Source organism: Gymnodraco acuticeps, unplaced genomic scaffold (assembly GCF_902827175.1).
Source record: "Gymnodraco acuticeps unplaced genomic scaffold, fGymAcu1.1, whole genome shotgun sequence".
Taxonomy (NCBI): Eukaryota; Metazoa; Chordata; class Actinopteri; order Perciformes; family Bathydraconidae; genus Gymnodraco; species Gymnodraco acuticeps.
The window spans coordinates 4712516-4782804 of NW_022991375.1; the positions used below are offsets into that span (position 1 = coordinate 4712516).

General features: G+C 41.5%; 7 protein-coding genes across 14 annotated transcripts in view; 4 read left to right on the forward strand and 3 right to left on the reverse strand.

Annotated features, from left to right (window-relative positions):
• Positions 1-2900: 2900 nt before the first annotated feature.
• Positions 2901-6221, reverse strand: LOC117563048 (lens fiber membrane intrinsic protein-like). The gene is made up of 4 exons (XM_034241185.1): positions 6047-6221; positions 4582-4731; positions 4363-4497; positions 2901-2992 (listed from the first exon to the last, which is right to left on the reverse strand). The coding sequence occupies exons 1-4, from the start codon at positions 6219-6221 to the stop codon at positions 2931-2933; spliced, it is 522 nt and encodes a 173-aa protein (XP_034097076.1). The 3' UTR covers positions 2901-2930.
• Positions 6222-16870: 10649 nt separating this feature from the next.
• Positions 16871-24933, forward strand: LOC117563011 (ubiquilin-4-like). Its single transcript, XM_034241117.1, has 11 exons — positions 16871-17065; positions 18632-18783; positions 18940-19088; positions 19175-19437; positions 19602-19760; positions 19908-20130; positions 20244-20383; positions 20935-21018; positions 22703-22818; positions 22904-23318; positions 23458-24933. Exons 1-11 carry the CDS (start codon positions 16871-16873, stop codon positions 23608-23610), a joined length of 2049 nt encoding a protein of 682 aa, XP_034097008.1. The 3' UTR covers positions 23611-24933.
• Positions 24934-25746: 813 nt separating this feature from the next.
• On the forward strand, positions 25747-28119 carry LOC117562831 (ras-related protein Rab-25-like). Its single transcript, XM_034240736.1, has 5 exons — positions 25747-26059; positions 26583-26778; positions 26986-27179; positions 27325-27405; positions 27491-28119. The coding sequence occupies exons 1-5, from the start codon at positions 26023-26025 to the stop codon at positions 27616-27618; spliced, it is 636 nt and encodes a 211-aa protein (XP_034096627.1). The 5' UTR covers positions 25747-26022; the 3' UTR covers positions 27619-28119.
• A 6934-nt stretch (positions 28120-35053) lies between these two features.
• On the forward strand, positions 35054-50895 carry LOC117562832 (zinc finger protein 385D-like). The gene is given in 9 exon segments (XM_034240737.1): positions 35054-35204; positions 37394-37512; positions 45646-45750; positions 46089-46238; positions 46240-46258; positions 47772-48011; positions 48094-48275; positions 49672-49773; positions 50146-50895. Coding segments are annotated over 9 exon segments (1170 nt in total). The 5' UTR covers positions 35054-35194; the 3' UTR covers positions 50389-50895.
• A 3035-nt stretch (positions 50896-53930) lies between these two features.
• On the forward strand, positions 53931-60136 carry sgo1 (shugoshin 1). 7 transcript variants are annotated; one of them, XM_034241050.1, is made up of 10 exons: positions 53931-53984; positions 55192-55338; positions 55460-55659; positions 55762-55805; positions 55899-55963; positions 56297-57127; positions 58164-58250; positions 58620-58790; positions 59010-59187; positions 59295-60136. In XM_034241050.1, exons 2-10 carry the CDS (start codon positions 55194-55196, stop codon positions 59440-59442), a joined length of 1869 nt encoding a protein of 622 aa, XP_034096941.1. In that variant the 5' UTR covers positions 53931-53984; positions 55192-55193; the 3' UTR covers positions 59443-60136. The 7 variants fall into 7 exon arrangements, with proteins under 7 accessions (XP_034096941.1, XP_034096942.1, XP_034096939.1 ...); XM_034241048.1 differs by lacking the exon at positions 53931-53984 and adding an exon at positions 54816-55064; XM_034241049.1 differs by lacking the exon at positions 53931-53984 and adding an exon at positions 54816-55012.
• On the reverse strand, positions 60064-68539 carry kat2b (K(lysine) acetyltransferase 2B). The gene is made up of 18 exons (XM_034241045.1): positions 68237-68539; positions 67229-67355; positions 66979-67124; positions 66794-66880; positions 66525-66706; positions 66246-66437; positions 65923-66026; positions 65685-65810; positions 65015-65148; positions 64516-64724; positions 64298-64424; positions 64097-64207; positions 63521-63664; positions 63319-63433; positions 63173-63203; positions 63017-63080; positions 62077-62161; positions 60064-61584 (listed from the first exon to the last, which is right to left on the reverse strand). Exons 1-18 carry the CDS (start codon positions 68429-68431, stop codon positions 61391-61393), a joined length of 2373 nt encoding a protein of 790 aa, XP_034096936.1. The 5' UTR covers positions 68432-68539; the 3' UTR covers positions 60064-61390.
• Positions 68540-68923: 384 nt separating this feature from the next.
• The window catches only part of LOC117562985 (ras-related protein Rab-5A-like), a 5941-nt gene continuing 4575 nt past the window's right edge, over positions 68924-70289 (reverse strand). For both annotated transcript variants that reach the window (XM_034241076.1, XM_034241075.1), the window contains exon 6: positions 68924-70289. This exon is cut by the window's right edge and continues 1005 nt beyond it. The gene's annotated coding sequence lies outside the window, so the exon portion shown is untranslated.

Here is a 70289-nt window from a genome sequence, read left to right on the forward strand (position 1 = left end):
CTTTTGAAGATGATTTCGCAATGTGATTTGAGTTGATGAAGGCTTTGACCTGAAAAAAACTAATACTGTTATATATATTTCTAATAAAAAATGCACTCATATAAACTACATGAGCGTTAAATAAAGACATTATTTTAAGTAACTTTAGATTAATGAAATATCAGCACCATTCTTGTTTCGTCAATTTCTACAAATCTGGTGCTATAAAACCTCATATTCTAGCCTCGCAAAAAGTTGCCAAGTTATCCCACTGGCCATTAAGACCTGGCCTGAGTGGAAGCTTGACAGCGGGGTTATGAAAGAATCCGCAGAGAAGCTCACAATATTACAGAGCTTATCTCTCCGCAGCAGCCACAGAGACCAAGTATGGAAACTTGGATCAAGGGATCTGTCCTGTGACTGTTTACATTTCTCTCATTGTTTCTACGTCACCAAGTAGTCGAAGCATTCATTACCCCGGCAGCTACTGCTCCTCTCCTCCCAGCTGATGGTGAAGTATGGACGAGTACCAAGAAAAAGGAGGAAGCCATTATTAAAGACGGGGGCAGGGGAACAATCAGAGGCTGGAGACCCCACCCCTGGCCCCCCCCCCCCAGTACAGGAAGGGGATCCTCTCCTCAGGTTGTGCTGTATGTACTCACATGCAGGCACAAACAACACTTTTCCATGAGCTGACTGTACTTTAGTGTACCCTGAAAAACAAACATATTGTGGAAGATCGTGCTGGCTGCCACAAGCAAAGATAGTTACCATCGTGGAAAAACTACACTGAACAAAAATATAAATGCAACACTTTTGTTTTTGCTCCCATTTTTCATGAGATGAACTCAAAGATCTAAAACATTTTCTATATACACAAAATAACCATTTATCTCAAATATTGTTCACAAATCTGAAAAAATCTGTGATAGTGAGCACTTCTCCTTTGCCGAGATAATCCATTCCACCTCACAGGTGTGGCATATCAAGATTCTGATTAGACAGCATGATTATTGCACAGGTGGGCCTTAGGCTGGCCACAATAAAAGGCCACTCTGAAAATGTTCAGTTTTATCACACAGCACAATGCCACAGATGTCGCAAGTTTTGAGGGAGCGGGCAATTGGCATGCTGACAGCAGGAATGTCCACCAGAGCTGTTGCCCGTGAATTGAATGTTCATTTCTCTACCATAAGCCGTCTCCAAAGGCGTTTCAGAGAATTTGGCAGTACATCCAACCGGCCGCACAACCGCAGACCACGTGTAACCACACCAGCCCAGGACCTCCACATCCAGCATGTTCACCTCCAAGATCGTCTGAGACCAGCCACTCGGACAACTGCTGCAACAATCGGTTTGCATAACCAAAGAATTTCTGCACAAACTGTCAGAAACCGTCTCAGGGAAGCTCATCTGCATGCTCGTCGTCCTCATCGGGGTCTCGACCTGACTCCGGTTCGTCGTCGTAACCGACTTAAGTGGCAAATGCTCACATTTGATGGCGTCTGGCACGTTGGAGAGGTGTCCTCTTCACGGAGGAATCCCGGTTTTCACTGTTCAGGGCAGATGGCAGACAGCGTGTGTGGCGTCGTGTGGGTGAGGGGTTTTCTGATGTCAATGTTGTGAATCGAGTGGCCCATGGTGGTGGTGGGGTTATGGTATGGGCAGGCGTATGTTATGGACGACGAACACAGGTGCATTTTATTGATGGCATTGTGAATGCACAGAGATACCGTGACGAGATCCTGAGGCCCATTGTTGTGCCATTCATCCACGACCATCACCTCATGTTGCAGCATGATAATGCACGGCCCCATGTTGCAAGGATCTGTACACAATTCCTGGAGGCTGAAAACATCCCAGTTCTTGCATGGCCAGCATACTCACCGGACATGTCACCCATTGAGCATGTTTGGGATGCTCTGGATCGGCGTATACGACAGCGTGTTCCAGTTCCTGCCAATATCCAGCAACTTCGCACAGCCATTGAAGAGGAGTGGACCAACATTCCACAGGCCACAATCAACAACCTGATCAACTCTATGCGAAGGAGATGTGTTGCACTGCGTGAGGCAAATGGTGGTCACACCAGATACTGACTGGTTTTCGGACCCCCCCAGACCCCCCCAATAAAGCAATACTGCACGTTTCAGAGAGGCCTTTTATTGTGGCCAGCCTAATGCACACCTGTGCAATAATCATGTTGTCTAATCAGCATCTTGATATGCCACACCTGTGAGGTGGGATGGGTTATCTCGGCAAAGGAGAAGTTCTCACTATCACAGATCTTTTCAGATTTGTGAACAATATTTGAGAGAAATGGTTATTTTGTGTATATAGAAAATGTTTTAGATCTTTGAGTTCATCTCATGAAAAATGGGAGCAAAAACAAAAGTGTTGCATTTATATTTTTGTTCAGTGTAATAACAGGTGTAGTTTGGCGGAATCCTTGTTTGAAATAAGGAAACAGGAAGCAAATCAAATACCTCCATGGAGAATCCTGAGACAGACAAATGGACTGTATAGCTTTGATGTATTGTAATGCAAGGCCCAATTCCCTGAATCAAAGTGCTCTGCTACTTTAAGTGGAGTGGTTCAGTGCTGCCATCTTCTGGCGGCCTTTCAGTTCATCAACAAAAATCTCACCAATATTTGAGGACCAGCTTTATTGAATTTGCTAAATTACAGAAAGATTTAAGAAAAAGGAAAGTTAAATAATACCATTGTTCATTTACAATCATTTGACACATGATTATGTTATGTTCCTCATGACTACTTCTAAAAAAACAATCCATATTACAAGAATATAACTTTAGAAAACATATCAAGCAGACCGTGAAAGGCCTCCAGCATCAGACGTCATCTCTTCAGTAGATCAGTCAACACTGCGCCGTGTCTTTCCTCGACTCAAAGTGGTATTGTCCTCTTTTAAACAAACTGTCTGTCGCCCTCTATCGAGGGCCGTTCCCTCTCCTGCACTCACACATCCTGTAGGCACATATGTAGAAAATACCTGCAACGGACAAGAGCAATGTGTTAAGTGATTTAGAGTATTTATGATCAAAACCTCACATTCAGTAGGTCTAATAAATGAATATGGTTCTGAATACATTTGAGTCAATGTAGGTCAGTTTTTGTGTGATTACACTGATGATTTTTCTGCTTGAAATCTCATTAGAACTATGTACAAATATATTTTAAGATTTGACTCATACTATGTCAATCAGACTAAATATGGTGTCAAAATTAGTGCTGTCAAAATTATCGCGTTAACGGCGGTAATTAATTTTTTGAATTAATTGCGTTAAAATATTTAACGCATTTAACGCATGTGCAGAATGGCCCGCCCCATACGTGCCACCAGTGGCAGCGCCAGGGTATGGCTGGGGTAGGCTACACACCCATACCAAGAAATGGCTTTAGCCCCACCATGAAAAATGATGTTAAAGTAAGCAAAATAAAGTCTGCCAACTCCCGCGGAGTAAATTGCACAGACAGCAGTTAGTAAGATTGATTTCAGTAGCCACGGTTTTGAAAACTTTTGTCACGTAATGATCGTCTTCTCAATAGAACATCTTTGATAATGTCTTCTGGCGCCAATCAGAATCAAGATAACGGCGTGGTGTTGTTGCAGGAAGTCCCGACGGAGAATACTTTTGCTGTAGTACAGGGGTGCACATAACTGGTACGCTGGTTATGTGCGTAATCTGAAATGCGTACCGTCACTTGTGTCACAAAGCGCATTTGCGTACCGACGTACTTGTGGAAGCTTTTCCAGAAGGCGGTTAGATCACCGGACGACAGAGTCGGTCTCCGTGTGCACAGACAGGGCTGCTGTTAACGTCGGTCTGTACAACGGAATTGTGCCAAACTACGCCAACCGGCTGCGGAGGGAGACTCCCCCCCCTTCACTGGAGAACTGTGCTAAAACAGCTGATCACAACGTTCACACTCTGTGGTCACGAAGTACTCCACTAGCCGCCGTCCCCCCCCCCCCCCCCCTCTGTCGACTTTCCTGAAGTACTCCCCCGTTGATAGAAATCAACACTGTAATGAATTAAGACCCCACGGTTTGATGATTGATAGGTGTGTGGGTTGTCTTTCATTTTGACACTCAGAAAAATGTTATAATAAACATAGATACTGCATGTTAAATGGATATATCCGCCTTCTTTCATTTATCTTTCCATTCCCACAACAATATACATAAATAAATGGCATATTTTGGACATAGTTCGAATGGTGATTAATCATGATTAATTCATTTTTAAACTGTGATTAATCTGATTAAAAATTGTAATCGTTTGACAGCCCTAGTCAAAATACATTACAAAAAGGTCATTTTCTTCCTTTAACTCTGGACAAAGCCTTGTCCTTTCTCACCTGCAAAGAAGTTCATGAGCATGGCCACCCAGCCCAGGATGTAGGACCAGGAGAAGCGCCAGTCCCCAAAGCGTCTCCCGAGGAAGTTGATTGTCACTCCAGTGTAAATGGCCATACCGAGCAGAACAAAGAAAGCTGTGGGGAGAGAGATGTAAATGTCAGTAAGGATTGATGTTTCATTTATGGTTTGTGTGTTGATTTAGAAGAAACCAGACTCACTGGAGACGAAAAACATGATTCCTGCAGCAAAGGAGCGGTTGAACCTTTCAAAAGAGGAGAAGTGAGCAAAAGACATGATGCCAGCTATGATGCCGGCAAAGCAAGACATCCCTGAAAGGATCATGAAGGCCCGGGTCGCATTCCAGTAAGCTGGAAAGAAACAGGTAGAAATCAGCAGAGCATCATTATAAATAGCTTTACAAACATGTAAATACCTTTAAAGGACACATGCTTTTATTTAGGTTCATACATTCGATTTGGTCATCTACTAGAAAGTGTTTACATGCTTTAATGTGGAAAAGAAAGAAAGATTATTATCGACATATTGTCTGTGTAGAAAGAACTTTATTTACCCTCTGTCTGTAACGTTACATTCAAGCAGAGTTCGAAGAAGTACTCAGACCCTTTACTTAGGTAAAAGTAAAATACGATGGTCTTAAAATATCCCATTACAAGTAAAAGTCATGAATTGATCATGCTACTTAAGTATAAGTACAGAAGCATTATCAGCATAATCTACTTCAAGTATCTAAAGTTAAGGAACTCAATATGCAGAATGGCTCTTTTCACAGTATTTTTTTATCATAGAATAGTATTTTATCCCGTTTTGATCAATAACAACTACATAGTCATATTATGTTTTACATTTATGTTTGTCAAAAATCAGCTAATTTTACTTTTTAAAATACTGGGTATATTATCGGTACAGTACCGCTTTACGTCATATAAGGATATCATACTTTTATATGTTCAAATTAGCTGAGTGGAGTAGAATTATACGTAGTATAAAATGGAAATACTTTAGTAAAGCAAAACAAGGTCAAAATAATCATTACAATACTTAAGTAAATGTAATTTGTTACATTTCATCAATGACATTTAGCACCTGTCTCTTTCAAACCCCCTTCAGAAAAATCTCAGTCTCTTCCTTAATTACTGACATGCCTTTTCACTTCCTCTGAATAGAACTACAATTATTGAGTTGTTTTTTTCTTTTCTTTTCACTTTAATGTTCACTTAATTACCTCCATGTATTGTTCTGTGAAAGGAACTTTAAATTCTTCCCATTATGATTTTGGTTTTTAGCTCAGGCATGCTCTAACCACTTCATCATTGGGCAACTTAATAAAGCTATTCAACCGTTTGGCTTGAATTATTCTGAGAAATAATCTTGTTCTTTTCATACTCAACAAACTCAAACCCAAATATCAGACGCACATAATGAGGCTGAATATGGAAATCAGAAGTGTGTTTCTTACACAACAAAATAAATATGTATAAGCATATAACAAGCCTAATCTGGTGCATACAGGAACCTAAATTAAAATGATTCGCAAGGGGTTTAGGCTCAGTGATCACTGTCCAGACACACAGCGGTATATCAAAACCTGCGTGGAAACAGAGCAACCCAACACAAATTCCTGATAGTCATCTTATCAGGGTTTGACACCCTGAGCATCCTTACCTATGCTGTCAGTCTGCATGTAGCACTTGTTGGAGATGCAGTACCTCCACAGGCCCTGATGGGCATAGTTTCCAGAGAGACGGTACTGCATCCAGTAGTCCGTTGCAGTGGAGACCACCAACAGGATATTACCAACTATGGCACAGAAAAGGCCCCCTCCCATAAAGCTGTACATCTTGAGCTGAGATAACGGGCCCGCTGCAGAGCAACTGTAACATAGGAAGGGAAATTATGGAAGTTAAGGATATTGTATAAAAATCATGTACTGCACACAAATGTTCACCCACATAATTTCAATGTTTCAAATCTAATTTAAGAGATTTTGCACTGAAGACAAGGATAATTTTTTTGTCAATATGCAATAAAGGGGTTGCTCAACACAAGACCTGCAACCCCAAAGGCTGATTATACAATGCTCAAAAAGCACACTATGAATTAAAATATGTTCCTGACATCATGGTAAAAAATGCATTGGCACTCAGCATCTTCATACAAATTCTCCAAAAACGAAACAAATGATCCAATAAAAAAAAGGGATGTGAAATCAAATTGAACTTGATCATGCCTTTGAAGCTCTGTCTGAATAGCACACTTGATGCCTGCCAATCATACATCCATACCCATTAGGACAACCACAGAAATATGAAGCATACATCCAAATTGAAAATATTACTTCATAAATGAAAAATACACAAGGACACTTATAGTTGCCCGTGCGTTATGTACAATAACATATTGTACCAAACTTTTACTCAACCATATTTACCTCTGCTTTAGTGGAACCATCACTACTAGTTGAACTGATTAGAGGAATAGCTTTGATGTTGCAGTTTGTTGTTCCCCTTCCCAATCCTCAGTGCTTGTTCGGCTGTAATGAGGTTTTATCTGATTCTGCCAGCCTCTGTCCAATCAAAATGTATTGCTGGGATGCACACACAAAAAGCACCCTGATATTTGATCCCTTACCTTGTTTCTGGAAATACACCCTCTCTACTGCCCACCAGGTAAAGATAGAAGCGGGTGGAAGGGAAAAGAGAGAGAGAGATGCTGCTCACTTTCGGGAAAAGAGGGGGAGTCACAGACAATACTACAACCAAAAAGTTGTCCCCTGGTTTTCCTGTCGATTAAAGCAAAATCCTTTGCAGCAATCACCCTCGCTGTGTGGGATGCACTTGAATGAGACACCACAGGGACCACAGTGAATGTGACCTTGTACATTTGAGTGTGTGTATGTGTGGGGTTTGTGGGGCCTTGGAAAAGGGGTGGTGACCCATGTTTCTTTTTTTTTGTTTGTTTATAAATGGTGTGCTCTAGAACGGGGGATATGCATAGGTATGCACTACTGTCTGCGTCAATGCAACATGCTGAAACACACACTTCTCTTTCAGTGCTGTCACTGTGGCGGTGGGACACATATAGAGGCAGCGCTCGATACAGACAGTGTTTCTCTACCTGTAGTGTCGGATCTATCATTTATTTTGATTAAATAATGAGATCTGTAGGTTATGGAGTAGACGGAATAAATGACTATACATCTTAATATTTAGCAACAAATGTGACTCGCAGAAACACAAGTAATAGCCTACATGTGTTTTTTAAGTGTCTATTCCTCTCTACACACACACTTTATTATTCTCCAAAAATTCAAGACAATACCGTATTTCAATATTTTTCAATCCAAGTATTGTTGTGTCTCGTCAAATGTGTTTCCTGTTTTATTTTGTATTTACCTCTTGCCTTTCATTTCAGGCCCTGTTTTCTTCCTCCCCCTGTGTGTTTTTCCCGCCATCATCAGTGTCTGCCCCGCCCCTGATTGTTTCCACCTGTTCCCACTCACCTCATGTTTAAATAGTCCTGTCTCTCCCCTGTCCTGTGTCAGTTCGTCTTGTTTGTTTCCCCAAATGGTCGTGCCAAGCCTCAGCTCAGAAAGGATCGCTTTTTCACCCATGTCAGGTTTTGTTATTTTGTTTATTTTGTTGGCTTAAAGGTGGGGTAGGTAAGTTTGAGAAACCAGCTCGAGATACACTTTTTGTTATATTCCATGGAATGCTCTTAACCAGGGGTGGTTCTAGGGGTGGGGGGCAGGGGGGGCCAGTGCCCCCCTAACACTGACCTCTGACCCCCTGTGTCCCCCCCTAAAAATGAAAAATGTATGATTTATTACACGATTTATTGAATGACGGAATAGGTGGAACTAACGTTATTCGTCATTCTAGTCGGACCCATTAGAGCGGTGCACTCACTTTCACTGTCCGGCTGAAGCGTGTGAAAAACAAACACTTTTCATCTCGGATCATCAGAGGCTGTTGCATCCAAGAAAGACTGATTGAAACCTACGTTTCGAGAGACTACCACGATAATTGAAGGTGAGTTCAACTATATCCGTGTAATTGTAGATGTAAAGTAGAGATGTAACTGTTCATTGCCTTTATTTTTATATAAATATGATATGGTGTTAGTGCAAAAATGGTACTATAACTTAAGCTGAAGCTAACAGTAATAACTAGAAGATATATCTGAAATAAATAAGTGTACTGAAACAAATACCAATAACTATATTGCATTGTTTTCTTATACGCAATTACTTCATACTGTCTAGTTCTCTTTTTCGTCTTGCATTTATTGTGCCCCCCCTCAGAAAATAACTGGCCCCCCAGTGGCCCCCCCCAGTCAAATTGGTCTAGAACCGCCACTGCTCTTAACATCCCGATAGCAATGAATATCTTTTAAGTGCTTTGACAAAAAATCCATTAAAAAATGTCATCTGTGGAAGCCGTAGTACTGTAAAAAGCACGACCAATCATTTTAGCCGGCCCGGCTAAAATAACTGGATGGCCTACCTGTAGTGATGGCAAAATAAAGCTTTGAATGAAGCATCGAACCACTTGGACAATTGTGTCGGAAATAGGTTCATTTCTCGAGGCTTCAGTTACAGCGACCTCTCCTGGCGAAGTGCAAGGCTGCAGTGGGTTTAACGTATCTTTGCCTTGAAATAATGAACTGAATATTCGATGCACACACACACACACACACACACACACACACTAAGACTGAATATCATGTTCTATTTGCAATTAAAGATTGATAATTGTGTGTATTGGGTTATTGAGAAGAGACTAGAGAGTGCTGGAAATATTTTTGGGCGGAGAGGGCCTTTTATCAGTTATTAAAGTTGAAAAGCAATGATCAAAAGTTTGACTATTCTGGGCTTTGAACCAGATGCGCGGAGGACATCGCCGCATCCTGGCCGCCGGCTCTATCCGCTGGGATATCTATTCCTTAAACTATTGAAGTGTTTTTATAGTAATTATTGTCTTTTTGTTCACAACTTCTCCACATTTCGAAGTGTTTCACGAGCCAGAACGACCTATCTTTCTTCCTGGCTTGCTCTATAATGATCCAATTAAAATGCAATATCAACTACGACAACAACCCAAACATTGCGCATTGTCTAGAGCGGTTATAAAGTGTTGAAGCGCTCAAATTCGAAACTGTTTCAACCTGTCAGAATAGAGACGAGGCAGTGCATTGAATCACCTGATTGGACGGCGAACCAGTGAGTTGATTCATTCAGGAAATGAAGCAGTTGCTGGTTCGGATGTCACCTGATTTGAAGCAGTTGCTGCATCGGACGTCATGTGTCACGTGATTTGACGCAAGATTCGAAGCACTGCTTCTATGGAATAGGAAGTCCAGGGTTGAAGCTCCGTTCGAAGCTTCAGTGTCAAACTGCCATCACTACCTACCTGCCTGTCAGCCTTCCATCTGTGCACACACTTATCTCGTGCCCTCATTGGTCATGTGCACGTTCGTGTGTGTTGGAGGAGGCAGATTTTTTCCGGCTGTGTATTTTCAAATTCTAGCGCACTCGAGCTGGTTTCTCCAAAATGACCTACCCCACCTTTAAGTTTTTATTAAGTCGTCTTTTTGTTACGTTTTTGTCCTCCTTGTGAGCACCTTTTGTTATTTCCACCACCTACTCTGTTCTGTTTAAGAGGGATTACCTGAACTGAGAACATAAATATACTTTTTTTTAATATATTCAAGACTTTGTCTCTGGGTCGTGCATTTGGGTTCATCAGTTTGTGTCGAGGTCCTGACAAGTATAATTCTATAACAACTGAGGACAGGGATTATGACAGATTTTCTGTTTGTCTGCATTTGTTTGGGTGTAAGAGAAACATTTTGTGTTGCAGCAGCATAAAAAGACATGGCATTGTACAATACAAATTTAAAAGACAAGAAAATATACATGATATAAAGCAAGGTATTATATTTACATAAGTATGTGACAGATGGAATATTAAATATTAGACTGAATATATGAAGAAACTATGGAGCAGAGTTCTCTGCCAGCCAGAGGTGATTTGTTGTACAGTGTTATTGCAGTGGGCAGGAATGTTTTCCTGTATCGGTCCTTGCGGAGCTGCAGCAGTATGTTGGAGAAGGAGCTCCGCTGTCCGTCCAGCTGCAGGTGGGGAGGATGGGTGGAGTCATCCATGATGGACAACAGCCTGTTCAGTGTCCTCCTCTCCACCACAACTACCCAGCTTTCCTGATCAGTTTATTGATTCTGCTGGTGTCACCGGCTCTGATGCTGCCGCCCCCAGCAGACCGCAGCAAAGAAGAGTGCACTGGCCACAACAGACTGTTAGAAGATCTCCAGCATCTTGCTGCACACGTTGAAGGATCTCAGCTTCTTCAGGAAATAGTCTGCTCCTCCCCTTCTTGTACGCAGAGTCAGTGTTGATCCTCCAGTTCAGACCGTTGTCTAAGAGCACTCCCAGGTATTTTTAGTCCTCCACAACAGCCACATCCTCTCCCAGAATGCACAGGGGCTGGAGACGTCCTCTTCCTCCTGAAATCAATGACCGTCTCTCTGGTCTTGGCCACATTCAGAAGCAGATGATTTCTTCCAGTCCACTCCACAAAATCACCCACCAGCGCTCTGTATACTCCTCCTCCCGTCCATCCCTTATAAAGAGTCATCCGAAAATGTCTGCAGATAGCAAATCAAATCAAGTTTTATTTATATAGCACATTTATAAACGATTTTTGGTGGAGCCAAAGTGCTGTACATATAATAAAAATAGCCTACAGTAGAGACACTTTACAGCAAATACAACAGCACAGATTGTTCAGAATATCAGTATGAGGAAAAACGACACCCTCTATCCTTAGACCCTCACATCGTACAAGGAAAAACTTCCAGAGAAAACCCACAATTTAAGGGGGGGAAATGGGAGAAACCTCAGGGAGTGCAACAGAGGAGGGATCGCTCTCCCAGGACGGACAGACGTGCAATAGATGCCGTGTGTAAATCGAAGAGATAATACATTTTACAGCATATAGACCGAATGTTAGGAAATGCATGTGTCTGTAATAAGAAGATGAATCCACGAGGATGTCAGCTACAATCCTATGGAAGCCATCAGGGAAGCAGCATGACGAGACCCAAGGCAGGACCGCAGAGACAGGTTCAGCCATGACCCGAAGTCCACGACTTAATCCAGAACTCAGGATAGAGGATCCAAGACACAGGACTACAGCAAGAGGATCAGCCTCGACTCCGGATCCCGGCGTAGATATAGATACAAAACAAGAAAAAATATGTGGCTGGGTTAATCGGAACAAGAGAATACACAGACACAGACAGAGAGGGAAAAGGTAATTGGATAAAAGTTATTCTTGATAACCCTCTAGAAAGATCTCATGAACTTCCCCACTCAATCTATCAAGACCCGAGCAGTTCTATTAGATATAGGATAAGAAACAGAGATAGGGAGCACAACAACCTATCTCTTCGTCAGATGCACTCCCCCGCTTATCTAAGCGACTCTTACCCCGTTACCCTCTACAAGGCCATAGACCAGCAGAGGGAAAATGGGGGGTGGGTAAGGGTAAGGGTTTTTAAGAATAAACCACAAGGGTCTAAAGGGAAATATTAAATATAAGGTACTATATTTTAAGTAATCCTATCTACTATTCCTATATTCGAATAATGTATAAACTATTTTTAAAATACTTTATGAAATCCTATGTTATGTTATAAATATTAAAATAAAGAACCAAGACTCCGAGTTGTATTGAAAGTCTGAGGTGTATAAGGTGAACAGGAAAGGAGACTGTACAGTCCCCTGTGGGGCTCCTGTAATACCAACCACCACATCAGACAGCACACTGCCCAGCCGCAGAGCCGGCCCGACCCACTAAGCGACATAAGGGCCCCGCAGCCACTAAGGGGCCCCCTAGCAAAAATAAATAAAAAGAAAACCCGGTACACCGTCGCCATGATAAGTATGTTTAATTAATTGTGTTAATATGCCTAGATTGCCTACTCTCAAAGTCATGTATTATATTATTGAGTCAATAATATAATACATTAACCGTGCTTTACCTGAACCTCATCATGACACTAGAGAGGACGGCAGAATTGTAATTTCCCGTGTTCAGTGAATGCAACAGAGGCAAGACACCAGACCAACCAGAGAGTTGAATGGAAATAAACATCTGTCTTATTGGCTGACAGGTACCTATCCTGTGAGCTGTGACAATGTTTAAAATAAACTGTCAGTCGGACTCAGAGTTTTTGAAGATGGACATAAGACATTGTTTTCTTAAAAAAGACGACAATTCTCAAGTGGTGGCTCACACAACAACCCCAGAGTCACCACTTGAGCCATGTAAACAAGGTATGTAAATGTCAGTAAACTTCCAAGTTATGCCAACATGTAAGCAAAGCATAAATTACAGCTACGTTGACGTTACTTTGAATCGCGGGGGTAAGCTAAACCGTTAGCATGTAGCTATAGCTAGCTAGATATATTAAATAAACACTTTGTCATACAATCTAAATGTAATGTTTTTTAGCGTTACCTGGTGATTTCAAAGAAAGCTCTCTGGGAAATGTTGACTTACTGTTCGACATGAAGCTAGAAGCTACCTTAGAGTACACAGTTGATCCGGAGTCCTGTCAGTTAAAGTGTTTCATGTTTTTAGCACTGAAATATATGGATGTTATGTGACAGTATTTCTGAGAAAAAGTCAGCTGAAATGGTGGCATAGTTGCCACTGCTTTACGTGTCAACAGCATGTTTGAACGTATTTGCAACAGTAAATGTGGCTGTTTGGCCACTGACGTTGCCATAACAACACCTGAATTTAAATGTGCAACCTCTTTTTGTGACAGATTTTTGCAAGAAATTATAATTCTCCGGAATGATATTTCTATTGACAGCTAGTTCCTATGTGAACATTATGAGATGGACAGCCAGAGAGAATACATTAAAAACAATTATGAAATACTATATGGCAAAACAAGAATACAGTTTAAGTGATTTGTAAAATATCCATAAAGAAAAATCTGCTTACAGCTCTGTTTCATATGGGTGTTGAGAGATGTATCCATAGATCTCTTAATGTTGCTCTCAAAGTGCACCAGATTGATGCTTTTAACTTCAATATTTAAAAAAAAAAATCTTCCTGGGGGATGATGCCCCCGGACCCCCCTAGAGGAGGTGAGGACCCCCCTATAGAGGAGGTTAGGTCCACGGTGTTTACATGCTTATTTATACAATATGTGTGCTTATGCTAACATCATAAGACAAAAGTTGGTTCCGTGTTGTGTGTAGTGAGAACGCGAGGAGGGCCCCCAAGCCAAAGCTCGATTAGGGCCCCCAAAAGTCTAGGGCCGGCCCTGCCCAGCCGGACCTACTGTGGTCTGTCCGTGAGGTAGTTGGCAATTCAGGAGATTGTGAACAAGTTTACCCTCATAGCCTGCAGCTTGTCACTCAGTAGCCGTGGCTGGATTGTATTGAATGCGCTAGATAAATCAAAAAAGGTGATTCTCACAGTGCAACCCGATCCATCCAGGTATGAGTGAGCACGCTGCAGCAGGTCAATAATAGCATCGTTCACCCCCAGTTGAGGCTGGTAGGCAAATTGTGTCTAGAAATGATCTCACCTGCGGTCTGAGATGGGCCAAGACCAGTCTCTCCAGCACCTTCATCACATGAGATTTGAGAGAGCTACTGGCCGATAGTCATTGAGCCCAGAAGGAGTCGTCTTTTTAGGGAGAGTAAGCACACAGGACGTCTTCAGCACCGGTCACTGAAAACCGGAGATATGGCTAAAAAAGAAGTAAGTGGTCAGTGAAAACATATAATAGCATGCCATTTCAGACTGTCCATAATGAACTGCTGCTGGCCCAAGCCAAGAGCAACAGCTAAATCCTTCCAACGAACAGCCTGAATAACTTTATTACTTCCTAGTTCTAGCTATATGACGTGTCTAATACAGAACCAGCTTCAGGCTCCACCAAGACTCTGGCCAGTTTCAGGTTGGATCTCCAGTGGTGATCCTTCAGGGACTTTAAGATGTACTCATTACTAAAGAGAAACAAACTACAGGGTCCTCTATTTAAATAACATAAAAGCCACTAACATCTGTGGTTACCATAGGTACATTTAATTGGTTGATCAAAACTAGCGAGAAGGCTGACATTTAAATGTGAAACAACTCAATTTTTAGGACACACTCAACAGATGCAGACACAAAAGATAAATACTTGCCATAGAGCCATTGATGATGTTATGATGTGATTATAACCTTTATCTTTCAGACGTGACCCTGCAATTGGATATTCAACCAGTTAACTAGCTATTACAGAATGCTTATTGCAATAATAAACTTCAGATTCCTGAGTGCTGGATCATATACGATTTTAATCATTTCAATTCATTTTTATTTTAATAAAAGTAAATGATAAAGGCAAAGTACTTTGATCTACACTGTTGCCTATTACGAATCAAGGAGAGTGTTGTTTGCTGTACAGGTTGTAATAGTGGGCTATATTCAGGCTGCCACTTATTATAATAAAAACGGGTTCTTTGTATTGTTGATCTAAATGTCAATATCATTATTTCTTAAATTGTACATAATTAAGCCAATGTCAGTACGTTTTGTAGTGTCCATAAAATATAAACCTGTTAACACTGTTATTGTCAATAGTAGTTTTTACAGCAACCTATTTTACGTGTGTGTGTTTAATGTTCCCTGTTTGTATGATGTTAAGACCAGTCAAAGGGGATTTTTCAAGAATGGTGACAAATAGATAATTAACTTCTTATCTGTCATGTCAGAGCACAAGATTGTGTTTTGTTTTGTCAAAAAAAGTATGGTAATACCTCAAGACATTTTTATAAAGACTCAAGAGTGACTTAAAATACAAACATGCTGCACATCTTTTATTTCATTCACATTACAACTGGTTTGGTGGATACATGTTCAAACAACTGTCCTAACACAGGCCAACTACAACCTAGAGAGACATGATCTAACAGGCCACTTCTTTATCAAACTTTAAAGGGGACCTATCATGCAAAATGCACTTTTGTACGTCTTTTATACATGAATATGTGTCCCCGGTGTTCCAGGGAACTCACCAAGTGTCAGAAAACACAACCCTCTCTCTTTTCCTCCATACCCAAATCTCTAAAAAAGGGGCTGCAATGGATCTGATACAGACTGATCCAGATTTGAACACTTTACTGACGTCAGTAAAGTCACGCTACGGTTATTGGTCAATTCTCCACCTATCAGGGGAATGAGAGGTTGGGCCACGGCCGGCCATTGCTGCTCGAAAGCGCTGGAGATGCTGTAGTACATATGCCAGGCCTGTAAGTGGCGCTGTACTCTGCCACAAAAGCAGTGAAGAAGACTTCCCTTGCATGGTTGCCATGGTTGCCCTTCTGTTTAATCTCCGCTGTGGCTCTTTTTCTCCCTCCCCGAGGCAAGCTTTTGCGCCTCCTGCTTTAAAACAAATGAATAATGACTCTATAATCATATGTAAGGGATAATGTGCAGCGACGCGGTCATTATGGGGAAAAGAACACTGAACAGGCCGAAACGGAGGGATCTAGATCGGCATGAAGGCACATTATGCAATGTGCAATGTGCACATTATCCCGCTTATTACATGGCCACATTCTCGACAAAGTAACGACATGACTCCCAATATTAATTGAAATGCTTTTATGTATTTAGAAAATGATTTTATTGATTTAAAAAATAGTTGTATTGATTTAAATTGACATGCATCCGCTAAGAAAAATAGTCCGTTGTTACTGTTTGTACCGGTTTGAACTAACGTAGCAACGGCAGGAACTGGTTCGATAGTGTTTTTGAGGAGCTTTTTGATTACAGATTTGAAAACATCGTTGCTTGCTTTAAAAGTAGCACAATTCATTATGTCAAACCTTGGAAAGTATCTAGATATCCCTGCCCTAACGCCAAAGTAACTGGCAACTGAATATGTGTCGCCGTTTGATGTCTATGTCTGGACCGCTGCGTAAAAAGGAGGGTTTCTGCCCCATTACTTCTCTTCTTACTTCTATAAGAATAAAACACGGTGGACGGAAAACCCTTTTTCTCCCCCTCTTCTCCCGTTGCAGCCTAGCAGCTGATCTCAAAGCAAGCTCCCCTCTCCTGCAGGGGGGCGTGGTCAACTGCAGCTCACAGAATCAGCCCCCTGCAAAAACAGGGCTGGAAAGAGCAAATAGAGCGAAATGAGGCATGGCTAAAATGCAGGATCTTTTTGGTATTTTGAAAAAAATACTATATTTATATACTTTATATAGGTATGGCCCTACAATATATTGTTCAAATATAGCATGATAGGTGTCCTTTAATTAAACCTGCATCAACAACGTACAATTCAAGGGAGAAACTTATTTCCAATCTTGGGATTTAGATGAGCCGACGGACATCATGGATGAACAGGGGGGAACTTCATAAGCTTCTTTCTGGAAAAAGGTTTGACCTCTTATGACCCGGAAGCTGACGCCAGACCCGAGCTGTTCCATCGGCGGAGTAAAGATGGCTGACCAAGGCGCCGCAGATCCTGGAAATAACAACAATAATAAACCCGAAGAAGCAGAGGGAACTATTATTAAGGTCACAGTGAAAACACCTAAAGACAAAGAAGAAATCGCCATCGCAGAAGATGCTTCTGTCACTCAGGTAAGTCGTTTCGCAGGTGGGAAGCTGCCTGCTCTAACGTCATGCCCACAACTTCAGCTAGGAAGCTAGCTAGCCCTGTTAGCAATTATCGTCACTCTTACCGGCTAACTGATAGTGTGTGAAACCAAGGTGTTTGTGTGTGATGAAAGTACTACTGCTTTGGTGAACAACTGTGTGGTCTTATAAACGCCGTTGACATCCGATATGAGGGGTATAGCCACGTTAATAAAATAAATGGCTAACCAGCTAACGAGCTAACTGTTAACAGTTAGCTAGTTCGCTAACTCAGCTTGCGAGCTAAGTCTACGTTAGCTAACTGTAGCCAAACAAGTGTCAGCTGACGGGCTGTACTGAAGCCACGATGGCCTGATAAAACCATGGAAGTGATTTTGGATAAATGGTGTGATGAATTGCTTTCATTTCCCATTTTAACTCAACAGCTTAGGGTTAGCTAAGGATTGCTATCAGTCTAGTCTAGAACATTCTCACTGCTGCCACTGAGTCATTCGGCTTTCCAGGGAATAAACCTACTCTCAGAGCTACTGTTGGCTTGGCGACGTGTTACAGTGAAACCATAAGGCGACCCATGCAGCCACAGTGGTTTCTTTATCTTTGTTTTCAGTATAGACTAGTTATTGTAATTACAGTGTGGTCTTAAGTAGACTCTTTTATCTGGTTGTGTGTGTTTCATGTTCAACCATTGGACTTGGATCCCTCACTTCCAAGTGTGTGTTGTCATCCTTATCTACATGTGGCTTTAAATTGGATAATAGTAAGATTTAGAATTTTGTGTGACACATCATTTATATAATTTTTAAGTGCTTTGAAATAGTTAAAGCTGAGGAATTAAGTGAATAACAGCATTCTTTGTTCTTCAGTTTTTACTTAAATCCTCATCATCTACCACACAGTGGTTGCTAGTCTGCCAGGGTGTACACAAAACAATAATTAAGGTCATCTGCTTTTTAAAAACACACGTTATCAATTAAACTATACTCAGGGAGAAAACAACATTAAGGATTTCCAAAACAGCATCGACTATTACAAAAATAATGACACTATTTGCGCGATTCATCAGCTTTGTTTCAGTTTCTCTTGATCTTGTAGCTGTTGTTTCACCTTTAACATATCAGATCATTTGTGAATGTCAACATTTGAGTGTGTGGCCCCATCAGCACAATATAAAACTGACTGGGATGCTGTGATAAGATATGATCGTCCTTATTTACTGTTGAGAAAAACTCGTTATAGGAAAGCAGCTTTGTATTGGATAAGACTAATTTCTGTACAAATGACACTTTACACAGTAGTCAAAGAGGAACCGTGAATTGGCAGATTTGTGGCGTGTTCAAACTGCTGCTAATAGGATAAGTACAAAGGTCTTTCTTGGAAACTGGCATTTAAAGCCTGAAGGTTGCAACAGAACAGAAAAAGGTTCTAACAGCCATACTGAGGTGTAACCATATTATTCTTGATATTATCCTTTTTTAATTTCCTGTTTCTTTCCCACCTTACTTTTTTTGTCCCATTTGATCTAATCTCTCTTCATTTCATGCTGTTTTTTAGTTTAAAGAAGAGATCTCAAGGCGGTTCAAAGCCAAACAGGACCAGTTGGTTCTGATTTTTGCAGGGAAGATCTTGAAGGATGGCGACAGCCTCAGCCAGCACGGCATCAAGGATGGCCTGACAGTTCACCTGGTCATAAAGACGGCACAGAAGTAAGGCTCCATTATTGTACAAAGCATGCTGGTTTGACCATCGATTTGTTGTAATAATGTTCAACATGTAATACAATCTTGGTGTTAAATTAAGTGAACTGCATTTTATTTAACTAAGTACTAATCTTGCCATACGCCTTGAAATACTCTTTCTAGGGCAGGAGATGGCGGTAGCACCTCGGCCTCTAGCTCGACCTCCACTCAGGCAGGCAATTCCTCCGCCTCTAGTCCGGGTATCAACCCCTCCTCCTCAGCAGGCTCTACTGGCACTGACGCACCAAACACACAGACGCCCAACATACTGAGTGAGTCCAACTAAGTGTAACTATTTACATTGAAACAGCCAATATTATCTCCGTGAATTAGTTATTAACCATCCGACCTTCCTCAGCTGGCTTTGGTGACCTGGCCGGTCTGTCTGGAATGGGCATGGGCTCGGCTAACTTCATGGAGCTGCAGCAGCAGATGCAGAGGCAGCTCATGTCCAACCCAGAGATGCTGTCTCAGATCATGGAGAACCCGTTGGTACAGAACATGATGTCCAACCCAGACCTGATGAGACAGATGATCATGGCCAACCCTCAGATGCAAACGCTGATGGAACGCAACCCTGAGATCTCCCACATGCTCAACAACCCGGAGCTCATGAGACAGGTAAAGTATTTGAATATGGGCTGAATAGCACTTCGATAGTGAACACAGGCACAACTACAGTGGGTTCCTACTGCAGTTGGATCTGTATATTCAGGATTTTACTATCTTGGTTTAGAATTGACGTTTACTTGACTTTCCCCCCTCTCATCATCTCTCACCATCAGACCATGGAGCTAGCCAGGAACCCAGCCATGATGCAAGAAATGATGCGAAACCAGGACCGGGCTCTGAGCAACTTGGAGAGCATCCCAGGGGGTTACAATGCGTTGCGGAGGATGTACACGGACATCCAGGAACCCATGTTTAGCGCTGCCAGGGAACAGGTACCTGGGAGTGATTATCCCCTGATCTATTTCCTTTGTCTATCCTTTTAGGCTAATGGTTCCACACATTCCACAGTATAACCTTTGTCTGGTTTAACTTGCCATTACTAAATGTCCACTTTTGTTGTCATATCTCTTTTTCTATAGTTTGGCAACAATCCATTCTCAGCTCTAGGTGGGAACTCTGAGTCTGGTGCCCAGCCATCACGGACAGAGAACCGGGAGCCCCTGCCTAATCCATGGGGGCCACAAAATTCTTCTAACCCATCTGAGAGTGGAGGGGCCACCACAGGAAGCACTAGCACCCCTGGGGGCACCAATCCCAGTGTGTCCAACCCTCTGGGCATCAACGCTGGCAGCCTGGGCAATGGTAAGAACAGAGCAGACTAAGATTCTCAATACACCTTGTTTTCAAGTCATTTATTAAATTACCTGTGTACACATACACACAAACAAACACATTTATGTTCCTGTGCGTTTCAGGAATGTTCAACAGCCCGGGCATGCAGAGTCTAATGCAGCAGATCTCGGAAAACCCTCAGCTGATGCAGAACATGCTCTCGGCTCCCTACATGCGCAGTATGATGCAGTCGCTCTCTCAAAACCCAGAGTTGGCCTCCCAGGTATGCAACAGCAAGATGTGAACAAGCAAACACAAACTATACATACAAAACCCAGAGTGCAGAAAACAGGCACACGTCACATTACAGTGCAAGTCCCGGTTATTTAGATTGTGTTAAACCTCTTTGTTATTCACATTGCATACCACATAGGGAATCGATTGATTATGTTAAACTCTGCAGTTGGTAAGGAATTGTAAATAAAAGGATCTGGCTAAGCCTGTTGTGCATTAGGCCAGTGAGCCCAGCTATTTAGTGACTTACTCAACAGAAGGGATGTCTAGTAATCTCCATCTGCATTTGCAGCAAATATTACAAAGCAAAACCAACACAGCCCTTATTAACTTGGTTTTAACAAACAATGCAGACTGTACGGAAAAGAAACTCCCAAGGAAACTCCAGAGCTTTTATTTCTCTGATTGAACATTCTGCCAGCAAGAAAGTGTTAAACCAAACAGTATATCATTTGAAATGTTACTTTAGTGAGTGAGAAGCGTAGCCAGATGTTGAATGATTCATAAACTTGGTTCTCTTTCTTTCCCTCTCTGTACCAGGTGTTGATGAATAACCCGTTGTTTGCTGGAAACCCACAGCTGCAGGACCAGTTTAGATCTCAGTTACCCATCTTCCTGCAGCAGGTACCACACACACTTCAGTCAATAACCCAGTCCATTTTTCCTTAAAAACACAACAGTGACACTGTAACAAGCTTTGATTCCAGTATTGTGAGACTTAACACAGATGTTTATCTACACAGGCTGAACATTTCTGTCTGAAGTACGGTATACAGTATAGGTGCCATTCATTTTTGGCATTTTTAAGATTTTTTTGATGAACCACTAGTCCTTTACTTATAAACTCAATGTCAAAATGTTCCTTATTGTAACTGCACATCCAGTGATTGGTTGGTTTATTCTAGGGCTGCAGCTATCAAACATTTTTCGTGGTTCAATTAATTGGCAGATTATTATTATATTAATTCATTGTTTGGTCTTTAAAATGTCAGAAAATAGTGAAAATTGTTCATTCCAGTTTCTAAAAGTCCAAGGTGATGTATTAAAATATTTTGTCTTGTCAGTCCCAAACACAAAGATGTTCAGTTTATTAAGGAATAATACAAGCAGGGAATCTCCATATTTAATAGGCTCAACACTAGGGGTGTAACGGTTCACAAACATTTCGGTTCGGTACGTACCTCGGTTTTTAGGTCACGGTTCGGTTCGGCACGTTTTCGGTACAGCAGAAAAAATTATCATAAAATATATATATATATATTTTTTATTATTATTAAACTGTGAATAATGTATTCACTCAAATAAAGACAAAATATAATAAAATAAACATTAAGGTGCAGCATGTCGATGAACTGAAATAATCTGTATTTGAACTGTACTGTACCTAAGCAGCCAGTTTGACATTAGGACTTGCTTGTCATTGTATTTTCATGTTTTTTTTAAAGAAAGATGAACTTGTCCACATTGCTTGCCGAAAGGGCAGATCTGCTGGCACTAACAATGTCTCCTGCTGTGGAGAACACCCTCTCTAGGGACAGAGGTAGCAGACACAGCCAGGTAGCGCTTTGCTAACATGGCAACATAAGGATATTTGGTGTTTGTAATAGCTTTGGCTCGGTCTGAACTCTCTGCGAGTGGTGGAGGCTTGAATGCTAGTGGGAGTTGGGTTTGCACTTCAGTCTTTTTTCTTTTGGTACCGGTGATATTCACGTTCGAGTGATGCCTTTTCAAATTAGTGTGCAAGTTTGATGTATTGCCAGCGGCGTAACCAATTTTAGTTGAACAATGCCGACAAACAGCTTTGGTTCGGTCCACCTGTCTTTGTCCGTCATCCTTGTACGTAACAAAATGTTCCCAAACCGGAGATTTCCGAGCTCAACTTTATCTGCGTTCGCCATTCCGACAGTTCCTCAAATTACTGACTAAATTTGAACGCATCCCTGTGACCAGCTCTCATAGTATGCCTCTCGTCCAATGAAATGACTTGCTCGCTCTATGACGCGCTGAACCCAATGTGAGCAAATTACTCTGAATGCTGCGACGCAGCACCTGAGATTACTTCCAAGAAGTTGTTCACGTTCTCAATTTTTTACGTTTAACGTTATATTAGTTCGGTACACTTCGGTACACACGTGTACCGAACCGAAGGGCCCGTACTGAATAATTTAGGTACGTATACCGTTACACCCCTACTCAACACGTAACTTTCTGCCATATTTACATACAAAATAATATTATTATAATATCGTTGGCCATTAATTCTCAGTTGATCAACTCGTGAACTGATTGTTACTCTCTCTGTCTGCAGATGCAGAACCCAGAAGCCATGGGAGTGATGACCAACCCCCGGGCCATGCAGGCTCTGATGCAGATCCAGCAGGGTCTACAGACGCTGCAGACAGAAGCTCCGGGCCTCATGCCCAGGTACGGATCACTCGCACCTAAAACATGGTGCTTTATGTTGATGATTTAGTTTTTCTCAACTCCTCTGCTTTTTGATTTGGTGTAGTTTGATGACAGGTGGACTTCCTGGTGGTGGTCCTGGTGGTGTTCCCGGTGGTGTTCCCGGTGGTGTTCCCGGTGGGATGCCTGGTATGATGCCTGGTATGATGCCTGGTATGATGCCTGGTATGATGCCTGGTATGATGCCTGGTATGATGCCTGGTGGGATTCCTGGTGGGATTCCTGGTGGGATTCCTGGTGGGATTCCTGGTGGGATTCCTGGCATACCCACAGGTGGGGGCCTGCCAACAGATAACCCGGCCTCCTCACCCGGCGGTGCAGGAACAAACGCCGCCCAGCAGCAGTTGATGCAACAGATGCTCCAGATGTTTGCTGGTGGAGGAGGAGGAGGAGGAGTAGGAGGAGGACTAGTAGGCGGACTAGCAGGAGGACTAGCAGGAGGACTAGGAGGAAGTGCAACGGTACAACCACACACACATGCACTGATGTTACATCCTTCAATTTTGGATGAATGACTAATTGTAATCGCTTTGGACAAAAGCGTCAGCTAAATGTAATGTAATCATAATTTTTTTTATTCCATTTCTGTCGCCTCTGCAGCCCCAGACCCCCGAAGTGCGGTTCCAGTCCCAGCTGGATCAGCTGAGCTCCATGGGCTTCATCAACCCCGAGGCCAACCTGCAGGCCCTCATCGCTACTGGAGGAGACATCAACGCCGCTATCGAGAGACTGCTGGGCTCACAGCCCTCGTAAAGACATACAGTACATACTGATCCACAGACATGTGCATTCAAACATACCTAAGTCATAAACACACCCAGCATCTACAGAGAACCAAGAGAAATTTAAGTGTATTGTCCCAAACTTTACAGAAGAAACTTGGGCAGGATCTGTCAGACCCTCATTCTACATCTGTTCTCAGATTATTTCCCTAGTCCCTATTCTTTTTGGCGTCGTCCAGCCAGATCTCTGTCCCAGAGTGCTGCTGTAGAGCTGGACTGAACCAATCTCACCTTGAGGGGTGTTCTGGTGCAGAGAAAAGGAGCGAAAACCTCTCCTGAAAAGGGACTCCCAAGCATTTCTTCATTCATTGTCTTCTTCCCATTAAACTGGAGTCGAGTGTTGCAGACAAACATTTGCATAATACAGATTAAACCCATGTGATGTGATTGGCTGTTGGCTCTGTTTCACACACGGCCATTGTGTTGCAGTTTGTTAGCATTTATCTAGCTAATCAGTTCGTGAAAATCTTTTCTGGTATAGAGACGGAAATCATGAACAAGACCAGGAAGATATCTTGTCCATACAGACGTTCAAACCCATTCCTCCCTCTTTCCCCGCTTTCGAGATTCTTCATAAATAGCTGTTTTTGCCCGATGACTTTCACTATTTATTGCAAGCGCTTAAGAAAATTAAGGCCTCCACACTTCCCTAAACTTGTAATTTGTCATTCCAAAAATAAAGTGCCCACTCACGGGTGTCTTTTCCTTCTGAGGCACCGCTGCTGTGCCTTCTGTCCCCCCCTGCCCTATAAGAGCATTGTCGGCAAATGACACTCCCCCTTCAGTGGGTCAATTAGACGCCCTAATAAATCTCACACATGATCATCCAGGACCGTAACCATAACAAAATATCACTCTGTAGCAGCTCCGGAGGACGCTGTTAGGATGAATATGAATGAAACCAACGTTCTTTTTAATCTGATTCTTCTTTTTTAATTATATTTTCTCTTTTTTTGGGGTGCAGTTAGTACCTAGAGATAATTGTGATTTGTCACGCATAAAAATAAACATTGAAATCAATTGAGTAAAAAGTAAATGAATGGAAAGGCTTTACGAACATGTATGGTATGGTCACCATACATTTCTAAAATCAAGTTATAGGTTGTCTTATTTTTTTTCTTCCTTTTTGAAAATGTCAGCATTGTAGTTGTGGTAACCTTGGCAACTGCTTCTATAGCTTTGCTTTGTTTGTTGACCTCAGCTTGAAAAAAAAAAATCCATCTCACAATTGAACATGTTGAAACTAACTTTTAACAGTACTGTACTAAAAAAGAATAAAACATGGTCAAAATCAGTCTACGCCCTGTGTCAGGTGATTATAGCCTTGTGACGGTGTAGATAGGAGTGTGTAGCTTTTCATTCAAATGTCCTGCTCTTGAAGTTCATATCAAGTCATTACGTTTATGATCTGCTTCTGTTTGTTGTTTGATATGAAAATGTTCTACACTGAGATATCTGTTGGGCCATATTGAAAGGTAGTTTAGGCACAGGTTGTTTGGGTGACACTTTATTTTACATGCCAATAGAAAGCATCTTATATTTAACCCTCAATTAACAGAAAACTTTTCTTTAAAAAGATGAGTCAGTTTTATTTAAATAGCTTATTTGCCTACAAACGTTGTTTAATAATAATAGCGTTAAACTCAGAAATGTGAAATAATTTCTACATGAGAGCCTAAACTTTCCTAGGTTTCAAGTCATAACTAAACTAGTGAATTAATATTTACTTAGTTTTCAATTCAACTACTTTTTATTTGACTGAACGCAATTGCCTTTTGCAATCAAATTGCTTCCAGGAAACATTTAGAAATCTATTAAATAATGATGTATTGACCTGAAAAATTAAGCCTTACCCTCAATCTTTTATTACGCAATCTTGTCATGGTATGAATGAGTCAAAGTATCCATGACCTAGTATTTTAACCTGAAAGAAAACGTTAAATATTACCAACGTTTTCAGCCTTTGTTCAAATGATTGGCAAAATGGCTGTCGGTCAGGTTTATTGTGCTACAAATGAAAGGATGGGTGGGGTCTGTGCCTAATAACTAGCTGCCAGTGGTTCTACCTGTTCCACCTGCTCTCCTCCCCAGCGCTCCCTCGGGTGTCAGCTGATGAGGGATCGGCAGGCGACAGGACTCTCGCATGCCTGTCCTCAATCTGAAGCTGCCCCTATCCACAGATAAAGGAGGAAGCGGTGGAAGCAGCTAAACCTCTTCTCTTTTTCTTCATTTTCACCTTTTCTCTCTCTTGCTTTTCACATTGGAAGAAGAGGAAACTGGAGATCATTTGTTTTTCTTTCTTTGTTTTCTCAAACTCTTCAAAAATATTGCAAGTGGCTTCAGGATAGTTGCTAGGTGAAAGAGGAAAGCTACTAAATGCACCATGGGGACTGATGAGTTGTACAATTTCGTCTTTAAAGGTGAGTCGTGTTTATTTGAGCTGTGATTGTTTAAGAAGAGGTTCAAGTTAAATAGTGTGTGTTACTTCTGTACTAACAGAAGCTGGCAAGATGTCAGGTACAACCCTCCTTTGTAACTTCCTGCTCTATATTCTGTGGAGGTGATGTCTGTCTTTTTGGCTGTAAACAATTTGACCTTTGACCTACTGAACAAACATCTGACATTTCCTGCTCCACCGAGAAGCTGTTATTTGGTTTGTATAATATTTAAACGACCTAGGATTTTTTATTCCATTCATTCCAAAGTAAAGTCAGCCACTGAGGTGCCACATTTATGGGATGTCACAGGGTTTGGTGTCTCGTGAGGGTGACAGCAAGTATTAGATCCGATCAAGTTAATCTGATTTATCCCAGAAAGTTATAGTTTTGACCAATTAACAGATCTATTTTTGAACTCCATGTGCCATAAAACTAGTTAAAAAAGGTCACGCGTGAGTATTACTAATGACTGATTTTCATCTTCTCCCGTCTGTGCTTGTTTCAGTGGTTTTAATAGGAGAGTCTGGCGTAGGAAAGAGCAACCTTCTGTCTCGCTTCACTAAGAATGAGTTTAATCACGAAAGTCGCACCACCATCGGCGTGGAGTTCAGCACGCGGACCGTTCAGCTGGAGAACTACACCATCAAAGCCCAAATCTGGGACACAGCCGGGCTGGAGCGCTACAGGGCCATCACCTCAGCGTGGGTTCACACACACACAAACAAACACACACTCACGTATAATAAATACACTATAAAGGAAGATGCAATTCTCACATTTGGCGCACACATCTTTGTCAGTTTAAGTAACACTGCATACAATTATCAGTCACACTTTTTGCAATAAGCAGAGAGCTGCCAGTTTGAATAATTAAATCTAACTCATGTTCTCTCACCTGGTGGACTCAGGTATTACAGGGGAGCAGTTGGAGCTCTGTTGGTTTACGACATTAGCAAGCACCTGACCTACGAGAGCGCAGATCGATGGTTGAAAGAGCTGTTGGACCATGCGGACCCTCACATCGTGGTCATGCTGGTTGGGAACAAGAGAGACCTGGAGAACCTCAGGACGGTGCCCTCAGTGGAGGCCAAAGACTTTGCAGGTCTGTTATATGATGAGAATTTTGTGAAAGGTTTCCTGTGAAAATAAAATGTGTTTAAAGCTCACTTGTGGTAACACTGCTCCTTGGAAACAACAGTGTTTGTTTATTGTGATTTTTGATTTCCTCCCCCCTTGGAACAACCCAGAGAAGAGAGGTCTCATGTACATGGAGACGTCAGCCTTGGACTCCACTAATGTCGAACATGCTTTCAATGAAGTCCTCACAGGTGTGTTCAGTCTCTCTGTCTATAGTACATCCTCTTTGAACGACCTACTGATGCAAACCTGCTGTCTTCCTTTCCTTTTTTCCAGCCATCCATAAGAAGGTGGCCAGCAGAGAGGTGACCCGTGGCTCCATCAGTGCTGTGACCCTGTCCAGCCCCATCGGACTCTCCGGGGACGGGCAGGAGGAGCGCAGAGGCTGCTGCAAGAGCTCCTAACAGACTTCTGTTAAGATCTGACCACCATGAACCCACAAAACGCTCGACTGCCTTTGAAGCTCAAGCTCGACATCATTCACAGCCCATTTGAAGAGTGAGGTACCTACTTGACACCGCTGTCAGTGTACAAACCTCTTAAATATACAAACTCTAAAGAATGTAACTAAAAACGAAATATTAAGATAAGCAAATATTGAGAAAATCTTTATTTTATACATACGATTTATACTTGTGGTGGCACGTTTTACTACAGATAGCTGTTCGATTGTTTTCTATCAACATGTTTTTTAAAGAGGCTTTGTAAAGTTTGTTTTGCTTTATGAAGAAATGCACTGGGATTCCCTTGGAATAAATTATTTATGTTATTCTGTCTGCATGTAATTACCGCACAAAAATATTAGACACTTAACTAGATGAGGGAAAAGGAGAGAGGGCTGATGTGAGACAAAGACAAACTCAGAAGCTTTACTTTAATAAAAGTTGTGATTCCCCAATGTCAAACAACTCTGTTACCAGTGAATGTCCTTCAAATTGTTACTTAAATAAGGGTTAAGAAGTTTTATCATCCAAATATAGTATATATGTTGTCAAAAATATTGGCACAGGTTTTGTAAATTAACCCATTTACACTATTGCATATATTACAGTGTATTATTGGGATGATCAAATCAAATCAAGTTTTATTTATATAGCACATTTATAAACGATATTTGGTCGAGCCAAAGTGCTGTACATATAATAAAAATAGCCTACAGTAGAGACACTTTACAGCAAATACAACAGCACAGATTGTTCAGAATATCAGTATGAGAAAAACGACACCCTCTATCCGTAGACCCTCACATCGTACAAGGAAAAACTTCCAGAGAAAACCCACAGTTTGAGGGGGGGAAATGGGAGAAACCTCAGGGAGAGCAACAGAGGAGGGATCCCTCTCCCAGGACGGACAGACGTGCAATAGATGCCGTGTGTAAATCGAAGAGATAATACATTTTACAGCATATAGACCGAATGTTAGGAAATGCATGTGTCTGTAATAAGAAGATGAATCCACGAGGATGTCAGCTACAATCCTGTGGAAGCCATCAGGGAAGCAGCATGGCGAGACCCAAGGCAGGACCGCAGAGACAGGTTCAGCCACGACCCGAAGTCCACGACTTAATCCAGAACTCAGGATAGAGGATCCAAGACACAGGACTACAGCAAGAGGATCAGCCTCGACTCCGGATCCCGGAGTAGATATAGATACAAAACAAGAAAAAAGATTTGGCTGGGTTAATCGGAACAAGAGAATACACAGACACAGACAGAGAGGGAAAAGGTCATTGGATAAAAGTTATTCTTGATAACCCTCTAAAACAATCTCATGAACTTCCCCACTCAATCTATCAAGACCCGAGCAGTTCTATTAGATATAGGATAAGAAACAGAGAAGATTATTATCAACACATTGGGATGTAAGCTAAGTTTAATGTTGGAGCTGGTCTGACAAACTTATATTCTGTTAGGTGGTTGAATCTATAAAAATGCATAATATTTCATGTTATGTTTTGTATTTAAAATGTGGACCAGCCACTGCAGATGACATAATAGTGTTGTGGATTTTCTTTTTTTTTCTCCTTTGATGTTCAGGAGTGTGACTTCAACATGGTACTAGTGTAAGTGCAATAGTAGTTGTTAAGATATGTAGTGTGATTACATGAACAAGTAGAATATATATCACATAGAGTCAGTTTAGAGCAGTGGTTCTCAACCTGCTGATCGGGACCCCCGAAAGAGTCGAGACATTATGTAAATGAGGTAGAAATAGTTAATAACACAATCTTTTTTGTTCTTGTTGAAATGCAATTTTACATCTTTAGATGTAGGTTTAGGTTCTTTAGAAAGAACCTAAAAATAATTCAGATGAAACAGTCAAAGGAGAAACAAATCACTCTTTGATGAAAAGCCATACATCTAGCACAGTGATTCTCAATCTTTTTTCAATAATGTACCCCCTTTGAAAAAAAATTCAGCCCTGATCAGCGCGAAAACAATTTGTTAGGGAAGAAATGCCTATATAAAGAGGTACAGTACAGTGCTGCACCATCGGTGTCTGATTTATTAAAACAACAACAGTAACTGAGAAACACTTAAATGCTACATTTCAAATGTTTACAATCCATCACTAAATTCATGGCAAACCCATTTTAACATCATGCAATAACACTAAGACGACATTAGTTGCATTGAACGGATCTTTTTAATAAGTTGTACTTACAATGTAGTGAGAAACATGGGCTTGTGCTTCACCGAGGATCTTTGTCATTCTGACAGGAAGGCCACTGCAGTTATTACACTTCGCGTTTTGAAATATGTGTAACTCTGTTAATATAAAACCCACTCTGCTCAAACTTCGTTACATTTCCTAAAATTGGTATTTATTTATTTTTTAAATTAACATAAAAATAAATCTCACGTACCCCCTGCAGTACTCCAACGTACCCCTAGGGATCCGCGTACCCCCATTTGAGAACCACTGATCTAGCAGACATATCTTGTTGACGGTTGAAAGTAGATTCATATTAAGGGTAAACATATATATATACTGTATATAAAAAGGTGGCACTGCTTATCTAAATGAGTTGCAGGTGTGTGTCTCTCCTGCAGATGGCAGTGCTGACGTTGCATGTTAAATTAAAAGCATCACTTCAGTGTTATGCATTTTTCCGCTCTTTATTAACTCCAGTCCGACTCACAGCATCATCTAATCCCCGGTTTATTTCATTAATGATCAGGATATTAAGCTCATGATGCCCTGCAGGGTTGTCGCCATGGCAGCTGCCTCTGATGCCTATTTGACAAGCTAATCTCTCTCTGTGTGTGTGTGTGTGTGTGTGTGTGTGTGTGTGTGTGTGTGTGTGTGTGTGTGTGTGTGTGTGTGTGTATGTGTGTGTGTGTGTGTGTGTGTGTGTGTATATATGAGTGTATATATATGAGTGTGTATGAGCATGCGGATGATCTCCAGACTATGGATGTAATTGGACGGGCTCATATGGCATAACTGAGAGAATATAAATCTACAGCAGTGGTCGTTAATGACATTCTGGACAGATAGTGCTCTATCTCTGGCTCACAGATGTGCATAAGGAGTCTTTACAGTGGTGTGTGTGTGTGTGTGTGTGTGTGTGTGTGTGTGTGTGTGTGTGTGTGTGTGTGTGTGTGTGTGTGTGTGTGTGTGTGTGTGTGTGTGTGTGTGTGTGTGTGTGTGTGTGTGTGTGTGTGTGTGTGTGTGTGTGTGTGTGTGTGTGTGTGAGAGAGTTTGTGTGTGTCCCCAAGCAAGTCTTCTCTGCCAGAGATAATTTATCTTCGGTGAAATTACCACAAATGCTTTTATTAAGTTTCTCTCCTGAAAATATGATAGGGACGGCTCAGCACCGGGCGGTAAATGTTTAATTATTTCCTGTGAATGAGGTTATTTTTATGGGCTGAGTAAAAGCATCTGGAGTAATAATCCAAGCGGGCGGAGCAGGTGGTCATGATATCTGTCCCGAGCCTGGAGGTAAGGGTTATATTTATAAAAAAAACCATTAAATTAAAAAACTTACAAGCTCTTCTTTGCTCTTTCTTAAGACGAGGATAGTTAGATTTTCTTCCATCCCATCACAGATTCTTCCAAATTCCTCCTGGATCTGTGACCTTGTCTTAAAGCTCTTGCAGTGTTTGGAAAGAATCGGTTTTAGCACTTGCATGTGGAGGCTATTACCCACATGCTATTTGAGATGTGTAGCCTGTAAGAAAAGTGTGTCTGAAAGCAGGACTCGTATATAATATTCTAAAGCGATGAGTGGTATTGCACCTCTGACCCCAACATCAAGCTGTTTATCTCCCGTCTACGAGAACTTTTCCACCAGCACTTTGTGGAATCTTGTCCTCCTGTCATTTACAGTTGCAGCAGCACATCTGCATGAATATTATTGTGCCCTTTTAGTTCTTATGACCTTTGACCTCATGAAACATGGATCTTTTCTAGAAAAAAAGCCATACTTTCCATCCATCACTTCTTCTGCCTTGCTTTTTCTCTTCCCCTCTCCCACTGCTGATCTCCCAGAATCCTAATTTTTTCCGACATGATGTCAGGCTTTCTGGAGCTCTTTTCCTGCTGTTTATTTCTGCCTCCTGCATCTGTTTGTTGACATGTTTGATTACCAGAGGCCCCACCAATCTTCCATTCGCATATACACAATATACAAAAAAACATGCATGCCCTTGCCTTTTAGTTGCCTGTTTTTCTATTTGTGCATTCAACTCAATCTCTCAACCACAGAATACTACAGACAAACTAACAAAAAGGTGATTTCGCAAATGTATTTCTGTCTTGATAAAAACATGTATTTCCATGATGTCAATTTTTATGACCACAGAGAAGAAATCATGTTTTGTGTTCTGTAAAACTGTTTTGGATTACCAGAAGCCACACACACTTCTAACATTTACACAACATTTCATAAAACATCCACATTGAGCCTTTTATTTACCTGTTTTTCTATTTGTGAATTTAATTAAATCTCCCAACAAATTATCCCACACAAACATAAAGGTGTATTTTGTGGCGTTTTTTTGCTGTCTTGAGACAAAATGTCAACATATAATCAAGCCTTTTTTGTAGCTTTGTGAAGTTAGAAGTATTTTTTCTGCTAAATTAAGCAGATTTTATTCGATGACGTAGGAATATTTCTTCACCCATCATCCTATAACCAAATGTGGACATACGGCGGGTTTATTGGATAGCTATGATTCAGTATATCATTTAGTAATAAGATCATGTTAAAATACAGAGGTGTTGAACATATCTCTGTATAACTGACAGCCAGATTTGTTACCATTGTGTCATATTATGTGATGTGTGGGTGTATATAGTTGAGTGTGGGTGTGCACATGCCTGCATAATGTGCGCACAAACAAAAGAACAAAAATTAAAACACAAGAGTGTGTGACAGCCTGCGTGCCTGCGTCTATCAGTGCATGTCAGCAGAGAGCACACGCCTTTTAAATATCTGTCAACTGACATCATCACACTAATAGAAAACCAAGTAAATGCACGCTGATTACCATGGTGATGTTGTTATGTCGACCAATCAAAAGGAGAGGTGAACTAATGGGCGGTGAGAGAGAGTGAGAGTGAGAGGTGAGAGGTCAGAGGTCAGAGGTGGATGATTGTTGCCTGGAAGAGATTGCAGAGAAAATGTTAAGAGTGTGTTCATCACTTTGTGCTCTAAGACTGTAGTCTCAGCCCAGCTTGACATCAGATCAAAAACTGTTTCCATAGTGGTGTGCCTTCCTGTGTGTGTGTGTGTGTGTGTGTGTGTGTGTGTGTGTGTGTGTGTGTGTGTGTGTGTGTGTGTGTGTGTGTGTGTGTGTGTGTGTGTGTGTGTGTGTGCATGCGTGCATGCGTGCATATCAACACCTGCCAATTAACGTCCTTTAATCCTAAATCCTCTAATTTCATAACAAAGCTTTATGTGCTTAGGTGTCCGTATTCAAGGCTCAGCTGTCACAGCATAACTTTCCAGGGTACAGCAAAAAAAAACAGGTTGCCAGCGACAAACAGGACTCCACATAATATTATATACCTAAGTTGCCATGACAGCCACAGTGTTTGTTTGCGAGTATGTGATGCTAAACGATTGCAGGTGTAAATGGATGCAGTGAACTATTATTTGACTGCTGCTTTTAGCCTCCTGAAACCTGAGACCGCAAACAATGCATGTCATTAACATTATCTCCAGTGTGGCAGGTGAGCGTTCCACTGAGTGTATATTTAAGTGATGACATCTGGAGAGGACACAGATGGGGTTTTAGTCAGTGAATGCCAATTATTTCAATCACTTAAGCTTAATGAAGTCTTTTATCCACAGCCATGACACTTGACCTTTGAAGCATCACTGACCGAAAATTAACCCAGAAAATTCTGTCCAAAATGGAAACACAGACAGTAATTAAAATATAAAACACTGATCTTCCAAACTCTGTGTGCAACTTTTCAGCCTCTCCTTCTAGAGGTGGGAAAAATCTGAGGATACCACCCAGCCGCTAAAATGTGTTCTGCTCTTTCTCAGAAGAACACAAAACGTCTGGCAATACAGTAAGTGACAAAATGGGTGTTAAATTGACTTTATGAGTCGATATTTCCATGTGTGTATTTTTCTCCTGCTAAGCTTTTGTTCCATGTGGCTTGTGGATGGAGGTGCAGCCAGATGACAGGTTTAAGCCAGGAGCGTGAAGACACCATGGTAGTTTTTACAGAATACTTCACTTTTTGTTCCACTGAATCATTTCAATGAGTGGAGCCTTTCTGTAGAGCAAGCTTATCATTCAATTTTATGGTTTTTGTTGTGTAGTGAGGGCTCCACTTTTGAATCAGAAATGTGCAATCAAATGCTTCCTAGGCTCACTAACACAGAGTTTGTGTGTGTGTGCATTTTTAGGAGAACAGTTGTTGAGTTGACAGACTTCCAGTGCTAAATCTCACTGGAGTTGGATTGTGGGAAAACACATGTTGTTGTACACCAGGGGGGGGGGGGGAGTAGGGGGAGACATGTCTGGGCTTAGGGGGACAAGAAAGTTGAGTTAAGGTCAATGCCAAGAGATACAAATCTTAACTCTCTGTGGAAGTGTGTGTGTGTGTGTGTGTGTGTGTGTGTGTGTGTGTGTGTGTGTGTGTGTTTGTGTGTGTGTGTGTGTGTGTGTGTGTGTGTGTGTGTGTGTGTGTGTGTGTGTGTGTGTGTGTGTGTGTGTGTGTGTGTGTGCAACACAAAATACAGATATATACACGCAGAGTCCTTTGCCGTGTGAGTGCATGCATATATGCATAAGCCTGTATAAAAGCGTGACAGCCTGTGATGTTTTTAGCTGTTGTTATGTATCATGTGTAGTTTCTTCTCTAGCCAGTGAAAGCTCAGAGATGTATCTAAAAATATCACAGGCCCGAGAGGATAGCAAGGATGGGGAAATATTTACTGAAGCAAAAGAAGAGCAGGGAGCTCCTTCCAGAGACAGCCGCCCCGGAGGGAAGCCTGCAAACAGGATCACCCAGCAATGCAGGTTTGTTTTTGATATTACCTGAAAGAAACTGCATAAGCTGTTAAAGAATAGACACCTCTATTTTACTTTTATGTGGTGTTATATTGAGTGTGAATGAAACCCAAGTGTGCTTCTTGCTCTGTTGGTATTGAAGGTTGCTCTCATCCAGGGTGGTATACTGCAAACTCATTAAGGTCATTTCCGTCTGTTTACGGAGGAGGAGGAGGAGGAGGAGGAGGAGGAGGAGGAGGAGGAGGAGGAGGAGGAGGAGGAGGAGGAGGAGGAGGAGGAGGAGGAGGAGGAGTGGGCGGGTAGTAAGGAGGAGGAGGAGTGGGCGGGTAGTAAGGAGGAGGAGGGAATCCAGATGGGAAAGAGCAGAATAGGCGCCGCAGGAGAGAGATAGAGAGGGGAGACAGACTGTGGAGGAGAAGACACACAGCTTAATCTCTGCCTGGAGATGTGAAATACTTTTATCTTACACTGAGTGAACTGTCGGATTTCACCTGTTGCCGCCATGTATTTTGGTACGTAAACGATGCGTTTTCCTCTCAATAGTTGTTGGTTAATATAACGCAGCAGAGTCACTTGTTGCTATGTTGAGATGGATGTGAGCTTTGTGAAGTCAGTCACCTGCATAGCGGAGCACACAGTGATCGTGCAGTTTACTCAATACAGATTTGAAAGACAACATTATGGTCTAGGTTTGTGTCATGAAGCGTTTTAGTGCGCTCAATAATCCTCATGATAAATAACAACAGTATAGAGACCGTTCTTCAAAACTAGTGAGACAGCATTTACATATAGGCCTAATAGCAGGAAAGCTTGATATGAATTATTATGTTACATGCATGTTTGTTGAATGCCTAATATACATGTATGATGTGATTATAGGAAATAAGCTAACTAACTAACCCTAACTAACTTCGACAAAACAAACACGTGCACATTTTTTACTGGCAGTGCATGGATAATCGGGATGACAACAAAATATCATGAATGTTACGATACAATACAAATACAAACATTTTACTTTAAGGAAAACTCTCCACATGCCAAAAAAGTCGGACTTGGAGGCCTGCGTGGTTGAAAGTAGTGAGAGTTGTTGTCCCACCCCTTGTTTTAAATATGATAAAGTATTATTTAGGATTCCACCCCTGTATCCCGCGAAGCCACAACTGCGTAAAAGCGCGCGTCTGGTTACGAAAGGACCAACAGTGTGTTTGGCCCAGATGAAGCCTAGCAGGAGCACTTGCGATCTGCACAGTGCAGTTTAAAGGGTCTGCATAGAAAAGGTCCTGACAGCTGCTGATTTTAAGGACAGAGAGGATTGACACATTTTGTTTCTGAAACATAAAGCATCAATGCTGAACCAAAACAGTGGGTGGAAACCAAAGCAGTATGAAGCTTTACGTTTATATTTTAAATCATTCTTTGCGGTTTTGGCTAAGCGTATTGCAATAGTATTCCCGTGTAAAGTTGACAATTATAAACGGTATTGTGATACAGGAGGGCAGCCCCCGCCCTTACTGAAAAGACGTTCCCTTGCAGTGGCGGTTCTAGACCAGTCTTACTGGGGGGGCCGTGCTCGGACCAGCTGTTTTATGAGAGGGGCACATTACTGTTGGACAAAAGATACAAAGACAGTGTTCAAGATTTTTTAATTCAGTATAAAGTCATCATTGCCCACAAAAAAACATAAAATACCATTTGTGTTTGTTTTAGTAACGTAGGCTACATTAAGTAAATGACTTATTTTATTATAATATAAAGAAGCCAAACATTACTGTTATTTTCGAACCAATTTACAACACATTCTTTGCTGCAACACTTTCCAAAAAAAATTGTATCATATTTTTTTCTTTTGGAGAGGGGCTGCAGGGCCGTCCAAGATCAGTGTTACAGGGGCCCCTGTTGGCCTCCCCCAGAACTGCACATCTTCCCGTGCAAATGCAAAAGCAAACACTTACAGCGTGACGTGCCCGCGCACACGTTCACGTATGATTTGAGCTTGTTAACAGCAATCAGGCTAATGGCAGAGCGGATGGGTGTGTGTCCTGATTTTGATTATTATGATTGCACATGCGGGCTGGTCCTGAATCAAACTGTAATCAAGCTCAAAGTTCATGCTCAAACGAGAAAACAAAGCCATAATAAGGACTTAGCAACACAAACAAGAAGCTTATCACATGGCACTTAAGTAATGGCCTCTTTACCGCAAGTGTGTGAATGTGAGTTTGTGTGTGTGTGTGTATGTTTATGTGCGTGTGAGAGTAAAGGCACATTCGGCCCAATGAGTAGATCTGAGACTGAGATTTTTCTCCTATAGCCATCTGGACATTTCTGGCATATTTTCATTGTTTTCTATGTTAATATGCACATTCTCTGAGAAAAATAAACGAAATAAATGCAAATTGACATTGACATTCAACTGTTAATGAGGTTCTGCTTGGTTAGCTGTCCTTCCACATATAAAGACTGACAAATAGACAACAAGCTTTACACAAAGTTTAATTGCAAAGACAATAAGAGAGGAAAAAACTGAGGGAAACACTTTGTTCTGCCAATCTTAAACAAACAATACAATCAGACAAGTTTCTGAGCACATAATCTCAAAGCGAAGAATGTCTTCATCTCGTTTTCTCTGGTGCACTCGCCTTCATCTTTGTATATTTATATTGAGTCCTTCCCCCTTATGTTCCTGTCCCCTCCCCAGGTAGTGTGTGTCACAGCGCTCTGCTGCCGCTGGCCCGCCCCGCGCTGGGCAGGACGCCGCACCCCTCCCCGGACCCGAAGCCCCTCTTCCCCTTCCACCTGCTGCCTCGATTCACCGACGTGAGTATACTGTCAGTAACCGCAGTTGTCACGGCAACAACACTCTCACAAACTGTGCCTTTTAAAAGATGAAAAATCTAATAAAAACTAATTGTTCACTTCATGATGCTGATTTCTGCTGCAAGTGGTTCAGTTTATTTCACGGCACAGTCTGTATTTTTCAACACACAGATGCATGAGCCAGCTGCCTACACCTTTCCGAATATATCACCTCTGATGCAGAGAGCTGTGACATTTCCACACAACCCGGGGAGGGGGGTGGGGGTGGGGGTGGATTCCTTGATGTTCCTCGCACAGCGTCTCTTGAAGATGTCTGTCCCGGTGTTTGTGAAGGGTGAAAGAGAAGAGAAACAAAGCCAAAGTTCAAGCCCCTGAAGAGAGGGTGGTTTGACGTTAACATGGAGATACTGCTTTATGACTCCATGTACTCCTGGCTGTATAATGCATGATATAATATTCCAGCTCTGAATCAATGGTGTATAAGTAATCAGATTTACTAACAATACCAAATTAAATCTCGCACCTCTATTTGTTGCAAGAACATGCAGCCAAGGAAACATGATGTGTGTTTTTGTCCTCACACCTCGCTAATACCAAACCTATTACAAAACCTAAACTTGACTTGATGTTGCTATGACTCATAGGCCCTTCACTGAGTCTAGCCAAATACTGAAGGAAAATTGACTTTTTGTGGCTCTGATGTTAACAAGAGAGATATTAGAAAGACAAATTGAGTGTATAAAAGAAGAGAGGATTTTGTGGTATGTGAGGCTTCTAGTTTGCAGTTAATCTATTCTCTCCTTTGTCAAAAAGCCTTTCTGCCACCTAAGGAGGTTTGAGCTCCCTCCATTTGTCCTCTCTCTCCTGCCTTCGCATCCTTTCACTTTCTTGCGTTTCTCTTGCTCTATCACCCTCTTCACTTCAGCACTTCAGAATTTCAACCTCTCACCATCACTGATCATCCTCTTTCCCACTTTCTCCACAATTTAAAATGTCTGCATGTTATACCTTCTTCTAAAATCACAAAAAGCCTACCCAGGTGCCCAATTTCTTAAAAATTCTCACACAACAATCTAACCGCTGACTCATAACCCCTCTCACCAATTTATGATTCCCCTTTCTTTCACTTTGTTCCATTTCCACCTCCTCTCCCTCTCTGCATTTTCAAGACAAAATTCTAAAAAAGTGGCTAACATTTACAATGCTTGGAATTGAATTGGTTGCTTTTAACATAAGTTGGAAACGTATTGGCTGTGTCTATGACTGACATAAAGTGCAATGTTTAAATACACAGCGTGTCTCCTTTACAGAGAGAGGGCTGCTACCTTTATTCTGCTGACTTATTTTCTTGACAGATTGGTTCAATAGAAAGTAGTGAAAATGAATATCGTCAATGAATTCCCACAGCCCAAATTATTGTATTTAATGTCAATCAGCCAAAACCACAACATAACATATTTATAACAATATATAACATATTTACTTGAACATTATATAGGACAAAGACAAGCAGTGTTGTTTTTGATTTATTAATATTTTTGAAGGGCTCATTGCATGTGAGGAATGTTGACCTAAAAACATGTTAAAATGAAAATGTCCTTCAAAAATGATCCAAGACACACTGAATTGTTCTTTTATTTTACATGGCAATATGTTTTTGAAGGGATAAAGCGATGTGATTGACGCCAATCTCCATGAGGTAGATCCTCATAAATGTCATCTCAGTCCATCAATTGACTAATTATTTCTGCTCCGCTGTGTTTATTAAAGTACAACATTGACATTTTCCTCAGTTTCATTATTTAGATTTGAATATTGTTTCATGGAAACCAACATAAAGAAGCTTAATGTGGTTTATTTGGCGTACTGGTAAGCTTAGAATAATGTAAAGGGAACCTTCTCCCTGCTCTGTTTTGAACCTGTGGGTGTTCAGTAAGTGGGCACACAGCTGGACTCTGGCTGCCTGCCTTTGTCCTGACATGTGTGTTTTTACATGTGTGTTGTGTGTGTGTCGCCCTCTGTTAAATGCTGCATTTGTTAAGTGCCCACATGGGTTGTCGTGGTTACAGGATTGCATGCATGTGTGTGTGGATGTTTGTCATGAGCCAGTGATCCAAACTGGGACTGGCTAGTTGGCTTATAGTTTGACAGAATTGGAAACAAATTAGTACTTTTGTTTCCAAGCAAATAATTTAAATAACAAATAAGGAAAAGCAGCAGCTCGTTCATCATCAGCAGCCTGCCATTTTATCAGGGTTTGACGTCATGCTGTACACAATGTAAATCCAGGAACATTCATCATTATAAATGTTGAGGCTCTTGACTGTGCTCCAGGTAAAAGTCTGCTTTACTTCACTCGACCATATGTTGCAGCAATAACTCAGTCCTTGGAGCTGAGCTGGTTTGACGCGCCACCACCTGATTAATACTGAAGCTCTGGTAAAAACAGGAAAACCAAGTCAGAAAGATACATAACTGCAGGGGGAGATGGGAGTTCTCCCCTAGATAGAAGAATTTCCTGCATTTCTTTCTACACCTCCTAACTTCTTGGTGTAACCCTCTGCTAAATTCCAAATTATAAAATGAACATGGAAATACAAAATATTAAAAGCAAGATTTATCTTAATAACATTTAAGTCTACTCCTTCCAGAATGTCCTATCTCCACATCCAAATCAAGGTGACTAACATTAGGTTTGCTACAAAGTTATCTAACCTTGATTTGCAAATCCGGCATTTTTGCGAGAGTAAAATCCTACTTTTAGCTAATTTTGCTAAAGTTTGGCTGGTGACAAGAGGGCCAAGCAGGTTCATTTAACTTTTGCTAGTCTATATTTTCCTATATGTTTCTTTTTTTATGCAGCTAAGATAAAGGGCATGTTTCTTACCTTTATAAATAGTCAGGACCCTGTTTAAAATGTTTCCACTGAACCAAGGGTGATCCACATATCTGTGTTATTTGTTTTCAGTCAGTTGCTGAAAATAGTAAAATGATCATTGATATACGTTTTATAAATATAAGCATGTCGTTTTTGGAAAAAATTCAGTGGGGAAGCATTAGCTCCACTTGCTTCATGGATCGAGCACCTAGGATGTGGTTAATTTCTTTATTTATATCATCCATTGAATGTAGTGCTTATATTGCTTTTGATGTCACAAAACGGTGGTGGCGAAGTCGATAGGGACTTGGCTTTGGCAACTGGAAGGTCACCAGTTCAAGTCCCGGCAAGACCAAGTGCTACCGAGGTGTCCCTGAGCAAGGCACCGTTCCCTACACTGCTCCCTGGGCGCCGTTCAAAATGGCAGCACACTGCTCCTAACACAGGATGGGTCAAATGCAGAGAAACAATTTCCCCACGGGGATTAATAAAGTATATATATAAAATAAAAATAAAATCAAAGAACATCAGGCAGAGAGGGAATACAGAGAACGGAGACTGACAGTTTGGATGTAGGTGATGTAGTGTTTGTACAGAAGAAAGAAAAAAGAGGCGATGAGTAAGAAGGGCGAAATGACTTTGTCACAGGTGCAACTCCACCCCAGAGCGCGGAGTGGGAGTGAAGGGTAAGAGAGTGAGTCCTCTGGGATGACTTTGATCAAACGGAGACGAGAGGGATCAGCAGAGAGTTTAGAGGGGAGCAGATGGAGGGGTGAAGTGAGGAATGTGTGGTGGAGGTCAGATGGTGCTACAGGAAGGAGCCTTACGGGCTGAGGAGGGAGGGAGACTTTCACTGATGTTATAATGTTCAGTTTCATTCAGAATAAACTACACTCTCATAACATTAATGTGGCCTTGTTGTTTTTCATGTGCCACATTGTATATTTCCATGTCATGGTCACCTAGTTAATTATTTCTTTATTTTTATGATTTCATGGAGTGTATTTTCAATATAAGGATACCTAAGAGAAATGTATGCGTTTGTTATGAGTGTGTTGCTTGAGTTTTACATAGACACACTAGGGCAGGGGTGCCCAACCTTTTTTGAACCGAGAGCTACTTTTAAAGTTGCCAGTCTGCTGAGATCTACCAGTCCAAATAGAGAGGCGTAGCCATTACTACCAGGTAAATACACACTTCTACTTGAATAAAACTGACCTTTGTATGATTAATACTTCATAAAATACTGCAGATCCTTTATCTTACCTCTTTCTAATCTACACACATACAAGTATTTAACTGAAGTTACACAACAGTGTTGTTGATACGGAGTTGGAGTTTATTCACACGTCACATACTACAAGTGGGTAATGTTTTCAAGAAACATTGAACAGTGCTGCCACATATGACACAGGAAAAAAGGAAAGACTCTGAACCCTTTCTTTGCCATTATATAAAAATAGTGTTGCTACAAAAGTATAAATTAGGCTTACTAATAAGACAACTCAGATCTGAAGCTACACAGGAATCTGCTGTCAAAGTGCAATAAAAAAGACAACATTATTAGAATCAAACCCTTTTTTTGTTGCATTTTAGTGGAGTATAAAAATAAATGCCTTTAAAATAGGATGCAAGCAACACTAACTTCTTAACCTGAATTGATAATAGACTATAATCAATTTAAGTTTGCATTCTTATACCATTTTGTACAATAATTATAATGAATAAGTTCAAACAAACTAAAACTTACAGCTGATTAATAACGGTATCTAACTTGAGTTTTTATTATATCAAAAACCTGTTGAAATGCTACTGTTATTTTTACTGTCCCCCAAAAGCGCGTCAGCAGCCTCCAGGCAGGAATGTTTCTTTCACAACTTCGCCGTCTTTGAAAGACTTCATGTGTTTCGCAAGAACGTGACTGACACGATAAGATGCTCTGGTAGCAGCCTTGCTCTTGTTGTTGGGCCTGGTGAAAATGGACTGCTGTGCATTTAGCTGCCCTTTCAGGCCCCTCACCTTTTGGAGCGTAGGGCCGAATTAGGAGGGAATTCCGTCTCGTAGCTTTTGTGCACTGTTTTGAAATGCCGCTCCTAAATTACCCTTCTTCGATAAAGCCACACTCGCATTGCAGATGAGACAGATGGACTTTGAATTGGAATAGATACAAAAATAATCATCCTCCCACTCGGAGTGAAAATTATATATTTTGGGCTTTTTTGCTTCTGCCATAATTGCGGTCTTGTGTGTGTGCGGACTGTCACTCCGACACGGACAACATCAGCGAAATAGTGCCCACTGCCCAACAGCCACGCCCAGACACATGGGGTCACGCCGGCCAATCACAAAGCTTTGATGCGTTCAAGTACATTATTCTGGCACAGGAAGATTATGTTATAGGACATTAACGATAAAACAGAATATTGTTGTTCTATTTTTAGATACATCTCGCGATCGACTGGGAATCTCCCCGCGATCGACTGGTTGGGCACCCCTGCACTAGGGGTTTCACCAACTAATCGACTAGTCGACTACCTTTACCACTAGTCGGCGCTGTAGGCCCTAGTCGACTAGTCGTGAAAAAAATGGAGGTAAACGAGGTGCCGCAAAATGCTTCAAAACACGTCCGACATTCTTATGTATGGCAGTACTTCAACAAAGATGTAACCAACTCCACAGTGAAGTGTCAGTTGTGTACAGCTGTACTGAAGTACAACAAAAATACATCTGCTATGCGCAACCATCTGAAGATGAGACACCCGCTGCCGACAGCTAGCACTAGCAGTAATGCTAGCGCCAGTGAGCAACGGACCGGCGTCAGCACAGGACAGAGGCAGACGAGCAGCAAAAAACGGGTCAACAGTGATGCGAGCTAGGGTTTACTGCCAGCGGACACTGCATATCCCCACAATGGATAACCCACTGGAGTGGTGGGCAGAAAACGTGCACCGCGTCCCCCGTTTAGCCAAGCTTTCGAGGAGCTATTCCAGCCACAGGCACCCCGAGTGAGAGGGTTTTTCCCCTGGCAGGCAACACTGTCACCCGAAAGCGGTCAAGCCTCCTTCCCTCACATGTCGATTAGGGGTGGGCGGATCGATCCCAAAATATCGATACCTCCGATATTACGTTACGTTTCAAAATATCGATACTAGAGCCAATAGGATCGATACTGTTATACTTTTTTTCTCGTCTCCTCTACTCGTCAATTTCTTCAAAAAACTATGTGCAGACGAACACAAGTATATGCTCTTTTCTTCTCTCTCCACTGCTGTCCTCTTCTCCTCGAGGCTCCCTGCCTGAACGCCGATTATCAAGCTGACTGACAGCAGCCAGCAGGGCAGGACAGCAGCAGCCAGCGACTCGCGAGTGCAACACACACACGCGCATGATGGCTGAGAGAAAGAGCAGCGTTGTGTGGAGCAATTTCACAACTGGCCATTACAACTTAGCGAACTGTGATGTGTGCAAGAAGACAGTTCGCTACTTTGGCCACTTTGTATTGTTATTTTTCATGTTTGCACTTTAAATTTGCAAAAGTAAAACGTGTATTTGTCTATAAAAACTGTCCTGTCTTTATTCATGAAAATGAATTCAGATTTAGTCTATTTATGATGATTTCAGCTCAAAAATCATGTCATGCAGCTCTCCCCTATATGAAAGTACATAAGACGCTTTTCATTAAAAAAGTATCGGTATCGATATCGGTATCGGCGATACTGGCCCTGAAATACTTGGTATCGGATCGAATCCAGATTTTGTGGTATCGCCCACCCCTAATGTCGATGCGTTGGTGTTCCTCAACGCAAACCAAAAATCTGGAAAGGTGGAGGACAGCGAGTAAAGTGTTGCGCACTGGATTTACGTGGCATTTCAGAGTTTTTTGCTGTCGATTTTGGTGAGTCCAGTTACTGTTTGTTATTTACTAAGTCCAGTTATTGTTTGTTATTTACTCAGCCATGTAACACAAACTAAAATGCAGTGTTTAATGTAACTGTATGAGTTCCGATATAAAATACAGTTGTACACCTCTCTTTGTGTGTCTTTATTATGACGTAACGACTAGTCGACTAGTCGACTGCTATTTTGAAAAACGTGTCGACTAGTAAATATTGGTTAGTTGTGAAACCCCTAAGACACACAGCTGCAGGGAAGCAGAGCGAGAGATAAGAGAGCAGTGACTGCAGAGATGCATTCCAGTGTAGCAGAGTGATGATCAAAGGAAATGAACACACACACATACACAGATATGGGAGGTTTACTTCCTGTTTACTCTCACTGAAACCTAGTCTGGGGTGAAACGTCCATTATTTTCAAGTTAGTTGATTTTTGTGTGTTCTTGTTACAGGGTTACACAACACATGATTGTAAAACTATAGTATTTATGTGAACTGTGACATGCATTCTTTTAAAAGTGAACGACACCTTGCAAGGGATATTTCTAAACCTCATTCATTTCTTACAGTGCAGAAAGACCATCGGCAGGATCTGAGTATTTTGTTGGAAAAGATCTGGGTGAGGCTTTGGTTTCCAGCCTGAAGCACTCAGGTTAGGTTTGAAAGGTGCCTGTAAAATGTTTATAGTTTGTTCCATCATAGAGAGCAAAGGCCGTGGTCAGCTGGGATTCAGGGTGGTCACGTTGGACATATTTTTGTGTGGAAAATAAAATCATCAGAACCTTGAGCCTTTGACTATTTTGCTGCTCATGCTCTGTGGTGTACTCAGTTATGCTGCATTTAGTTTTGTAAGTAGTAGTAGGTAGGCAATAAGTGAGCAAAGATAAAGTGGTTCTGACCCATGAAAGAATGGTTTGAATGGAGTTTGGAGCATGTTGCAATGGTGGTTTGACAGGTTTATGGTTTGTCATGTATTAAAATAAATTGGATATTCTTTGAATCCAAGCTAAATCCACGCTGATCACAGCCTCATGTTCTGTACTATGGAGTAAACTACGAGTCTCTGACTGCCACCTTTCCCATAAACAGGTGTTTCACAGTCACTTTAAACCTGTTGGGGTGAGTCAAGGCGGAGCCTCAGTGCAGGGCACGTCATTTACACACTCTGTTGTGTTCAAGCTACTCCCTCATTCAGCTCCTTCTTACAACTCCCACCTCTAACCTGACATATTATAAATCTGTGTTTCTCTCGAAAGGGAGTACATTAACTTGCAGACAGCATGTCATTAACACCTCAAGTGGTCTATTTCACCACCTAATAAGTCTTACATGACCCTGAAGTTACGCTCTCCTTTGTTGCAGATGGATCACGTCCATAAAGTTCTGATTGGCCCCGGCTTCGGGCTAACATCGCCGCTGAAGAGGAAGCCCAGTCCCTGTGGAGTGTGTCGACTGTTCAACTCTGAGGTGGGCGTTGTCGTGTGGGAAACACTAACTTTGATTGTTTTTCTTCCAGGGTAATTTTATTTCTCACACACACCCTGACATGACAGTTGAACACTTACTAAGCCTGCCTTAGGTAAAACCGGCCCCATTTCATAACTGGGGGAGATGAACACCTCTCACTTGTTTGACCTTTGCAATCACCACTCCTGTTTCTAATACAATACAAACTGATATAAAACACCTGTCAATCAAGAAGTTATAGCAGCTTCTACTTTGTGCTTGATCTACTGTAATGTTCTCGTAGCTAAAACAATATCTGCATGACTTTACACCTTCTTGTTTTTCTGTTGTGTGCACAGGCGCAGACGTCTTCTCATTATGTTGGCACCAAGCACGCTAAAAGGCTGAAAATGATGGACGCCCCCGATTCAAAGATCAGGACCTCTGAACCAGTCGCCACGGAAACCACATTGCAAATTCTCCCATCAACCTGCTCGCAGCCTGCCAGCTACTGAAACAACATCAGGAGGTGTGTGTGTGTGTGTGTGTGTGTGTGTGTGTGTGGTGTGTGTGTGTGTGTGTGTGTGTGTGTGTGTGTGTGTGTGGGTGTGTGTGTGTGTGTGTGTGTGTGTGTGTGTGTGTGTGTGTGTGTTGTGTGTGTGTGTGTGTGTGTGTGTGTGTGTGTGTGTGTGTGTGTGTGGTGTGTGTGTGTGTGTGTGTGTGTGTGTGTGTTTGCAGGAATCAAATGTATGATGCCTCAGATGTGGGGATGTAAAGCTCAAACCTCCTCTTCCCAGTCACGACTTTAATTCTTTGATGTGATAAACCCCCTGCTGCTTTTGGTCTCACAGTGAACAGATTAAGGGTTGAGCATTATCCCGTGCTGCTTTTTCATATCTACATTTACTGACCTCTTGAATGGCCTCCAGAGATTGAAAAAACACATTCAATATTCTCACATGATGAGTGGGAACTCTATAGTGCATGTGAGGACATATGTGCCAGGATTGTGTTGATATTATGTGTGGAGGTGTGTCGAAGCAACATGTCTCTGTGTGCCAGTCCTGATGTGTTAGTCTTGCATGTGTGTGGGCGTTGCAGAAGGAAAATAATACATTTTGCTGCAAGCCGAAAAGCAAAACGACTGAAGAATTGTACTTGACATTACCCATGTGAGAGTGTATTTGAAGAGTGAGAGAATGAGTGATCATTTCCAGTTTGGATTTAGTTTCAGGGAGGTGGATGAGAAGGCATGAGAGCTTTGTGAAGAATACTCCAGCAAACAGCCTCTTCAAGTGGGGGAGTCAATGGTAACAAACAGACACCCACTCAGGGAGGCAGAGCTAATCATTGTTATTAGCAAAGAATGAATCCGTAAATCAGCACGCATTCCTCCAGGGATTCTAACAAGTCAGTCTCACAAAAGATAATCAAGCCAAATCATTCTTATAGAAAACTGTGTTTAAGTGCTGGCAGGCAGATCCTTGGGGACATTATTGATTGTTAGTGCGATTAGAGAGGTCGATAGAGCCCATAATCACCTGTAACCTGGTGAGGTTTTATCTCTTTCTCTGAGCATGGCATGAAATTGCTGTTTCTTATTGTAAGCAGTAAGAATACAAAAAAACGTTCAAGTTTGAATCATCAGACTTTCTCGTGCTCCTCCTCGTTTTTTTTCATTCTCGTTCTCTTCTTTCTTACCACATTTTTATGCCATGGTTTATACCTGAGGCATTGGGTTTTCTGGCTGTCTGTCGGTCTGTTTCTTCAAATTTGGCACAACATCCACTTTGACATAAAGATGAACTGATTCGATGTTTGTGTTTAAACAGGTTTTTGGCCACAACTCAAGAATGTATCAATTAATTATGAGAGTTACACGCAGATGTATAATATGATACAATTATGAAGTGATGAAATCTTCGACAGACATGGATATGGTGTGCAAATGTACTGGCTGGCAGAGGTTGTTCTTGTTGTTTCTCACACTTCTTACACTGTCTTATTAATATCTTTATGTATCTTTTTTTTGGTTATTTCAGAACCCTCACCCCCATACCCTACCTCAGAGATGGCACTGTCGAGCCGTGCCCCCGCTGAAACTGAGATTCCACCTTCTGACCCCTCCCTGTCGCCCGGCCCTGCAACACCAGAGAAAGAGACACAAAGAGACGGAGAGATGGACGTGGAAACAGAAGAAGAGAAATCCATACGTCTTCTCTACTGCTCCCTCTGCAAGGTGGCAGTGAACTCTGCCTCGCAGCTGCAGGCCCACAACAGTGGTGAGAAACTGCAGCCGTAGTCAAGCTTAGCCTGCTCGTGCTATGTTTGATGCTGTATTGACGTGACTTTATATCTGCTCAGGCACTAAGCACAAAACAATGCTGGAGGCAAGGAGCGGGCATGGGGCCATCAAGTCTTTCCCGAGGACGGGGGTCAAAACCAAGTTGGTCGTGCTGCCTGAGGTGTCAACGGGACTCCAGAACAAAACGTTCCACTGTGAGATCTGCGATGTGCACGTTAACTCAGAGACGCAGCTCAAACAGGTCAGCTGCTGATGTATTGTCAATAACAAAGCTCAGAGAGGTCTTTTTACTGGTAAAAACTAACACAGTCCATTACAGACAGCAGTTAAGGCATCAGGTGAGATATTGGATGGGAAACTCCAAATGTCAGACATTCATTTTATTATCATACCCGGCTATACATTGCATTGACATCCCTGGATTAGTGAGGTCACGCTCACTTCGTTTCAACTCAGTGCCAACACAACATACAGTACATTTGAGTGGCCGGGAGATGATTAAAGAGGCAGGAAATACGAAAAAACTCAATTCTGCTACGCACATTTATATTTATTTCTTCGACTTTCATCTAATCTTTGGTTGGCAAAACATGTGAGAAGTTCAGAGGGGAACTGAAAACACCTAACAGACATCTGAAACTTGACAAAAGTTGCCACGTACACATTGCTTTTTCTCAAAAGGTCAGAGCCCATAATATCTGGATCTATTTGTTTAATCTTCATCAATGTGTCACCATTTGTCCTTAAATGTAAAATCCAAACAGTAACTATAATGGTCAGATACATGTAGTGGAGTACAAAAAGTACAACATTTTCCTAAAAATGTATTGGGGTAGATATATAAAGTAGCATTACATTGGAGTGTTTTGCGTCCTAAAGTATATGAAATTGTGCATGAATTAAAAGTAGAAAGACAAACTAACTTAGTGTAGTCGGGTTATTGCTCTAGCAGAATTACCACTGGGCGGGTGAGATACTGTCACTTCACATTTTCACTGCCTAATTCCTCTTGTGAAGGTAAAGCTATGAAAAGGTCAGCTGTCGCACAGATCTGCCACACAGTTGAGTCACTCAAAGGCGTCAACATATTCTACATCACTTAACCCATCGTGCATTACAGCAAGTCAATTCAGTACTCTGCATATTTTATTCCAATTCACAGTGTCAACATCTCAAACCTGTCGCTGCAGGTCAGATAAAATCACAGATCTCTAGTGATAATGAGCACAAAGATACTCAGGCTCTTTCAGCGAGCATTCTGAATGTGATGTTAGCATCTCTGTTCGTGATGGGAATGCACAGTGTGGGTCTGACTGTGTGAAAGTAAACTTTGGCCAGGTGCTCATGCATATTCAGCAGTTCACCGCTGATTGCGTGGCCGTAGCCATCTGTTTGTGCCTGTCAATCAAATCAGAAAGACGCCCCCTCATGAATATTTGTTATCTCAAATTATGAGCCAACAAAATACAGACATGCTGCCCAACATTTTCAAACTTTGATTAGGCTTTCTTTCTATAATTTCCTCTTCCCTGATTATTCAAATTTCTAGACAACGGCAAATATGTTTTCTTCTTTTCTTAATGCTTTTGCCTGAGTGTGCCTGGTGTTTATCTGCCTGTTTCTCTCCTTCATTCCAGCACATCAGCAGTAGGAGACACAAGGATAGAGCAGCAGGTAAACCAGCCAAGCCTAAATTCAGCCCTTATACTCCCACCCAGCATCACCAGAGTTTCCAAGCAGTGAGTACCCTGCTGTTGATTCATATGCTTTCAGCCGTCCGCGTTGTGTTTGTGTGCACTAGTTGACTCCTCTTCCAAGAAGCTCCACTCCCTACTTCAAATGAGGCCAATCCTCAGGTCTCTGGTTCTTATGTCTGAACTGTTGCAACCCAATGACATTGTCTTGGGAGAAAAAGGCAGAGGATGTTAGATAGAAGCGCAGATTAATAGAAAGATTGTTTGGCAGTAACTGGGACAGCCCAGACCTCTACTGGCCAAGGAGCTGCTAAGACTTTATCTCCTTGTCCTTCTCTGGTTTCCTGCTCAATTTCCATTTAGAGAGAAAAAAACCCACCTTGATTGCAGCTTGTTTGTCTGTGTTTCCCCCCTCAGATTCATCTCGCTCTGTGTAAGAACCAAGACCTGACCAAACCTTTGGCCTCCTGTCTCTTACAACGTCAACTCTCCGTTGCCACTGCTGCCGCCATGGCAGCGCTGCCCCCATTCCATCTCCGTCCTGCCACAAACTCAAGCCCCGCCCTGTTTCAGAGTCAGCCCCTCCCTCAGGCGCTGATGCATCCGGCCCCTGGACCCATCTGTTCAACACACACAGCGCTGCTGTTCTCCCCATACTGACCCCGACGTCTCAATCAGCCCTGAACTGCAGCTAAAAGCAGACGTGAGACCTGAACAAGATGTGATATAAAACAGAGATACTGTGCTCTACAAACAACAGCTTCTGTGGGTGTTAAGGACCAGGACTGAACATTATTTGCTCAGCCCAAACCATAAAGTGGACTGGGATAAAGTTAACACAAAAGCAGCAAAAGAGATAGTGCTGTCTGATGTGAGTGTGTGTGAATATGTGTGAGTGCACGCACAGATATAGCCATCATAGAAGTTTGTTGCACTACTGCTCCATCCTCCTGCAATTCACATATTTTAAGATGCTGATAATTACATGACAATCAATAAAAAGCCCTTTTAAAATGGACATTTTGATTCAGCATAAGAAAGGTGTTTATGGTAAACTTTAATGATGTCTATAAACGTGTGTTTGTGTGCAGTGTATGAATGGCAATGACAGCATAGTTGACTGAATATGGTTATTTTTTTCCAATAAAACTCAGTTGTGGATATTCATGTTTGATTCCAGAAAAGTATTTATTACAAATGTAATTCTCCATAACAGCCTTTTTTATTCAATAAATAAGTGCAAAGACCTTTCAACGTAAGCATTTTATATAGTAATACATCTTGGTTCTTTTGAATGAGATGCATATGCTGTAACTAAAGTCTGTATTTTCAGATTTTGCGTACGTGTTCAGCCATCACTGCCATCACCTCCGCCGACAACAATAACTCTCTGCATTCAGACACAGACTTATAAGGCCCATTTCATCCTCTTAACCACTTAGCAGTACACAAAAGTCTATTCTTGGTCTTTATTCAGGTATTTCCCTAAAAAACTAAATGAAAAGGGCACATCCCTCGACCATATACTTGGCTTCAGAGGACTTTGAAGAGTGAATAAGAGTACAGATAAATCTTTTCTCTTTATCCCCTTCGGCTTCATTCTCTGAGATAAATCAAAGCTGGAATGTTCAGCCAGACTTTATTGTCTGTGTCTACCTGATGATGTTTGCTACTCTGCAGCCTTGAACGATGTTTTTCAAATTGATAAGTGGTTCAAAAGAATGTGTACTGCTGCTTTTCGGGCATTGTACAGAGATCATGTTCTCGTTGAAACAGTTTCAACTGATGAGACTCCTAAGCTGTTGTTAAGTGAATGATGGTTATTTTAACCTTTCTCCGAGGTCCAAGTCTCAACTTACTTAATCAGGACAAGGTGCTGAGTGAGTGATCGCTGCTTCTTCAACTTTCTACGACCTCTCAGGCTATGTTTTTGTTTTAGTCTTTCATCAGCCAACTGACACTAAAGTGGAGTAATTAGTGATATTTTCTTTTCTTCTGTCTCCAGCAGGCGCTCCAAAGAAAATAGTTCTACAGGCCAATTCAGATAAATATATTCGAATCAATCACGGCTCCTGATAATCCTAGTTGTCACAGCAGTCATTATCATCACTATTCATTTTCTGGGGTGAGGATTGTGAACATCTGTGTGTGGGATGCTCTTTTCTCTGCAGTCTGTCAGAATCCAGACCTTCTCTGTCCTCTTTCCTCCTTCCCTCATTCTCTCACCTTCCTTCACTGCCTTTTCTCTCTCACTTTTTGTCATCTTTCTTTCGTTATCTCACTTGACGTTCACAGTCACTCTCTCCATCGCCTTTTCGTCTCTCACTCCTCTAGCCAATTCGTGGCAGGCATGCACACATAAACATATGTCAGCAACACAAAGCCTGACTTGGCATCCGGGGAATGTTTTATTCTCGGATACCTGGAGAGAGTACAAAGGTAAAACAAAGGCCTTTGCATGCCATGTGAGGGCAGGTCACAGAGAAAAATAAGGTAATGAGCTTTTGGCGCGGGAATGCAGCATTTTTACTTCTGTATATAATAAAACAAAGGTGGTCATGGATAAGTGCAATCAGATACTCTTAGATGACTGTTGGAAAATAAATCTCTCTCTGAATATCATCTGGAAAATAAAACTTGAACTCCATTTGCAAGTACATTGTTGGCATTCATATGAGTGCATTATAAATTAAGTGTATTCAGTCAGCTCAAATACATCACCAAAATGCCATTATTATACTTTAAACATAGGAGAAAAAAGTTAAGTTGAGGGACACAGCTTAGGTTGGTACTTCTACACTAAAATACCTGTAAAAGCTGCCCTTGGTAGCTGTGTTTCTCTGGCTTTAGTGAGTAGACAAAAGATGAGTGGGCAGTGGGGAGCTGTGGCACAAGCACCATCTGTCTTTAACAAACCAGTCAGTTAAAGTTCCTCCCTTAGTTGCTCTTACAGCAGCAGAGAGGATTTGTTAAGTCCCAGTGAGGCTTTCCTGCGGTATGGCATGGAGCAACAGATCTGTAAACGGAGGGGATGTAGGCTGTGAAGCAAATGGCTCAGCAGGGTTTTCAACAGCAGGCTGCAAGGCATAATGACCAAGCTGCACCCCACAGAGAGCTGGTTGTGTGTCTGGGGCTCAGTGCTGCTGTTGTTGGGTTTCAAAGGGATGTTGAAACCTACCTAGGTACACAGATAGAAGTGATCTTATTATTCAAACAGTGAGTCATTACAGGTCTGTAGCCCACTTGGTAACAGAACACTTGTACCTCACACCTACAAGACTGTAAAAAGCATGATGTCAGCTGCAGGTTAAATAAGTCTATAACATTGTGTGTATAGTTTGTAATAAAGCTTGACAGCTACTGATACATACTTGCTTTGGAAAAAAACAAACATTGAGAACATATAAAGCATCAAACATTTGAGAAAAGTCAGCTAAATCAAGAACTCGGGCTCATGGATCCTGAAAGTTCAGGCCTGTTTCACAGCTGAGGCGCCCTGCTGAAGTAATTTGTTTTCAGGGTGAGACTGACAACACCCAAGCTTTACCAAGCCCCATCCTGTTGCCTTAATATGCCATTCAGTTGGCCGTCATGGACACTTTCTTGGATCATCACTGACAGAAGGTCCTAATGGATGTTACATTAGCTGCAGTGGTTTGCAGGGAAGGTGGGAGTTTCTTCCCAGCACCCTGCCAAATAAGACATGCCTGTTTGACTTTGGAAAGTAAATGAGATCATGAAGAGGTGCTTTACATTACATTCCAATATTTATAGAACATTTAGGGTAGTAATGGGTACTTAAGTACTTATGACATTGAAGTAAAGAGCTTTAGGAAAATGTTGTGTATGCATGAAGAAATAGCTATACTTGTAAGCACTATGTACAATGGGGGGGACAACAACAACATTCTTTCACACACAGTGACGTCACAGCTACCCACAATGCAACGCGCGCCATATATTGTTTTATAAAGACGCCATTTTTCTGGAGGTGCAAAAATCCTGGAGATGCTAATATAAACAGCTAGCTAATGTTGCCAGGCAGAGCACACTAGGTTTTTTTTCTGAATTAACGACCGAAGAAATCGCTGCATGACTTCGGATTACATCTCTGGACTTGAGGGGTGTGCTCTAGGTCGTTACCAGCGTAAACTAGAGCTGTGTGGGTTGTTGGATGTACAATGTATGGAATTACGACCCTCAAAAGTGGCCTTCGGTCGATTTTGGCATCTACGTCTATCTTCTGGAAACACCAGGTGAATACCCCACTTGTCACAATAATATTATCATGCCAATGCATATATGTGGTATTTTAGAGTTGACTATATTGATTAAGGCAATCGACTATGATATTCTGCTTGCACCTCGTGGGAAATGGTTGATACCGGAAGTACGGTGTCGCGCTCGGCCCAAAACCCGTATGTGTGTGTGAAAGAATAGGAGCCTTACCCTGGAATATTGTCAAGATCAGACTGTATAGGCTATAGCCTATTGGCCAAACATAGCTACTAGCTCAAAAATAAAAGTTACATTAATCTAATAATTGACTTGCTTTCTGAGCTCCTGTATGCAATCTAATTTTGAAAGGGTTTGAAACGAGTTTCAGAAAACCCTCAGGGAATATAACTCAAATTTTGCTTGTCATAGGGCTTTTAGATTAACACAGTTATCAGCTCTCTATCCACATGCAGCAAAGCACTTCAGAGCACGGCTACAGCTCTTATCTTCACCAGTCAATTATAAATACCCAATTAGTCATTTTTCATTGGCTGAATGAACCTGACCCTTGATGAGGGCTAATCTAATTTTCTTTTTCAGATTTGTACTATGCCTCTATTTTCCCAGTGGTTTGCATTGTTTCCCTCCCACGCAGACATAGGCTACAGGCAAAACGGTGAAAAGATGCCGATTAAGACGGCAATAATTATACTAGGTATTCGGTGTGCTGCTGTGTTGTGGTCTGACGTTACTGTTTGGTCACAAATTATCAAAATACGCAGACGAATAAGGACATGTACATCAAGTGTTGCTATCATGGATGTATAATAAGAACGATTGCTATCCATTGGCGCCACCTTGTGAACAGCAGTTTCATGTGACGGAAGTGACGTTGTCTCAAATTCTGACCAATCAACAGCCCCGACTCAAAATTCGAACGTCAACTGGCGTCGTGACGATGCAAGCAACGCTGTTTTAAAATGGAATAACTGTTTTATTTATACCTTACATCTTTTTTGAAGCGATAGTTAACATTCACAAACCGCCTGGTGATATACTCGTGCTGGTAAGTCCAACTTTACGGCACACTGCAGACGGCTTGTTGGATAACGTGAACGGTAAATGTCGAGCTAACGTAGCTAGCATGTTAGCCTAGTCGTTTGTTTTGGTGCATAATATCACTGCGCTACGATGTTGATATGTTTGATAAAGTAAACACATTTTTAACTAATCAAAAATCCCAAGCCATGACGAAAGAACGGGCCCAGAAGAAGTCATTTCAGCAGAGTCTGGAGGACATTAAGGAGAAGATGAAGGAAAAGAGAAACAAACGGCTGGAGAGTGCCTCAGCTCCCAACAGAGGAAGGTTAATACAAATCAACACAAACAGTGGTACGGAAACAAGGCTTATATTGAATGTCAGCAATCACATTTGTGGTACATAGATGCAGATATGCTAAATATGTTGACATGCTGGTGAAGTGTAAAACATCCATCCAATGTTTTCTTCTAGTGGTTCAATCTGCCAGCACCCTCCTGCTCGGGGTCCAGCAGAACAACAAGATGCTGGCAGTAGCTCTGCAAGCTGAAAAGGAAAAGCTGGGTCATGCTAATGTAATGATTCTGCAGCTGAAGAGGGAGCGACAGGCCCTGTTCCTTCACCTCATTCTGCTCAAGAGGAAGCTCAAAGAGCAGGAAGCTGCAGCGTTAGAGGTACACCTAGACGCTTGTTGATAAACTGTTCCTTTCTTTTAATTGTTGTAATGCTAGATGCCCTTTGAAACAAAACATATCATTTCATTCTCATTGATTTAGACTTCAACCGTTGCTGAACCCAAGTACCATGTGGATTTACCAGGGTAAGTTTTTTTAAAAACACAAATTATTTGACAAAACTGTATTTTATCCTGAGTTTTATGAATGATCGGGATATTTTACCTCTTGATTTACAGGAGAAAGAGGAGCAGCCAGAACCTTGAAAAGCCCAGTGTGTTTAAAGCCTCACCAATTTGTACAGGTATATACACACTACTTCTACTAAATACTACGATTACTACTCTACTCTGATGCTTTAATATAATAACAATGGTAAGGATTAGCCATAATTGTTGACTTATTGTCAGTTGAGTTCTTTTATACCATTTTGTTCATTAATTTATGCATTCTGCCATGAGTGTTATCCGCAGGCAAGAAAACATGTTGAAATATTGGTTGTTCTTCAGATCACCTGGTTTACTATTTATTTAAAAAGTACTTGTGCTCATTATGACACCGATAGCTATAACTCCACAATCAGATCTTGACATCCCTAGTTGTAATGATATTGTTGATTGTGCCCTTTTCTTCGCAGACCCTCAGCCCTCTGAAAGGAATGCACAATCTGAAAGGCAGATTACCTTGCCATCTACGGTGGTTGTGAGGCGAGGCCATGCGGATAGAGAAAGAAGGAGGAGGTCTGAGCGTGTGCAACAAAACTTGTCCCACATCGCAGGCTTGGATACTTTGATTGCAAGTCCAATTCGCAGTGATGTTGAAAATACAAATCAGCCACAGCGCGAACCAGAGCCAGATTTAGCGGACCCCGTTGACACTGTGGAGTTTCAGCATTCTACTCCTGAACCTGTCCCACCAAAGGAAAACAACCAGCAGCGTCGAAGCAGTAAAAGAACTCAGCAGACGCCGTCCACAAAACCAGTACCTGCTGCACAGAAACCAGAGAGAGGCCGCAAAGCAGACCGAGTCCCGTTAAAGAAACCTTGGGACAAACCCAGAACTCGCTCCAAGAGTCGGGACCGGTCCGCAACAAGGGCCAAAACAGGTCCTCTGTCACAAGGGAATAAGCTCAACACCTCACTGGGATTTAACAACACGTTTGACTTCGACTGTGAAGAGGCGGTTCATGTCACACCGTTCAAGGCCAAGGCCGAGGACAACCAGCCGTCCACGCCTGTCAGGGAGGAGACTCCACAAACTGAAGCTCTACCTGTAGTTTCCAAACAGGATGAGTCCAGTCCTTCTTCGTCATCTTCTGAATCAGAGGACAGTCTTTATGTCCCTGAGCGGACCAGATGGAGACAGACTTCACCTGACAAGTCCAAAAAGATTACCACTCGAACAGGGCGGCGGGCCTCTGAAGTCATCAGGCAGAAGAAAAGCGTCCCTTTGCAACAGGAGATCCTTGGTAAGTAGGGCTGCTCAATTAATCGTATTTTAATCGCAATTCCGATTATGGCTTCCAACGATTACGAAAACAACGTAATCGAAATAAAACTATTATTTTTTTATTATTATGACTTTTTTTTTGTATAACTTTTTTTTGTATTGGTTTTTCAGTTGAATTATACTTAAAGTTCAGGGTAATCAACTGTTAAAAACGTACTGTTCAAGTACTGTACATTTCAAGTACTGTACTTTTTTTTTTTTTTTAAATAAATTGATGTTTTCAAAGTAAATGGATAATCGTTTTAATAATCGTGATATTAATTATTGACCCAAATAATCCAGATTATGATTTTTGCCATAATCGAGCAGCCCTACTGGTAAGTGTTGAGTTTTGTGGTTCTTTAAAAGGTTCAAATCAGGACTTGATCGATTAATGAATTGGTTTTCAATGGAATCCCTTCGAGATGAAATAATATATTGAGATATCAACCAACTGAACTACAACTGGCAGCAAATCCAAACTTTGAGCTCCATCACCCCAAAATACAATATTTCATTCAGCTCAGGACAAGGTTTTCTCTAAATAATAATTGTGGAGAATAATGTGTAAAGGTCAACCCGTTAAACAGCAGTGTGTGCAAGATCTTCTTCATTCATTCCTTAAGCTTTATTGATCAACTCCTTCGTACTTATACCCATAATTCTGCTTATGGGAATACCTTAGTGTAGTTAAATCAGACTATTATCTTCATTTGATTACTTTGTTTTTGTGTGCATGCATGTAAACATAGTCAGTGTTTTCACTGTCAAGTTAAATTGCACTAAAGTTCTTAATTACAAGAGAAAACTCTTCGTACTCCTTGCATTTGTATTTATTCACACAGGAGGACAAACAAGCCTTTGCAACATGCTTATTTCACATGGACAACCTATTTATTGAATTACTAAAAGAAATGTTACATATGAAATTAGCTATATCGAGTTAAAACATTCGGGAGTTATTGCTGATTCCTTGTTATATTTTAACCATTTATTTCATTGTTTTGTGTTTCTAGTTTTCAGAGACGAGGCTGCAGAGCCTGAGATGGAAGAAGCTCCTAACAGCCCTGACCCAGCCATCTTGAGACAGGTCAATAACCGTGGTGAGTAAATGTCTGCTTTGTGTATCCTATTGTTATAGTGCTCATGAACAAGGTGCTGCTCAGTCACTGCCACACTCCTGTCACATTAATGAATGTTGTTCGGCAGCAACTCGATGCATCTCATGACATCACATAGTAAAACAAATGTATGCCTTTTTTAGTATTTGCTCTCGTGCAGCCTAAAAATGTAGCACGATGTTATGTTCTTCTTTTGTCTCATAATGACCTAGTAATAGTGATATCCTCTGAGACCTATAATAAAGACATCTGGGGGATTGGTTGAGCAGTTCCTTTTTGGGCGTGAGTGTCTGTTTCTGCTGATCAGAATTCCTGAAGTAAAGATGCCTATGTGTGTTTTTGTTCGTGTTGATTTTTCAGAACCTCTCCCAGGGGTTAGTGAGAAGGATTGTTTGCCGTCCGTCAGCCCTCTGGTTAAAGAGGAGATGAAGAGGATAAACAGCGTCCTGTCCAGTTTTGGAGATTCCTCTGGGGAAGGGGCTCCTCTTCTACCCCACAAAACCCTCAAGACATGCAAGAAGCGTACGTATTGTCACTAAGTTGCTTTGCGAATTTAAATCTTAATCACATGGGCACTTGAGAGGCTTGGCCAGATCACATTTTCACTCAACTGTCACTTCTTGTTGAATTGGCTCCTGTGTACTTTTATCTTTATCTGTTCACTGGTGTGTGCACACATGAGTACCTTCAGCTTTTTCCTCTCTTGCTTCTGGGTCACGTCTAACATCACAGTTTCTACAGGTGGGCTTGGTGTAAGGACAGCAGAGCGGGGCTTGAGTCTGTGTGATGTGACCAATATGTCCCCTGCAGCCCATCGCCCGTTCTTCATGATCTCCGAGGCCCTGTGCTCCACTCCTGTTCCTGCTCGCAAGAGGCGCTACACCAGCGTCGTGGACTACAAGGAACCCACCATAAATGCGTAAGTTCACATATGGATGCTTCCCTTTCTCTAACTGATTCATTGATTTCATTTATGTTCACATTTTACTGTATGGATGCTCAACTGTATCGTTGTCATCTTGACAGGAAACTTCGGCGCGGAGATAAGTTCACCGACCTGCAGTTCCTCCGCTCTCCTATTTTCAAGCAGAAGTCTCGCAGGACGTCTGTGCCGAAATCAAGGAATTCAAATAATGGCCAGTTGAGAAATGCAATGTGTCATTTGTTGAATTAATAGCTTTCACAAGTGATCATTTTTTTTTCTTCTCTAGGTTATTTCTTTATGTGAACTACTGTGATCATTTTCAGATGTTATTTTATTGACTATGTTTGCTGCAAAACGTATTTTAAATTCTCCTTGTAATCTTTAGCTAAATGTATTAATGGCTTTTTTTACGATTTCCAAATTCTAATTGCCATTTGTCTTAAATTCCGTGTGGTTTTATTAAAACATCCTGACTAAAGTCATATTATACTATGACCGTATTAAGGCATTTTATAACATACTGTCATATGAACTTTGCATGTGTACATATGCTATGACATTTTAAGTTAACTTACGACATACTGTGTGCTTTTTTCCTGAATTTTACGACACTATGACTTTTTTCAGAATTGTATGTCATAAGGGATTTTTTTTTTACAACTATGACCTTTTAAATGAATTTACGATTAATGAATTGTACTATTACTATTAAACCATCATCACTGCGATAATTTAGCATTGTTAAACATGTATTTCATTCAAATGTGTTCCTGATGTGAATCCAGTGGAGAGAGGTATGTTGCTGTAACTTCAGGATTGTTGCAGAAACACTGAGAATGAGATGAGCTTTGAAAAACTACAAACACTAAATTAGCCTCACTTCTGTTTTATTCAGTCTATAAAATAGGCTAATACTATGTCATTAAAACCAGTCGTACAAAGAGCATGAAATCATTCTTTTCCAGACATCTTACAAAATGTATTTTTTTCCTAAAGTTTGAAAAGTACAAACACCTTTTTACAAAACAGCAAAACTACATAGTATTGCACAATCTTTTCATTTATCTCCAAAGTATAAAGTTATTAATCTCCATCTGCATGACAAAAAATAAGAGAATAAATTAAGACCTTGTCTTAAGCATAATTCTTTTAAATTACAGAACATAAATAAGAATAAACTAGATCATTGAATTAGTCCTTTGTCAACAGCGTTAATTCAAATGTAAAACAAATTCTGAAGAAAAGACAATGCTGTTATTTATGTTAACTAATACTTGGAAAAATAAAAGTGCAATTCGATAGTCAAACTGCCCTAAGCGGCTTATTGGGAAAAGAAGATTGTTTTTTTTTGTTCTGAAACAGAAAATATATGATATATACACATTTAAAATATACAGTGGGTATAAGTGCTTTCAAATAATTGAACTCTGTACACATTTAAAGTATGTATCCGTCTTTTGGCAGGATGAACTCAGCACACAGAAAAACGTTGACCTTTATAACGCTCTGCACAAGAACCAAGTTAAAACTGACAGCAAAACCTGAAGTCTCAGTCACTTTCCTCAAAGGAAACACTTGTGTTATGACTTAATACAATGTAGGTGTGGTCGCTGCTCTTAAGAACTCTACCTGAGTCAACTGAGAGGAGGAGGCAGACGCCCAAAAAGGCAGGGGGTGAAAGTATGAAAAAGAAAATAGAGAAGAGATGAAGGGCGACAAAGTAAGATGTACGGTGAATCTCCAATCAGCTGTCATCCTGTGTTACCTTCCAACGTCTAAGACAGAAATAATAACTGAAGTTTTCTGCCCTGTTCAATATGTATCACCTTCCTCTGCCCTGTTTTTCCATGGGATGTGTGATGAAATATGAAGACACAGTTCTCCCCTTGCTTGATGTCAGCAACAGTCCCGCAGGCCTTCAAAAAGGGCCTTCCCTCGTGGCTTATCTTTCAGTGTTTATATCAGTCAAAGCTACTGATTCACGATCCGGCCCAGCATGCATTGTACATTTGAAGAGTGCTGATCCGAGACCCTTTCGCACCTTTAACATGAAGATATGTGTTTCTGAAACGTCACCCCTCCAGATCAGTAGTCCTATTCTTAATCTCTCCATGCACATACCCATGACCTAACCTTAACCCTTCATAGTCTGAGTCTGTTCTGTGAAGGCGAGGAAAAGCCTATTTTTTCCTCTCCTCTACTTCTCGATGAGGCCTGCTTCTTTGATCTTGGTGTAGAAGAATTTCTCCAGTAGGTTGGCACACTTGTAGTACTCGCTCTCTGGAGGGTTGTATTCACGACAGTTGGTGAAGATGCGCTGCATGTCGGCCATGAACAACTTGCGTGTCATGTAGTACCTGCTCTTCAGACGCTCGCTCATTGTCTTAAGATCTGTGAGGAGAAAAAGAGTGAAGTCCACCATTTATACTACTTTCAATGTTGACTGTCAGAAGCTAAATATGTACGCTACCAAACCTATAAAACCTTAAACACATAACAAACTTTATATTTTCTCTAGTACCACTTGGGCAGAAACTATGAATGAAATCAATAGTGTGCTAAATGTGTTGTCAGGAGATCAGTTTCTATTCTACAAAGAAATGCACAACTGTTGAATAGTGCATACGACTTTCAAATGGACAAAAAAATGATGATGCACGAATACTACAAATATGAAATGTTAAGTCTCCTCTAGAGGAGACTGACCTTCAGCCAGAACACACATCCTACAATCCCAGCATGCATCTGAACTGCTGATGTGTCCTTGAACATCATCTGCAATGTCTTACCCCTTAGTATTTTCTTCTATGATTACGTTTATCTGTAAAGAATAAAGTCAGTCTATTAGCGAGTGTGTTCCAATGATATATGCTGTGTTCATACCCATGGGGAAGCGAATGACTTGGTAGTACCCAGGTGCCTCTGTTTTTTTCACCGGCTCCATGAAAGGCCAGGCGTTCGGGTGACTCTGAGACATAAAGAACAGTCGGATAAGAATTAAGCGTGTTTTGTTTTTTTACGTTGTAAAGAGTGTCTTTATTTATTATAAAACAGATCTATGGGCTCTATAAATACAGTGAAAGTATCTATGTGCTTAATATGCAGTACAGAAACGGTTCCTTTAAACAAGCTGTCAGGGGTACCATAAGGCTCTATGATTTTAATTCAAAATGAAACAATGTACAGGTATACGTGTCACTACAGTACCACCACAGTATTTCCTGACTGCAATGACGCTGGAGAGATGCCTCAGATGTGGAAGACAAGTAAACACTGACCAACCAGACACAGGGGCATTTTCGAGATTGGTTTACAGAAACAGCTGCTGCGCTGATTCTTTATTTCTTTTACATTACATTGCATTTAGCTGACGCTTTTATCCAAAGCGACTTACAATAAGTGCGTTCGACCAACAAGATACAACCTTGAAGAAAACAGAATCATATAAGTACATCAGGTTTCATAGAGCAAAAACATTTCAAGTGCTACTCAACTGGCTTTAGGTAAGCCAGTCCTTTATTAGTATAAAAGTGCTTTGTTAATAGTTCTATCGCTCGAAGTGGAGTCGAAAGAGATGAGTTTTCAGTCTGCGCCGGAAGGTGTGTAAGCTATCTGCTGTCCTGATTTCAATGGGGAGCTCATTCCACCATTTTGGAGCCAGGATAGCAAACCCACGTGTTTTTGCTGATGGGAACTTGGGTCCCCCTCGCAGTGCGGGTGCAGCGAGCCGTTTGGCTGTTTCTTTCTTAAACACTAAAGTATGGTAATATATATGTTTCTTTAAAAGTAACCCTGCGAGTGTAGGCTGGTATCTGTTGCTCACCTTCACATGTTGGAGGATGGTTTTCAGAGTGCTGTACAATTGATCTGGGTCCTTCAGTTCCTTCCTAAAGTCATATAAGAAACAGCAACAACATTCCATTTTGAAGTTTAAGGCACTCTGCTAGGTTAATATCTTGTACAGCAGAGACAAACTCACCCTTTTCCTATAGGCTTCCAGCCAGTTTCACCTGTTGATATAAAATAAACTCAAATGAACCTCCAATATCCTACTGAAAAAGATTAGATAATAGTGTTGAAAAAGATAAACTGTATGCTGTAAAGTCAATATTGTAAATAACATACGAATGCCGGGAATGCTCTCGATGGGAATCTGCCGGACTCCTTCCTTAAAACAGGAAAGCCCCGGATAGACCTTTCTGATCTGAGCCTGCTTCCTCTCTATCAGCTTCTTGATGATCTGAGGGAGACAAATAATGCGAAACGATAGTGATTGCAGGAGAAAAAAAGTAGCCAATTAAACAGTTTTAAATGTAAAAACACACACCTCCTTCTGCTTCTTGATGATGACGGAAAACTCTGTGTAGGGAATGCTGGGGTTGAGTTCACAGCCCATGAGCGTGGCTCCTTCATAGTCTTTGATGTAGCCCACATATTTGGCCTTGGGAACCTTGATATCCTTTGAGAAACCCTGAGAGAGAGAAGATTTATGTTTCTTTAACCTGTACATACACTGTAATATACCATTACAAAAATAAGCCCCATAAAAAGCTTTAATTTAAACTATTTCATTAAAAACAAAATCATTAAGAGACTTTCAAGACCAAAAAGTAAAAGTAAGTGAAAAGCAGTAAAAATGCTGCCAAGTGCTAGTTAATTAATTTTAGAAATACAGTAGTAGAGTAAAAAAAGGCAGATTCTCAAGTATCAAAAAAGCAAAGTTCATTATATGTTCAGTAAAATCATTTGTTTTCTTGTTTGTTTTTGCAGGTCATGTTAAGGTTTTTATGTAAGCACGGTGAAGAGGATCAGGAGGGAAGAGGGAGGGAGAATATTGCATCTTATGACTAGAACTATATTTGTATTTAAAGCATGTTACACTTTAATGGACATCACATGTTACCTGTTTCTTGAAATAGCCGATGGCGTACTCATCAGCATACGTGAGGAAGTTGAGGATGTCGTGCTTTATGTGATATTCCTTCAGGTGGTTCATTAAATGGGTTCCATATCCCTTCAGAAAACACAGCCAAAAAAGGGAAGAGTTCAAACTGAACCATCACACAGTGAGTTCACCGAGCTGACAGACAGGAAGTGCTCTCACCTTGACCTGTTCGTTGGAGGTCACGGCACAAAAGACGATCTCCGTAAAGCCCTGCGATGGAAACATTCGGAAGCAGATCCCTCCGATCACACGGCCATCTTTGATGAGAGAGAGCGTCTTGTGCTTCCTGTCAAAATAAAGACATGAATTTCAGTCAGAATGTACCTCCACTTCATCTCTAAATGGGATGAGTGGTGATAAAGTACGGTGGCACCCACGGATCAAACACCAGCCGTGTGATGTACTCCTTGGGCATGCGTGGCAGCTGGTGAGAGAACACATTCTGGAGGCCGACGAGCCACATCAAGATCCTCTTATTGGGCTTCTGGTTGAGGGAGTTCCCGATAACGTGGAATTCAATCACCCCCCTGCGCTCCTCGTGACGGGCAGCTTCATCGCGTGCAGAGTGAGCCGACAGCAGACTGGTCTGCACATGGAGGAAGGGATCAAATATTATGATCACCTTGTTCTTATCATCGAGTGGGAAAATAAACACACACAGCACTCTTTACTACTTCATAAAACTATTACTGACACTATCTGGGTCTCACAAGTGGGTCATTGACAGTATTAAACATGACCGGCAGTTATTAAACATGACCGGCAGTTATCGTGCCTAGTGAAGAACATATTTTTGAAGTTCAGCAACATACTTTGGGAATGCAAAGTTATCGGGTCTTGTTAATGGCTAAGATATTTTTTAAGCTCATTTGTTACCTCTGGAACAGCGGCAGGGTCTGTGATTGTTGCCATGACTTCATTGATGAGCTCCATGGGGATGTCCCCCACCACCCTGGGGCGCTTGTTTTCCTCATGGGGGAGAGGCTCTGAAGGTTTACGTTTCTCTCCAACTGTGATAAAGTATGTAAGCAGAGGAAGGTACTTATGTTAAACTTCTATATTTGCACTTGTTTCACTTTGTATTGCAACTGCTGAAAAGCCATTTCTCTTGAGACGAATAAAGTTTTATCTTATCTTGTCTATCTAATTACATGTCTCTTAAACACAGTCTCAGCAGTTAAGTAGTGTATCTATATCCAGATAAGATGTGACCTCGCATTTAAGGTGAGCTTAAGTTCATCTCTTACTTTCAGTATACTAGGAGCAATTCTGTGATGTTGTTCACTTCTGTTTCTTTATACAGCTTAAAGGCCAACATTCAAATAAGTATTTGAGGAAATGTGTTTGCTGAACTTTTGGAACATTTTATTTTAAATCCAAATTCTAGTCAGATGGCCAATAAATATCTCTCTTAGCCAAAGGACTCAGGTGCATATGTCATAACAATAAATGTAAAACATTAGTGCTCACTGTTTTCTCACAGATGTTTTGTAATAATGCGGAATAATTGTAACCTTATGAGTAATAACAGGTTTGACCGTCATACCTGGGTTTGGCTCCAGTACAGAAGCGGTTTTCCTGGCAGGACTGACGCTGCCGCAGGTGGATGGGTCCACTGACACAGGGCTGGGGCTGTAGTACAGCGGCCTGGCCACAGGAGGCGCACTGATAACTACAGAAAGGACATCTAGTGTCACAACATGTTTTTATGATCATATTCTTAAGTATTGTTTCTTACACTCCCAACATAAAGGGAGTGTTTTTGTTGTGAGTGTGTGTGCTACCTGTATGGTTAGGGATCAGCCCTCCTGACGCTCCAGCCAAAAAGTCTTGGCTCCAGATTGGAGAGCTATGGCTGTACACCTCCTCCTCCAGCATAGAAAGGAACCTGAGCCAAACAAAACAAAATAACTATATTAAAAAGGCTTCCGGACATGTATACATACATGAAAGTGGTAACTGTGTAGCTTTATATTGGAAACATGCATGTATGTGTAGTGTAAGTTTCTCTGCTGTACCGCTAATTATAGGTTAGTCTGAATATATAATTAAGTTTGTGGTATATGTCTTTGGCATTTTAGAGTTTCTAAATGTTTGTTTATCTTACTTGGGAAAGTGTGTGAGAATGAGTGTGCGTTTCTCAGGTGGCAGCTTGTCCTTTTCCTGTCTGGCCTGCTCCAGCAGCTGCTTTCTCATCACAGTGAACACCGAACGCACAAGCGTCCGTCCGAAGATCTGGGTTGTCTCGTACCGGGGTAGACTGTCGCAGAACTGAGGCACGTTGCAGTAGCAGAGCCATCTACAATGAGCACAACACAGAAATAACTGGCTGTAAACAAGTGTATGTTGACAGGAAATCTGGCAGGACGTCTGGCAGTGCTGCTACCTGGTGTAGTTGGCTTTGTATCCCGCCGCGTCATCATTGGGAACCCTCTGCCGCCTCTGGGACGGCGTCTCCAGCTGCCAGTAGTTGATCTGGTTGAGAAACATCTTGGCCAGCTCCATTATCGTTTGACGTTCCTTTGATGGCAGGTGGCTGAATTTGTACTGGACAAAGTTATTCACCCCCTATTTGGAAAGAGAAGATACTTGATTAAGAACGCAAACACAAGAAGGTTATGTTTCAGTTGATTTACAGGATAAACCATTGATTACCTGTTCAATGCTAGGTTTTTCAAACGGAGGACTCTCCTGTGCTTCTAACATTGGCTTTCCCATCTGTAGGATTGATTTCCTTAACAGCTGAAAAATAAGCAGTAAAGGGGGGATGTTAACATGTACACAATGCTGGTTGTAAAATCACGTTTTTGTATATTTGGATTGTAAAAGCGGAGACTTACTTTGAAAAGGGAAAAGTAGACCTGTTTAGTGTCAGCATCCTCCTCTTTGTGAACACATGTGTAGAGGTATTCCACATCCAGGACTATACCTAGAAGTCGGTTCATTTCCTCCTCGGAAACATTTTCTAGATGGGTCACATGATCACCTAGGAAAGAAAGAATAAACCTTAAAATGGTATAGCCAAAACAGCTGATTATAATATAGTATCAATATCAGCTGTATGTTTAATTACTAGACTGGCTGACATACCCAAGGTGTGAGAACAACTTCGGCAAGGCTCCTGCAGGTTGACTGTGCTGGACGGCTGGTCAGTTCGCGGGGGCGTAGGAGGGGGGTTCTGACTCTTCCAGCCGTTACACTTACAGGCTCCCTCTGCCTAGGAAAAACAAGCAGGAGAACAGATCAAGACCAACCTACTTTATTTAATTAAAAACCTTTTTATCTGTGAAACACATAATTCATACTTGCTGTTGATGCAAGTTGAAGTGATCTTTTAAGAAAACACTTTAGGTAGAGTGGCTGATTTCAGTCACTCGCACACTTTAACCGCTTTTTAGTCAGTGCCGAATTATAATTATAATTTCTTATATATATATATTTTTATAAATGGGCCAAAGCTGCATTAACATATATTTAAGAGCATCTTTGGCCTGTCAGCGTCAGCTGGAGCTGCCGCACTGAGCATGCGCATTGAAACAAAAACAAACTCCGCCCCTTCAGCAGCTGTCACCCTGTCAAAACAAAGACCTCGTCCCACTCTGCGGATGATTTACTGCATAAAACCAATAAAATACTGTCTATTTAACACCGTGCGTTGACAGACGGCACGGAGACACAGTATCGTTTCCCGTGTAACGCCACAGACCGTGCACGAGCACAAACAGTGGGATCATGCAGCCATTCTGCACACAGCCAGCTACTCCCAAGTAACAGCGCCAAGCCAATGTTTACGTTCACCGACCCCCCACCTAGACAGAAATATAGTAACATTACACATCCAGCGGAAAGCTTGCACCTGAGAGGCCTCTGCTTAAGAGTTCTGCATAAATAACGCTTTCATTAACTATATTATTAATATCCCTCTTTCAATAATCGGTCTGTGCATGCAAAATGAAAAAAATGAAGTGCGGCAATGGCTTCCTTTGCTGCGCTTGCATTTCGTAAACTATTGCAACCAAACACAGGAAATAGGATTAATTAAGAATACATCCATCAAACCAGTGTTTTAAGAGTCAGGCATCTGCAGGTATCGCTTACTTTGCAGGATGAATAAACTCCGAGTTTTTCCAGTTTCTTCGGCCGAGGTGAAGAGCGGAGTTGCGCCTTCTTTACGGCGATACGTGCGGATCCTCCAGCGGCGCCCTCCGTCCCCCCGGCTCCCGGAGCGGCCGGGACCAGGCCCGCCGCCCCGATGGCCGGCGAACCTTGCTGAATCCCAGCGCTGTCGGCCATGATTCACACGGACCCCCGACGGGACCCCCGGCCCGGGTTATATTCGCTCTGCCGTCCTCTCTATTCCACAAGCGGAGGATCAGACATGGCGCTCATCCTTATTTTTTAATTTCTCACTGTAGGCCCATTTTCCTCCGCTAGGGGACTCAAGTGGGATAGGCCAAATTCACTACAATTCAGAGGATAGGTCACAAAATGCACCAGTTTGTAGCAAATGTTCAAGGTCAAACTTAATAGGTAAAATGTGGCTTACCATGCTGAGCCATATCTGATCACAGTGACTAGTGAACCGTGTTTATTCAAGGCTTGCATACAGGAATTAGTCAAATTAATAGAAAAACCCAATATTAATAGAACATTAAAACGACCTATGAGTAGGGATGAATGAGAGGTAAACTGTAACCTATACAATAACTAACATGACGTGTTTGGGGGGGGGGGGGGGGAGTTCGACACACACACAAAGTCTGATGGCAATAATAAATGATCAAATTGATTTCAGTATTTATTTGGTCATTACATAACAGTACGGTAAAATGCTTGCATTTAAAGGTTCTCGGGTGCAATTAAGTGTTAATGAAAAAAAAACATACAATTTACATCCTTATTATGTTTTAATTCATTTATTTATGAATGACCATCGTGCCAGCTGATAGTTGTTACACGTTTCCGACAATATCTTCACAAGACTACTGAGATGTTAAAAAGGCAGACAGTTGGTTAATCAAACTGTTTTGTATTAGTTCTGCCTTCTCTGGAGCTTTTACAACCAGCGTTTCTGGAAGTTCAGATCTACTTACAGGGAGAAATGTGGACAAGTAGCCTGATACCACTAAACACGAGATTAGTGAATTTGTGAAATGCGAGAGAGATACTGTTAAAAATATAAACCAAAATATTTGGATATTATTTTTTTTCGACAGACATCTAAATAAATGCAATTTCTTTTTTTGTCAATAACACTACATACATTTATAAAGACCACCACTGATTATAATTTAACCATTTGTGTGAAAAAAGTTACAGCAACCAAACTCCAAACCCAGATTGTAGCTGTTATTTTCTGCTAACTGTACAGTTTTTTAGATAGATTTTCTAGACATCTCCCTAGCAAGCATTAGTCCTGTCACTGGTAAATCGAAAAAAAGTAGACTACACTGCAACACCCTATTTACAGTATATTATTTATATATTTATATTTTTATATATATATGTATATCACACTGGCTGTAATTATGACAAGATATAGTAATGAGCATCATTAGTGCAAGGCATGAGTAAGACCTGGAAAAAGAGTTATTGACCACATGTATGTATATGTGCGTGTGTGCATGTGTCGCTGTATGTAACAATGTCAAGTGTGGGGGTGGGACAGGGAGAAAAAAGTGTGCTCAACACAGGTGACGGACAGGTGTAACAGACTGTGTGTGTTTATGTACAGTTATGTTTATATCTGACACAGTTCAGAGGGAGGAAGTCAACGTAATGTGTGTGTTCATGTGCAAATGTGTTCAAACCTCACACAACACACACAAACGGGCACGTGTGAGTGAGTCAATGGATGAAATCTGTCATCTGCCAGCCAGCCCAGGCCTAGTTTGTACACACTGTGATGCACAAATGTTCTAAAGCACTTCCTAAACAGGAGAAAGATGACTAATATTTATGATTCAAACTGGTGATTATGAAGCAGCCTTACATATTGCAACTCCCAACCCTCTACCATCACCTTTTGCTTTTAACAGGTGCAAACCTAGCAGCGGTCCGACAACATTAACACAGTAGAATAGGTAATCTGCATAAACAAAACCATCCAAGGCAGAAACCAAGAGACCCGAGGATAACCACAAAGAGATGG

Bases quoted from the DNA above. Each gene is read 5' to 3' on its own strand.
- LOC117562831 (XM_034240736.1), top strand. From the start codon at position 26,023: ATGGGGACTGATGAGTTGTACAATTTCGTCTTTAAAG. The intron at 26,779-26,985 runs GTGGGTTCACAC...TGGTGGACTCAG, and splicing joins TACAGGGCCATCACCTCAGC to GTATTACAGGGGAGCAGTTG. The intron at 27,406-27,490 runs GTGTGTTCAGTC...CCTTTTTTCCAG, and splicing joins TTTCAATGAAGTCCTCACAG to CCATCCATAAGAAGGTGGCC.
- sgo1 (XM_034241046.1), top strand. From the start codon at position 55,146: ATGTTTGATAAAGTAAACACATTTTTAACTAATCAAAAATCCCAAGCC. The intron at 55,339-55,459 runs GTACGGAAACAA...GTTTTCTTCTAG, and splicing joins ACAAATCAACACAAACAGTG to TGGTTCAATCTGCCAGCACC. The intron at 55,806-55,898 runs GTAAGTTTTTTT...CTTGATTTACAG, and splicing joins TACCATGTGGATTTACCAGG to GAGAAAGAGGAGCAGCCAGA.
- kat2b (XM_034241045.1), bottom strand. From the start codon at position 68,431: ATGGCCGACAGCGCTGGGATTCAGCAAGGTTCGCCGGCCATCGGGGCG. The intron at 66,881-66,978 runs GTAAGTCTCCGC...CTTATTTTTCAG, and splicing joins TCTACTTTTCCCTTTTCAAA to CTGTTAAGGAAATCAATCCT. The intron at 64,208-64,297 runs GTGAGAGCACTT...TGTTTTCTGAAG, and splicing joins CCTCCAACGAACAGGTCAAG to GGATATGGAACCCATTTAAT.
- LOC117563048 (XM_034241185.1), bottom strand. From the start codon at position 6,221: ATGTACAGCTTTATGGGAGGGGGCCTTTTCTGTGCCATAGTTGGTAAT. The intron at 4,498-4,581 runs GTGAGTCTGGTT...CTCTCCCCACAG, and splicing joins AATCATGTTTTTCGTCTCCA to CTTTCTTTGTTCTGCTCGGT. The intron at 2,993-4,362 runs GTGAGAAAGGAC...TGTCCGTTGCAG, and splicing joins GCTCATGAACTTCTTTGCAG to GTATTTTCTACATATGTGCC.
- LOC117563011 (XM_034241117.1), top strand. From the start codon at position 16,871: ATGACCCGGAAGCTGACGCCAGACCCGAGCTGTTCCATCGGCGGAGTA. The intron at 19,089-19,174 runs GTGAGTCCAACT...GACCTTCCTCAG, and splicing joins ACAGACGCCCAACATACTGA to CTGGCTTTGGTGACCTGGCC. The intron at 20,131-20,243 runs GTAAGAACAGAG...TGTGCGTTTCAG, and splicing joins CGCTGGCAGCCTGGGCAATG to GAATGTTCAACAGCCCGGGC.